We start from the raw sequence: 72,089 nt of genomic DNA on the forward strand, positions 1-72,089 counted from the left end.
AAGAATAAAATATATACTTTAAAATAAAAAAATATATACATTTTAAGTTAATAATAATATATATTTCTAGTTAAAATAAGAATAAAATATATTTTTAATTAAAAATAAGAATAAGATATATATTTTTAATTGAAGATAAGAATAAAGATCTATATTTTAAAATTAAAATTAAAATAAAATATATTTAATAAGTTAATTATTTATACTTTAATATACAAATAGATACTACATGTTGTCAATATTATATCAAGTAGTAGTCTAGGCTCAATGATTTAATGCATACTACCTCACCTAGGTGTCCTATGTTCAATTCTAATTGCCTCCGTTTATGATTGGTTAAAATAAATTTAACCTTTCAAGGTTGGCCAATGACACGTGATTGTACCAAAGTATTTAACGACCACATAACCTTATTCATTAAGTGCTAACAGTTAGTGATTTAATTGAATGCCTTTAAATATGTGAGTGATATGATTGACAAAACTTAAAAAATTATGGTCAAAATAAGAAAATACTATAGTTATTGGTTATATGTATAGTTTACCCTAAATTCAAATATGAATCTATTTATGTAACACCCCGATTTTTGGGTTAAAAGTTTTGAGCTAACCCCGAGAGAGAATTAAATAAACTCAATAGGTTTATAAGAAACCCTTGGCTAAATACGAAGTGATTCGGGCTTGGTTTGAGGCCCAAATAGTGTGAAAATAGATATTTGAATATAAGAATTTTGTGAAAGGACTAAAGCTGAAATTAAACCCTAAAGAGTTTTAAATATTGAAAATATTAATGTTTGGTGAGGTCACCCGGTGAATAAATAAGAAAAAAGGTTATGGGTGTTTCTCATTTTCACCATACTCTTGTCTTCTTCTCCATTTCATAGTTTCTCCTTCATTCCTTGATGAGTTGAACAAAAGAGCAAACTTTGTTGTCATTCATCCAAAGTCTGAGATTTTAGAGGTAAGTTTGGAAATCCCTATTAGTGTAACATCCCAAAAAGCGGACTACTGACCAAAATGTAAATTTTGAAAGTTTGATGGTCAAAGTAGAAAATTGGGAAAAGTTTAAAGACCTAAGTAGTATTTTTCCCAAAAAGAATTTTATTCCATAAATGGATTTAGTTTAGTGACCAAATTATAATTTTTAAAGTTTGGTGAACAAAGTATAAAATTTGAAAAAGTTTAGGGACCAAAATGGTAATTGTAACACCCCAACCCGTATCTGACATGAACCCGAGGTGTCACATTGACTTTTCAAAACATTTTTCTTTACAAATTAGTTAAAATTCAAATTCAAAATTCAAGAAAGTAAATGATTTTCATTAACTAAAACGTTTGGTATTACAAAACCTATCAGAGCATATTTAATATCATTCTCTTAGTACATGCCAACTACAATTAATATAACCATATACATAAATTTACAACTACTTTTCTGATCTGAACTTTGTAAAGGAGATGCTGACCTGTTTTGCTCCTCTTAACGTATCTTCTCACTTTTCCGGAACCTACGTGTGAAACACTCACACGCTAAGTCTATAACTTAGTGAGGCATTAAACTTATAAAAGAACTCTAACTATTTACATATGCATAACATATCATTTCATGATGTCACACCAAAACAATACAACATTATATACAACGTAATATACACATATACATATCACACACTATTTCCATCTCTAACCTTATTCCACTATCAATATTCTTATCATTTATATCTTATAATCATATCCTCTTATATCTATTCTTTTAATCAACATATGATTCAATTAACTAAGAAATACAGAAATCATCATATAAATCATATCAGATTACCTAGTAAGAAATACATATATACACATAAATCATCATTAGTAATTTATCATTTAATCACATATTTTTATACTTAACCTTCTTAATCAAATACTCTACCCATACATCATCATATCTTTTTCTATAAATTTTTTCATATCACAATCATATATTGGTTATTATCTCTTGATTAGCCCATGCACATATGTGAGAACTATAGATATATGAGTCTATAGAGGTTATGCACTAATGTTGTCACCATAGCTCGTATAAATGCACCAAAGTGCCACGTAGAATTGCACCGAAGTGCCGCTTATAATTGCACCGAAGTGCCGCTTATAATTGCACCGTAGTTCCATATAATATGTCCCGAAGGACCACATAGAAAATTCCTTAAGAATCATATACATATGCTAAGGACCAAATATGTGTCTCAAAAGACCTCATACATGTTCCAAAGATCTCATTTTTCTTGGGACTCCAAATCAAGCAAAGAAAAGATGTCATCTTCATCAATCAAGCTAAGTATGTAAAAGATATGCTCAAGAAATTTGGACTGGAAAATGGAAAACCTCATGACACTCCAATGAGCTCATCAACAAAGCTTGATATAGATGAAGGAGGTAAATGTGTGGATGTTAAATTATATAGGTCAATGATTGGTTCTTTGCTCTATCTAACTGCAAGTAGACTGGACATTATGTTTAGTGTTTGCTTATGTGCTAGATTTCAATCATGCCCTAAGGAATCACATTTACTAGCTGTTAAAAGGATCTTTAGATACCTTAAGGACACTTATAGTTTAGGACTTTGGTATCCTAGAGAGTCTAGCTTTTTCTTGCATGCCTTCTCTGATGCGGATTATGGAAAATGAAAATTAGATAGGAAAAGCACCTCCGGTACTTGCCAATTCCTTGGAAATATGTTGATTTCTTGGTTTTCAAAGAAACAAAATATTGTAGCATTATCTACCACTAAAGCGGAATACATTTCAGTTGGTAGTTGTTGTGCACAAGTTTTATAGATGAAACACCAACTTTTTGACTATGCAATTGAAGTAGGTACCATTCCTATCAAGTGTGACAATACTAGTGCTATTTGTCTCACTAAAAATCTCATCCAACACTCTAGAACTAAGCATATTGAAATTAGACATCACTTCATTAGAGACCATGTCGCTAAGGAAGATGTAGTTCTAGAATTTGTTGATATTTTGCATCAATTAGCGGATATCTTTACAAAACCTTTAGACAAAGAAAGATTTTGGACACTTAGGAGAGAATTAGGTTTAACTGACCTATTTTCACTTAATGTTTAAAATAATTTTAGCATTTTTAAGAATAAATGAAAAATTCTTATAATAATAATTTTTGTTTGCATTCTTTGCTATTAGTTAGGGGGAGTTTATGTTCTTTGGTGAAAATTAATTTTATGTTCAAATATAGTTTAAGGATTAATTTGATTGATTGAACATGATTAACTTTCATTAAATAAGTTGCCAATACCACTAGAGCCAATTAATTTAGCATTTTGAGTGTTTAAAACAGATTTTTGACATTTTTGTGCTTAATGCATCGATACACCTAACAGTGCATCGATGCATCCTTGAATGTGCATCGATACACCATGAAGGTGCACCGATGCACGCCTTGAATGTGCATCGATGCACAAGGCCATGCATCGATGCATCCGTTGGGTTTTTGGTTAAAAACCCTGATTTTCCTTCATTCTCTCAAAACCCTTCTCTCTCTTCATATAGCCGCTCGTCCCCCTCTCTCTAAACTCTCCCATTTATCTCAAATCAACAATAATTTATAGGAATCTTCGAGATTTTCAACTTCTAATCTTGCTCTTATCATCAAATCGTGCAAACTAACATCTCATTCTCATCAATCCAAAATTTTCAAGGTAATATTTCAAAAACCTCTATATTATTGATTTTTGATCTTAGGACTAGTTTTAATTAGTTATAGGATGAACATTTTATTGGGCATTGATTGTTTGATGATTAGAAACTAGATTTTACAACTAATTTCATCAAAAACTCACAAATTTTTCAATGAATTTTTTGAATTTTTGAAATAAAAAAAATTCGAAAATCTGAATTTAATTTTTAAATTTGATGTTTTTGATTTAATTATATTGTTTTCATGAAAACTATACATATTATGATTTTACAAAAATTATTTTCAAATAGTTTTCAAAACTTTGCCCATTAGGATTCGGTTTAGAGAACCTTGAATTATTACGGACTCAATTGAGTTTTGGGATTGATTAAGTTGCATACATGTGTTTCAATTTACATGTTATATTTCTTATTTTGATTCCTAAACCATGTCTAATCCCAAATGCCCTAGAACTTCATCAAGTCGTTCTCGTTCAAACCAACCTCCTAATCCCATTCCTCAACCACCTAATAGCCTATTAGGATCTTGTTTTAACATGCCTGAACGTCGTAGAGATGAATTGTACTCTAAGTACATAAATTCTTTCCAAACTTATAGAATCCGTGAAGAGCGTATTCCTTCTCTTCAAGCCATGATAGATATAGACTTTGAATACCTTCCAATTCTAAAAACTTGGAAGTTTGATAAAATGTTTTAGCTCAAACCTATCGTCTATCAACAGTTAGTCCGCATTTTCTATTCCAATGCGGTTTGTATTCAAAACGAAACTCAATGTGGGACTATAGCTATTAGATCTTATCTTTTAGGCCAATATATTAATATTGACCCCAAGACTATAGCTTTTTGTTTTGGGTTAGATGATGATGAGTTATATAATGAGAATGAAAATGTGGAATATCCCTATGTTCCAAATTCTAGTGTTAGTACTCTACGATCTCATCAAGATCGTTTTCTCCATTTGATGATCTCTTGGTGGTTTAGACCATCCGGAGGTAGGTACTCCACACTTCGTACTATGGATTTATGGTGGATGCACTTATTAAAAATAAAATCAAAATAAATCTACCCCACATTATTTTCAGTCAACTAGTGGACATCATAAACATTGTTCATTCAAAACATGTTAAAACATTGATTTATGGATGTCTTCTTAGTAACCTCTTTATCAAACTTGGTCTAAACGTCTCTCTCGACAATCTTATTTCACTCCAAAATCAAATCAATCTAACATCCTTGAAGAAAGAGGATTGGAGATGAGGAAATCGGTCGTTGGGTCTATGACCCGGTAAGCAAACTCCGGGAGCTAGTTCTTCACGAGCTGCTCCTAGTTCTTCTCGTGCTCCTCCTCCTCCTTCGGCATCGGCTGCTGACGATGATCCTGAGTTTCAACAGCTTATGCAAGATATCAACGATTATGTACCAGATAATGAGCCTACACCGGAACAACACGGCAAGAAGATCAAATGCCAACATATTTTCGATCTTTCTTGGAGTCGTTTGATATGCGGTTTGCTTCCATGGAGTCTCAGATTATTGAGTTTCAGAGGGAGATGCGTGAACGTATGTACGCGCTCACTCTTGAAGTTCGAGCTCATTATCCTCCTCCTCCCGATCCTCTGATGGATTAGACCTTTTTTTCCATGCTTTCTTAATATTTCAATCTTGGGTTGTTTTGATGTTTCTGGATTGTTTGTTTTGAATTATTAAATGTTTGAATTTGTTATGCTTTGGATGATTGGATTTTGAACTTAATATATATATTTGGTTTGGTTGAATTTTCTTATTTTTGCATCATTAGACATATATGACCAATTACGCCATTTCATATGTGATTATGAATATTGATTATGGAACTAATGCCTAATCTCTCTTTTGATTGTGATCTTAGTAGCTTAAGCTATATTTACATATAATCAATTGACTATGTTTTTCAAAACCTTGTTTAACAACGTTTTAAAGTCTTTTTGATTTAAAAAAAATGGGGAGAAATATTAAGTGTTAAAGAGGAGAAGTGTTATAGTAAGGGGGAGTAATTTTTCAAAATTGATTTCAAAATTTTAGAAAATCTTAAAATAACGCAACTTTTTTGTTATATCAAAAAGAGGGAGATTGTTGAAAACATTTTGATGTTTCGATATAACAAATTAATTTTAAATGAATTTTAAGATTTTTCAAATGATTTTCTAAGAATATTTGATTTAATTAATCGAATATCAAATTATTGCTCCAAGTCTTTCAAGATCAATTTCAAACCTTACTAAAAGTGTAAAATTGTGTTTTATACTTAAACTATTTTCGAAACATTTTTCACAAAGTATTTTGAGCCAAAAATCAAATTTTCAAAGTGAGGCACCGATGCACCAATCCATGCATTGATGCACCATGAATTAAAATGAACATCGAATGCATTTTATGCATCGATGCACATACCATGCATCGATGCACTCAATGCATTTGATGCATCGATGCACAAGCCATGCATCGATGCACTCTGGCTAATTTGAAACATCAAATGCATTTTATGCATCTATACACTCTTAGTGCACCGATGCACTAAGGGTCCAACGGTCAAAATATTTGAATTTTACACTGATGCGCCGATGCACCATGGGTATGCATCGATGCACTGACGCTCCCAACTACTTTAATTAATTGTTTTCACACTTAAACGACTCTATTGACTCCACTAAGCATCCCCAATGTTCATAATCATTTGAATGAGTATTTAAACAAGTCTAGAAGCCATTGATCAATAACAAGAAAGAAGAAATCATAGAGAAATAAGAGAAAAAGCATCAAACATCAATTTTGTGCAGTTCAAGCCAAATTTCCTTTCAATATTCATTTTGCTTTCAAGAACACAATTTGTGCTCAATTATAATTATCTTTGAGTGTTCTTATCTTGTTATAGAATTGTGCAAACAATCTACCTTGTGAGGATTTCCTTGTAAGTTTGCAAATTTATAATCTTCTCTTTGAGAAAGAGTGTTCTCAAGAATTGGGGTATATTCTTGAGGGAGTTGTAAGGTTATCATTTTGGCCTCAAAAGAAAGATCAAATTAGTGAATTTGTTGGAAAATCCTTAGTGTGGATAGCTAAGGTAGTGGACGTAGACTTTGGTTGAAAAAGTCGAACCACTCTAAATCGATGTGCAAATCTTTTCAATTTTCTGCAAAAGCTTCCACCAAAATTTTAATTACCAATTCACCCCCCTCTTGGCCTATTCCATCGATAGTTTAACTCAACAAAGAGAAAGCATCAAACTCATTGTTTGAGCACTTCAAGCCTATTTTTCATTCAATATTCATTTTGCTTTCAAGAACACTACTTGTACTCAATTATATTCATTCTTGAGTGTTATTTCTTTGTTCTAGAATTGTGCAAACATCTTGCCTTGTGAGGATTTTCTTGTAAGTTTGCAAAATTTGTATTGTTCTCTTTGGGAGAGTGTGTTCTCAAGAATTTGGGGTATAATTCTTGAGGGATTTATAAGGTTACTATTTTTCCTCAAAAGAAAGACAAATTAGTGAATTTGTGGAAAATCCTTAGTGTGGATAGCTAAGGTAGTGGACGTAGACTTTGGTTGAGAAAGTCGAACCACTCAAAATCGCTGTGTAATTACTTTCAATTTTCTGCAAAAGCTTCCACCAAAATTTTAATTGCCAATTCACCCCCTCTTGGCTATATTCGTCGATCGATTAACTCAATAATTGGTATCAGAGCCTCACTCATTTGAAGCTTTAATCGCCTCTTGAGTCGATTCGGGAAGAGTTACATCGATAATCAAGTCATCTATGGCCTCTACTTCAAACTCTGACTTCAGTCTTGATTCATTGCTCATTTACAAGCCTCATTTCTTCAATGGAGCTAATTATGCTTATTGTAAGAATAGGATGATGTATTTCATTCAAGCAAGTGACATGGGAGCATGCAATATCATAGAAGATGGATATATCAAACCTTCCACTCATCCAAGATTATGGAGTGAATGAAATACAAGAATGTTCCAGCTGAACTCCAAAGCTATCCATATTATCTTTTATGCTCTTAGACCGGATGAATACGGGAGAGTTTCATCTTGCACAACCGCCAATGAGATATGGGACAAACTACAAGTCACTTATGAAGGCACAAACGAGGTAAAAGAATCTAAAATTAGTTTTCTAACTCATAGCTATGAAAATTTCAAGATGAAATCGGAAAAAGATGTTAAAGCTATGACGGATAGATTCTACACGATTTTCAATAGTCTCAAGTCATATAGAGAAATCATTCCAAATGACAAGCTTGTAAGGAAGCTAGTTTACTCTATTCCAAAAGCATGGCAATCAAAGAAGACGACAATCATCGAGGCTAAGAACTTAAAATCCTTGACCCTCAATGAACTTATTGGCTCTCTCCTCACGCATGAAATGATGCTTAAAGAAGAGGAAGACCTTGAGAAAAGAGACGAGCCAAAGAAGAAGACGAAAAAGAAGAAGAACGCGAGAGTTGCTCTCAAATCAACAAAAGATGAGAGAGATTCAGATGAAGATAACGATGACGAGAAAATGGCATTGTTTGCCAAACGGTTCAAAAAAATGATGATGCCTAACCAAGGAAGAAAATTCAAACGAAATAAAGGCTTCAAAAATGAACCAAAAGAGAAGAACCCGATCATTTGCTATTAATGCAAAAAATCGGGGCATGTTAAATATGATTGCCCACAATTGAAGAAGAATGGTCAATCAAATATTAAGCACAAGGCTCACGTGGCTACATGGAGCGATGAAGAAGGCTCTGATGAAGAGGAACAAGAAGTAGCAAACTTGTGCTTGATGGCATTCGGGGAAGATTATAAGGTAACCTCTAACTCATTTGATTTAGATGATTTATCTTATGATGAGTTATTAGAGGAATATAATGGGCTGGCTTCGGATTATGAGAAGTTGTTTTTAAAATATAAAAATGATATTTCAAAATTGAAAAATGAAAATAAACTCATATCCAAAACCAACAACGATCTTGAAAGTAAAATCAAAGATTTTCAAATCAAACTAGAAGAGTTTGAAAAGGAAAATTCAGATTTACAAAATTTACTTTCAAAAGTTAATGATGATCATTAAAAGAAAATTAATGATCTTAAAACTTCTTTTGATAAAGTTGGAACAAAACGTTTTGAAAATGAAGAAAATTCAAAATCCAACTTTCTTAGAAAAAGTTTTAAAAACTACAATTATAGAGGTCCCCGAAGAACCTCTAATGGAAAAACCGTTAGAAGTATATGGGATCCTAAAGGACTCATTACTGCTAAATATAAAAATATCCTACACAGATGGATACCTAAGGGGATTAGGATTTTAGAAACTAATGAATATGGACCCAAAAGAATTTGGGTACCAAAAATAAAAAATTAATCTATGTTTGTAAGAAAAAGAGCATTGTTACAAGGCACGGGAAACAAATTCAAACTCATGGTACCTTGATAGTGGATGCTCAAGACACATGATCGGAGACAAAAGCCGGATCATAGAGCTTAACCCCAAAAATGGAGGAGAAGTGACTTTTGGTGATAATTCAAAAGGTCACATTGAAGGTATAGGTACAATAGGTAATACCTCTTCCATACAAATTAAAAATGTTTTATATGTGAATGGATTAAAGCATAATCTTTTGAGTATTAGTCAATTATGTGATAAGGGATTCAATGTCATGTTTGAAACTAATGGTTATAAAGTTATTGACATTGCATCTAATCGGATTATGCTTGTTGGTCATAGAATAAGAAACATTTACATGGTGCATTTAGATTCTATAGATATGACTAATTTATGCCTAGTTTCTAAGGATGAGCATGATAGTTGGTTATGGCATAGGAGACTAGGACATGCTAGTATGAGTGTTTTACAACGGCTAATTCAAGGAGATTTAGTTCGAGGGTTGCCTAAACTTAAATTTGATAGTGATAAAATCTGTGATACTTGTGCTAAAGGAAAACAAAAGCGAATTTCTTTTAAATACATTAATGACGTATCCACTAGTAGAGTATTACAATTGATCCATTTAGATCTTTTTGGGCCATCTAGAACTACTAGCTTGGGTAGAAAACAATATGCATTTGTTTTTGTAGATGACTATTCTAGATATACTTGGGTTCTATTCTTAAGTACTAAAGATGAAGCATTAGAAAAATTCATCTCGTTTTCAAAAGTAATCCAAAACGAAAAAGGTTACTCTATAACTAGTGTTAGGAGTGATCATGGAACTGAATTTGAAAATCTTGGATTTACTGAATTTTGTAATTCTAATTGTATTAGTCATAATTTTTCAGCGCCTAGAACCCCTCAACAAAATGGAGTTATTGAGAGGAAAATCGAACTTTAGAAGAAATGGATAGAACCATGCTTTGTGAAAACAATTTGCCAAAATATTTTTGGGCGGAAGCCACAATTACCGCTTGTTATGTTATTAATCGAGTAATGATTATACCTATTTTGAGGAAAACTCCATATGAACTTTTTAAAAATAAAAAGCCTAACATTAGCTATTTTCATCCTTTTAGATGTAAATGTTTTGTTTTGAACAACGGTAAAGACAATCTTGGCAAATTTGATGCTAAAAGTGATGAAGGAATTTTTATGGGTTATTCCTTAAATTCTAAAGCTTATTGAGTATTTATTAAAAGAACTTTAGTTGTAGAAGAGTCTATACATGTTGTTTTCGATGATAATCCCCTTCCAAGGAAGGATTCTTGTTTGAATGATGATGTATGTATTATAAATATAAATGACCTTGGAGAACCATCATCAAAGGAAGAAACGAAAGATGAGGAAACTCAAGATCCTCTCGAGAATCCAACCATTGAAGAAAGGGAAGTATCTTACCCAAGAGAGTACAACTATGTCAATGATGGTGAGATTATAGGTGATCTATCCAAAGGGGTAACAACTCGATCTTCTCTTAGAAATATTTTTTGTAATTATGTTGCATTTATCTCATGCATAGAGCCTAAGAATATTAAAGAAACATTAAATAATGAACATTGGATTATGGTTATGTAAGAAGAGTTAAATCAATTTGAGAGAAGTAAAGTTTATACATTAGTTGAAAGATCTAGTAATAAATCTACTGTAGGTACTAGATGGGTATTTAGAAATAAGCTTGATGAAAGTGGTAATATAATGAGAAACAAGGCTAGACTTGTTGCTCAAGGGTACACTCATGAAGAGGGCATAGACTATGATGAAACATACGCTCCCGTAGCTAGGATGGAAGCAATTAGAATGTTATTAGCATTTGCATGTTTTCATGAATTTAAATTATATCAAATGGATGTTAAAAGTGCATTTTTTAAATGGTTTTATAAAAGAAGAAGTGTATGTGGAACAACCTCCAGGTTTTGAAGATTCAAAATTTCCAAATCATGTTCTAAAATTGACAAAAGCACTTTATGGTTTAAAATAAGCTCCTAGAGCTTGGTATGAAAGATTGTCAAATTTTTTAATTGAAAAAGGTTTTTCAAAAGGGAATGTTGACACTACATTGTTTTTAAAGCATAAAGGTAAAGATTTATTAGTAGTTCAAATTTATGTTGATGATATAATATTTGGTTCTACTAATGATGTTCTTTGCCAAGAATTTTCTAAGCTAATGCAAAGTGAATTCGAGATGAGCATGATGGGGGAGCTCTCATTTTTCTTGGGACTCCAAATCAAGCAAAGAAAATATGGCATCTTCATCAATCAAGCTAAGTATGTCAAAGATATGCTCAAGAAGTTTGGATTGGAAAATAGAAAACCACATAACACTCCAATGAGCTCATCGACAAAGCTTGACATAGATGAAGGAGGTAAATGTGTGGATGTTAAATTATATAGGTCAATGATTGGTTCTTTGCTTTATCTAACTGCAAGTAGACCGAATATTATGTTTAGTGTTTGCTTATATGATAGATTTCAATCATACCCCAAGGAATCACATTTACTAGCTGTTAAGAGAATATTTAGATACCTTAAGGACACTCCTAGCTTAGGACTTTGGTATCATAGAGACTCTAGTTTTAGCTTGTATGCCTTTTCTGATGCGGATTATAGAGGATGCAAATTAGATAGGAAAAGCACCTCCGGTACTTGCTAATTCCTTGGAAATATACTGATTTCTTGGTTTTCAAAGAAACAAAATTGTGTTGCATTATCTACCACTGAAGCAGAATACATTTCAACTGGTAGTTGTTGTGCACAAGTTTTATGGATGAAACAACAACTTTTTGATTATAGAATTGATGTAGGTACCATTCCTATCAAGTGTGACAATATTAGTGCTATTTGTCTCACTAAAAATCCCATCCAACACTCTAGAACTAAGCACATTGAAATTAGACATCACTTCATTAGAGACCATGTCGCTATGGAAGATGTAGTTCTAGAATTTGTTGATACTTTGCACCAATTAGCGGATATTTTTACAAAACCTTTAGACAAAGAAAGATTTTGGACACTTAGGAGAGAATTAGGTTTAACTAACCTATCTTCACTTATTGTTTAAAATAATTTTAGTACTTTTAAGAATTAATGTTTATAATGGTAATTTTTGATTGCATTCATTGATATTAGTTAGGGGGAGTTTATGTTCTTTGGTGAAAATTAACTTTATGTTCAAATGTAGTTTAAGGATTAATTTGTTTGATTGAACATGATTAATTTTCAATATATGAGTTGCCAATACCACTAGAGCTAATTAATTCAACATTTTGAGTGTTTAAAACAGATTTTTGACATTTTTGTGCTTAATGCATTGATACACTTAACAGTGCATCGATGTATCCCTTTGAATGTGTATCGATACACCATGAAGGTGCACCGATGCACTCCTTGAATGTGCATCGATGCACAAGGCCATGCATCGATGCATCCGTCGGGTTTTTGGGTTTAAAAGGCTTATTTTCTTATTTATTTTAAACCCTAAAACTAAACTCTCTCCAACCATTTTCCTCTCTTCTTCTCTAAATTCTCCTTTCGCTTAAAATCAACGAGAAATAATCAAAATCTTCGAGCTTTTCATCTCCATATCCTGCTAACATCATTAAAACGTACAAAATAACTTCTCATTCTCATCAATCCGAAATTTTCAAGGTATTTTTCTAAAAACTTATATTTTATCATATTTTGATTTTAGAACTAGTTTAGATTAGTTCTAGGATGAACATTATATCGGACATTGATTGTTTGGTGATTAGAAACTAGATTTTACAACAAATTTTGTCAAAATCACACAATATTTCAAAATTTTCTTTGAAATTCGAAATTAAAAAAAATCGAAAATATTTTGATTTATTTAGATGTTTTTGACTCAATTATGTTGTTTTTCATGAAAACTATACATATTATGATTTTTCAAAAATTATTTTCAAATAGTTTTCAAAACCTTGCCCATTAGGATTTAGTTTAGAGAACCTTGAATTATTGTAGACTCAATTGAGTTTTGGGATTGATTAAATTGCATACATGTGTTTTTCAAATTACATGTTACATTCCTTATTCCAATTTCTTAAACCATGTCATGTCCTAAACGCCCTAGGACCTATTCTAGTCGTTCTACCCAACCTTCTAATCCCGTTCCTCCTCAACCTACAAATCTTATAGGATCATATTTTAATATGCCTGAATGTCGTAGAGATGACTTGTACCATAGGTACATGAATTCTTTCCAATCTTATAGAATCCGGGAAGAGCGTATTCCTTCTGTTCAAGCCATGATTGATATTGACTTCGAATACCTTCCGATTCTCAAAACATGGAAGTTTGATAAACTGTTTTCCTTTAAACCTATCGTCTATCATCAGTTAGTCTGCATTTTTAACTCTAATGGGGTATGTATTCAAAATCAGACTCAATGTGGGACAATAGGAATTAGATCCTATCTTTTAGGACAATATATTCATATTGATCTCGAGACTATAACTTCACAATTTGGGCTAGATGAAGATGGTTTATACAATGAAAAAAAAACTGTGGAATATCCCTATATAACTAATGCTAGTGTCAGTACCTTACGTACTCATCACGATCGTTTTCTTCATTTGATGATCTCTTGATGGTTTAGACCATCCGAAGGTAGGTACTCCACTCTTCGTACTAGGGATTTATGGTGGATGCACTGTATCAAGAATAAGAACAAAATAAATTTGCCGCACATCATATTTAGTGAGCTAGTGGATACCATAAACATTATTCCTTCAAAATATGTCAAAACATTAGTTTATGGATGTCTTCTTAGTAATCTTTTTATCAAACTCGGTCTTAACGTCTCTCTTGACAATACCATTCCTCTCCAAAACCAAATCAATGTCACCTCGTTGAAGAAAGCGGATTGGAAACAGGACGAGGAAACTGGTCTATGGGTCTTTCGACCCAATAAGCAAACTCTGGGAGCTAGTTCTTCATAGGCTGCTCCTAGTTCTTCTCGTGTTCCTCCTCCGGCACCGGCTACAGATGATGATCCCGAGCTTCAAGGATTATTTCAAGACATTGACGATCCCGATAATGCACCGGAACCAGCACCATAAGAGGATCAAGTGCCTCCATATTTTCGTTCGTTTTTGGAGACATTTGATCTACGGTTTACTTCTATCGAATCCCATTTGACTGCTAATAATAAAGCGGTGAATCATCACTTAGACACTTTGGAAGCTCAACAGGTGGAGTTTCACAGGGAGATCCTTGCACGTATGGATGCTCTTACTCTTGAGATGCAAGCACAATTTCCTCCTCCTCCTCCCGATCATTCTATGGACGAGTAGATCTTGTTTTCTTTTGGATCAACTTCGAATTTTTCTTGTTAAAACATTTTGAATGCTTTGGGATTGTTTTCTTTGGTTGTTAAATGTTTGAAGTAATTTGGGCTTATGATTTATATGTTTGGGTATTTGAACTTATTATATATATTTGGTTTGGTTTTAACATTCAATTTGAGCTTAATGTTTATTTTTGCACCATTTACATATTAGTTGCATCATGACCAATTATGCCATTTCACATTTGAATATTGAATTATAAAACTAATGACTAATCTTTCTCTTGATCTTTGATCTTAAGGTATATTTATTTATAATCAATTGGCTATGTTTTTCAAAAACCTTGTTCTAAACATTTTAGAGTCTTTTTGATTTAACAAAAAGAGGGAGAAGTATTAAGGTGTTAAGGGGAGAAGTGTTAGAGTAAGGGGGAGTAATTTCAAACTTGATTTCAAAATCTTAAAATTACACAAATGTTTTGTTATATCAAAAAGGGGGAGATTGTTAAAAACATTTTGATGTTTCTATATAACAAATTAAGTATAATTGAATTTTAAGATTTTACAAATGATTTTCTAAGTATATTCGATTTAATTAATCGAATATAAAATTATTACTCCAAGTCTTTCAAGATCATTTTCAAACCTTACTAAATGTGTAAAATTGTGTTTTATACTTAATATATTTTTGAAACAATTTTCACAAAGTATTTTGAACCTAAATAAAGCCTAAAATCAATTTTTTCAAAGGGATGCACTGATGCACCAATCCATGCATCGATGCACTAAGGGTCCAACAGTCAAAATATTTGAATTTTACACTTGATGCACCGTTGCACCTTGTGTATGCATCGATGCACTGATGCTCCCAACTGATTTTATTAATTGTTTTCACACTTAAACGGCTCTATTGACTCCACTAATCATCCCCAGTGTTCAGAATCAATTGAAGAAGTATTTAAACAAGTTTATAAGCCATTGATCAAAAAGAAGAAACAACAAGAAACAAGAATCAAGTGAGAATCAAAGAGAAAGCATCAAACTCATTGTTTGAGCACTTCAAGCCTATTTTTCATTCAATATTCATTTTGCTTTCAAGAACACTACTTGTACTCAATTATATTCATTCTTGAGTGTTCTTTCTTTGTTCTAGAATTGTGCAAACATCTTGCCTTGTGAGGATTTTCTTGTAAGTTTGCAAAATTTGTATTGTTCTATTTGGGAGAGAGTGTTCTCAAGAATTTGGGTTATAATTCTTGAAGGATTTGTAAGGTTACTATTTATCCTCAAAAGAAAGATAAATTAGTGAATTTGTGGAAAATCCTTAGTGTGGATAGCTAAGGTAGTGGACGTAGACTTTGGTTGAGAAAGTCGAACCACTCTAAATTGCTGTGCAATTACTTTCAATTTTTTGCAAAAGCTTCCACCAAAATTTTAATTACCAATTCACCCCCCTCTTGGCCATATTCGTCGATCGATTAACTCAACACAAACTATACCTCTACCTCTCATGACACATAACATGGGCATTAATATTTATGTTATCACATATTCACATATACACATAATCTCATAATTCTTTCACATAGCTCATTATCACATTTCATAAGATCTCACTTAGTCACGTAGTTTATTTCTATATAATTCACATGTCCATATACTCATATAGTTATTATTCTTTCTCCGGTAATCACATAGATCACATCTTATAACATACACCATGTACATATAATAACTTGTCTCATATCATATAACTTATGGTTTATACTTTTTTATTAACATAAATCATGTAACATATTATAACCTATAAACATATATCACTTATACATGTATTCATGTACACATTTTCATATAGTCTATATATGTGTATCAATAAAATATATATATATATTAACTCCATATTTTACATAATTACTTATATCACCGCATTTATACTGATTTCATATGTTTACTTAGTTCAGTTTCACATAACTTATCACATATGCAAGTCTTCTAACAAATTATCATCAAAAGCTCCTATAACATCTTCCTATGGCTTCATAGATCTTTACCATATACCTTATTTATTATAAGTTCATTTAAGCCTATAAATCTTTCCCATATAATTTATCTTACATGTTCATATAGTCACTTCTATCATTGTCTCCTAATTTATATACTATTCTCATATTGATTATACCACTATGTACTTGTCCGACTCATATTTCTATTATTCATATAACTTTTCCACATAATTACCTAGTTTCTATCGTTTCTCATGGATTCACTTTCATCATATTATCTTATTTTTACGTATTTTATGTCATAATCATATATTACCATTATCATATGATTTGTGTTTGTTCTCTTATGACTCTTCATAGAAATATCTTTTCAATTCCATATATCACGTAGATCTTATCATATAACTTATCATTTATACTCACATAAATTATATAGCACATACAAGAACATATCAGCTCATATAATCAATCATACATATATTTCATGTCATTCACATACTTATAATCAATATTTCATGCATAAAAAAATAACTATCGGAAATAGACTTATCACAAGTTCGATTTCCTTATAATCATATAAAATAAGATGCACTCACCTTGGTCTCACTATGTTAATATCGATATATCATCTTTCACTTGATCGATCTTACTTGCCAAATGTTTCGGAACTTGTTTAGGCTCAAAATCTACATAAATATAATTTCCAAGACGATTATTAGAAGCCTAAACTTTATAATTCGATGCTAATAACTTAAACTAATTTATTGAACTATAATTCACTTTTTCCTTTAGGGGGTATCGATACCCTCCTTAAGATATCGGTACCCTCATTGCATTCTGTAATTCTTTTCGTTTGAGAGGGTATCGGCACCTATTGAATGTGTATCGATACTAGCCTAGAAATCCTATTTTCAGTACAAAAATTACTTCATTTCATCTCAAACACTTCATATTTCAACCCCTTTTGTATCCTTAATTTGCATACACTTACTTAAACCAATTAATTTTCATTCAATACCTCTTTAACTTAAAAATCCACTCCTCCACATAGCATTCATGAATCACACCAAAATTTCTATATGTTCTAAATCCAATTCTATCACTCCAAATCTCTTAATTTAATTATTGACAAGTCAAATTTAACTTCAAATTCTACTTATCAACTATTTTCCAAAATTTCATTCAAAAACTCCAAATCTTTAATCTCACATAACTATTTCATTCTTTGTTTAAAAGCTAACTTAAGCATTCCTTAAGCTTTTCTATCATCTAATGATCATAACCAAATCTTAAATTCAACTAAATATCAACTAACAAGAAATCTTACCTTTGCTCTTGGCTTCCACACGTGAAGAAGAAAGGAGAAGAAGAGAACTCTGGAAACTGGGACATTGTCTCTCTTCATTTCCACGTGTTATATCCTATATAAATGAGGAAAAATATTTCTTGTGAAACTACTATTATACCCTTCAACATTTCCATAATTATCATCTAATCCAGTAAGAAATTATTCCTATTTCAGTCATTGAACTTTTAACTTGTTTCGAAATCAAGCACATAGTTTTCAAAATTTGCAATTTAGTCACTGACCCTGATTTGGGATGTGACAAATTTTTAAAAAGTTACAATTGGTCTCGAAAATAAGAAAATAAATATATTATTTTCATATTTTTAAATGTTGAAAAATAATATTTAAGAGTTTAATTCCAAGTTTAATTTGGAAAGTTGGATTAAAGTGGCAGGATTGTAAGTTTTGGAAATTGCAAGGGCAAAATGGTAAAGTGGGAAAATATTTTGTTCATATTTGACTATTGGAAGATGATAAGGCTGAGATGTCTCTATTTGGAAGATGATAAGGTTGAGGTGTATAGTTTAAAGATAATTATGAAGTTTTATTAAGCGTAAATTGATATTTTCCCAATTTAATGAATTTAATATTCATTAAATGATAATTTAAAGGTAGATAAGCATGAAAAATATCTGAAATTTCATGCCAAAGTTGTTCATCTCTTCTTCATTGCCGTGAGCTTCTCATAAAGGTAAGAAAACATTTTATTTTCAATTTTTGAGCCAATTCCTTTGGAATTCGAGTTATGCTGTGAAATAGGAAAGTGATCTACGCGAAAAACGTTATAATTTGATACCAATATTTCTTTATAATCTTGTTGGAATTCAAAGATCCCAAATCTAAGGGTTTATGTTCATGATAGGATTCATGAAATTGATGATAAATCTTGATGATTTAGAGATTGTAGATTCATTTTCAAGCTTGATTTATGGTTAAAACATGTTCAATCTTTCTAGAAATTATTCTTTAAAATTCGGCCAAAAGAGGAAACTGTAGAACTTTGTGTTCTGATGAGAGCTGATTAGGGATTTGATTGTAGAGATGTTAAAAGGTTGATTAAAAGTTGATTTCATGCTTGAATCGAATCAAAATCGAGCAAAATCATGAAAACATAGTTTTAAAGTATAAAGTATTAGACCATGGGTTATTGGAGTGAGAAAATTATGGAAAATTTATATAAGGTCTGGAAATGATGTACATGAAAATGGGTATGTGTGTCATATGTTATTATATGTGACATGATTTACATGATTACATGTATATGTGATATGTGATATTTAACTACATGAATATATGTTATATAATATGAACCTATGTGATATGAGTTATATGACAAGGATCTATGAGATAATACAAGAATGTTATACAAGCTACATGATAATAAGAAATGAGATTACATGTCTATATGATACAAGTGATGTGAATAATAATAAATGGTAAAGCCCATAGTATGTGATATGAGAACTTAAGGTATAATTGACATACCAAGAGTCGATGGTTCTATGTGGTCCTTCGGGATATATATGTAATCCCTTGGAACATATATGCGGTTCTTCGGGACACATATTTGGTCCTTTGGAAGTGATCATTAAGGAGTGGTCTTTTGGGACATATACGAGGTCTTTTGAGACATACATGTCGTCTTTCGGGACATATACGAGGTCCTTTAGGAGATATAAGTTGTCATTCGGGACAATTTTACATGCCTATAGTGGGACTTTATACGCGTTGTGGTGACAGTATTCGTTCACAACCTTAATGCACTCACATATATTTAGTTCTCACAAGTGTACATGGGCTAGTGCATAGGCTATTAAAGAGATAACATAAATACACTATATGCAATATATATGCTTTGTTATATGAAGTATAAAGTATTCGACTATGGGTTATTGGAGTGAGAAAAATTATGAAAAAATTATATAAGGTCTGGAAATGATGTAGGAAGTATTCTACAAGCCTTAGAAAATTTTGGGGACCATTTTGTAATTTTTGAAAAGTTAGGGGACCAATTAGATAATTTTGAAAAAGTTGTGAATGGTTGTATAATTGTCTAATAATTGATGTACTGTACTGGAAATTACGTTTTGGAATTAAAATGAGCATTTAGATATGAAATATGACAATTTTGGAAGTTTGAAAAGATTGGTAATTTAAGTGCAACATTTACATAGTTGGGGTGCTTAAATGTAATTGTATCTTTGTAAAAGTAATTGGTTGGTAATAATTTCATTACTTGAATTTTTGGTATTAAACTTTAAGTGATAAAATGGTGAATGACCATTTTGTGTAAATTGGAAAAGTTTGTGCCAATATTAAAAGGAATAATTAAGTGTTAAGTATTTTGATAGAAAATGAGTTTCAAGTATATTATGGATTTTATTTTGGGTATGTGTTTATGTTAGTATAATACTAACATATATATCGTTATGAAATTGTGATTTGTACAGATCGTGATTGATTTGTGACTAAGACAAGTCAAATATAAAAAGGTTATCGTGGATTATAGTGAGACATATCTTTTGGATATATAAAGTGTCAAAGTGAGTGAAAATTTAATTTGTACTTATGTTATAGAACAAACATTGGCTTGCGATGAGCCAGTGACGAAGTTACTATAGTAAGAAGTGACTCCTAAAATGTTATTTGATTTGTGATGCATGCATAACATTATACATGGATGTTTTATAGATCATTGGGTAGGATTTGCGATAAGTCTATTTCCCATGATTGAATGCATGATTCCATAAGTACAAACATATGATTGATATGATACTTATGTGTGCACAAGTACATGAAAATGGGTATATGTGTCATATATTATTATATGTGACATGATTTATATGATTACATGTATATGTGATATGTGATATTAAACTACATGAATATATGTTATATTATATAAACCTATATGATATGAGTTATATGACAAGGATCTGTGAGATCATACAAGATGTTATACAAGCTACATGATAATAAGATACGAGATTACATGTCTATATGATACAAGTGATGTGAATAGTAATAAATGGTAAAGCCCATAGTATGTGATATGAGAGCTTAGGGTTTAATTAGCATGCCAAGAGTCAAGGGTTCTATGTGGTCCTTCGGGATATATATGTAATCCTTTGGAACATATATGAGGTTCTTCAGGACACATATTTGGTCCTTTGGAATATATATGTGATCATTAAGGAGTAGCCTTTTGGGACATATACGAGGTCATTCGGGACATACATATCGTCCTTCGGGACATATACGAGGTTCTTCGGGACATATAAGTTGTCTTTCAGGACATATACGAGGTCATTCGGGATAATTTTATATGCCCCTAGTGGGACTTTATATGAGCTGTGGTGACAGCATTTGTGCACAACATCAATGCACTCACATATCTTTAGTTCTCACAAGTGTACATGGGCTAGTACATAAGCTATTAAAGAGATAACATAAACACACTGTATGTAATGAATATGCTTTGTTATATGAAGTATATTAGAAGATTTATATGTGATATTGTGTATATTGCTTGGTGAAATGTATTATATGATATGTTACAAATGTTAAGTACAAGATGACATATTACAAAGGTTAAGTACAAGATGACATGTTTTAAATGGGTTAATGATAATGATAGAGATCATGATAATGATGTTGAAGTGTATATTGCTTGGTGAAATGTATTATATGATATGTTACAAATGTTAAGTACAAGATGACATATTACAAAGGTTAAGTACAAGATGACATGCTTTAAATGGGTTAATGATAATGATAGAGATCATGATAATGATGTTGATGTTGATAATGATGTCATATGTGCATGTATACATTTTGTTATATGAAATGTTATATGGTTTCTATTATATGCTTTATATGCCTCACTAAGTCAACGACTTAGCGTGTGATTATTTCATATGTTTGTTCCGAGAAGAAAAAGTAAAGTTAAGCAAGACATGTCAGTTTCTCATTTCCAAAGATCAGATCAGAAAATAATTGAATAGTATGTATTTTGTAAAATTGATTGTGGTTGGCATGTAAATAAAGATTTGAATCCGATATGCTATAATCGGTTTTGTAAAAGCATATGTTTGTATTTAATGTAAATTATTCAGTTTTAAATTATTCACTATTTTGTATAAGTAAGTGTTTTAAAATGTTAATGTGACATCTCGAAATCGAATCTGGGTTGGATACGGGTTGGGGGTGTTATATCTAGACTTCATTTTAAGCCCCTAACCTTAGAGTTTGGCCATAGTGGCCATAGTTGGGTTTTAAAAGGGGTTTTGAATTCTAGAGCTCTTGGGTGTTCCAAATTCATCCCCAATAGTTTAGAATTATGTTTATACTCTTAATAAGCCTTCAAATAAGTTAGTAACCCATTTATTTGCTTTTGGTTAGTGAGAGAAGTGGATGAAGGCTCAAGGGTGAAAGATAAAGAGAAATAAGTGCTTGGGTGAGCTTAAAGTGGTTCCTGCAACTCCTAGGTGTAAGGTAACACACTTTTAACCCTTCCTTACTGCTTGTAGATTAGCATGTGTATTTTTTATGCTTGTGTGAGTGTATGAACCATTTGGGTGCATTTGGGGGTTCAAATCATGAAAACAAGAATATGTTGTTGTTCATACATATAATGATGACCTTTTATGACCTTTAAGTACTAAATAAGATTTAAAAATCAATTGGAGGCCTTGGGGACACCTTAGGACGGATATGGGAAGTTTTAGACAAGAGAAACATAGTTTTATGGGCATAAGGTATCGATATTGTATGAATAATATCGATACTACCTGTTAAGAATAGGCAAAAATTCAAAGGGCTTTGTGAGAAGAGTATCGATACCCTATCAAATTGTATCGATACTGCTTAGGTTGTATCGATACTTCGGGCATAATATTGATACTCGGGGACTTGATCAGATTCTAGTAGGTTATTTTGGTATTGGTACTCACAGGAGTATTAATATTAATGGTAAAATATCGGCACTCACGGTAGGGGTATTGATACTGAGGTATTTTTCAAAACATCGAATAAAATTTTGGTACCTATACTCGGAGAAATATCGATACCATAAGAGAGGAGTACTGATATTGAAGGAGTATCAATACTATCGTAAATTTTTAGGCTATAAGCCTAGCTTGGATTAGAAAGACAAAACCAAAGGGTTTGGTGAGGAAAACCTTATAATAAACTTATAGGTGGAAACCCTAATGAATTATATAATAACATAAGATCTTAATGAAGTAAAATTCCATAAGACTTATACCTTTTTATAATGCTCGAGAAACGACGAGGATACCCGAGTCACTTGTATGTCGATTGTGCAATAGATTAATGATTATCTAGATATATCCAATTTAGTTCTTGTGTACTTTAAATGCTAGTTGGATGTTGTGCTGACGCTAGGTGACCCGAACACATCTCGAGTACTCTAGAGGAGTAGGCTAGCCGGGCAAGGTACCAATACTATGTGACTCAGACCTAGCCTGAGGTATTGGGGGAGATGTTGATGCTATGTGACCCAAATCTCGCCTAAGGGTGTTGTAGTAATCATTTAGAGGTGTGGTTTCTAAGATGCTAAGTGACATCGATGCTACACACGATGCTTACTTTTGTTGTTGTGTGAATGTATCTAATGTCCGTAACCATACTAGTCTCATGCTTATATGTTGAATGCATGTAGTATAGTAGGATTATTTGTGTGTCACTGAGCTTGTGAGTTCAGCATATGAAATATGTTTCCGTGCGCAAATTCTTAGGTTCCAGTTGAGGAGTTAGTTGCTATATTCGAGATTTCCAGACTTGATCATCCATTAGAGTACGTCTCGAATATTATAGTGGGCATGTACTGTCATATACATTTGTTATTTATTTAAGTCATGAACTCGATTTAGATTATGTATTTTGAGTACACTCATGAGAGCTCCCCAAGAATTGTTAACTTAATTTATATTTTGAAATCATGTTTGTATTTGGTATTTCTATTATATTTAAATGTTGAAATTTGGTTAAGTGCTTTAAAAAATGGCTAGCCACTTAAGTGGTTACATGTGACATTATAATCCTCTAGATTTCGAGTCGGACCAGATTAAGGTGTTATAATTTATGTTTTATAATGATTTTTAAATTATAATTATATAAATATATTATTTTAATATAATTTTATTTATATCATATTAATTGAATTAATTGTACTAACAAACTTATGATCGTTGTTGTCATTGTACTTGAAAAAGTGATCATAATTTTAAATAAAATTAGATTTGTTTATTTTCTTGATCCTATTATCTTGAATTATATGTTATTATTTTGAGTGATGTGATATATGTCATGTCAGTAATTAAACAAACACATATAAAAATGTCACTTTAGTAACCGGTAGTTAATTAATATTTTTCATCCAACAAAATATATTTTAATAAAAATTGAAAATTAAAATAATTTTTAAAAATAAGAGACAAAATGATTATTTATACGATTGTTGAAAGAGAGTTATATTATTATACATCAATCATAATATTTAATTTTTCTTCTTTTGAGTTATAGTGTTATATTTTTTGCATGGTTGTTTATAAGATACTTTTCTTTTATAGAGGAAAAGAAGAGAGATACCATTTCATGCACGCTATCGCATATTTAGTAGGGGTGTGCAAATCCGGGTACCCAAAAATCGGGTACCCGGATCATCCGGGTCAGTGATTTTTTGGCCCGTGTCCCGACCCGGATGATCCGGGTACCCGGTTTTCAGGTACCCGAATTTTGCGGGTACCCGTATGTCGGGTACCCGAATACCCGGATTTTTATGAGGCTATTTCACATGTGTTGTCTATGGTTGATTCTCCAGTTGCACGTCAACAATATCGCCGGATGCTTGAAAGATATCGTGAAGCTAAGGTAAGTAGGATCGACTACTTTGAATGATCTGTTAATTGTTGAAACTGATTTATTCGGTAACAAAGAGTAACAACATAAATATTTAAAACACATAATCCTAAACCCTTAAAAAATCTGTTAATTGTTTTCGAACTTCTTTTGCAATGGGATTATAATTCTGAATCTCTTCTACTGTTCTTTGTAGGCTAAACTGTCTAACACAAGTGAACAAGCAGAACCAACTTCTATAGGTGATATTTATGATATGGAAAGTGATGATTTCTTCCAGTTCCAGTAGGAGCACTTTGTGACCACCTTAACTAACCTTGCTCTGAATACCCGATTTTTAATTTTAATGAATGCAGTCAATCAAACATGCTTTACTTCAAATCACTGATGATTTCTTAGAAGATTGGAGAAAAACAAAAACAAATAGACGTTGAGCTTATGAAAATATTAAGGAAGTGAATAAATTACACTCAATATCGCTTTAGGAGAGAAACTGCTTTGTAAGATTCTTCGTTGATGTAAGAAAATGAAAGAATGTTACTAAACGAATCAAATTCATCGGGTAACAAAGGAAATATGATAAGGAAAAAAATTTGGAGATAGTCAACCAAGCCACTTGGTATATAATATTAGCTCTGTTATTGATCAAGAACATGATCAAGTAATACAAAAACCCATTGGAAAATAATCAAGTTTCTAACTTTTTAACAAATTGAGTTCCATAAAAGTAATCAAGGTAAATTTGGTTTTAATCTGTCAGGTTTCCTAATCTTACCCTTAGATAAAAGATAACACAAACTGGATATATTAATAAATTCAATCAAATTAAAAGAAACCCATTTTGACCCAAGCCATGAAATTTCACCAAACTCAAAGCAAAAGCAAATAGGAGTCGTAATCACCATAGATATTCAAGTTCGAGCCAAAATTTAAAAGTTCGAAATACAAAATCTAATAATCTAATAATCCATAATATAAATAAAACATAAAAGTTCATAGCAAACTAGATGAGTAGATACTAAATCCAATCAACTTGATACTTGAATCATGAATTGAATTCATGATCATTACTACACTTCTTCATTTGTCATTCTCCTTTCCTACAAGCAATTCTTTCATTAGATATAAATAAACCATAAGTTTACAACAATCAATATCTTACGAATATGAAAAACGAAAACATTACTAAATTTTCATCATAACAAATATCAAATAAAACTTTAATCAATGAAAATATGACTAAAATTTAATATCTTACCAAAGTTTGGGACTTATGCCTATGGGAATTGTTCTTCATATGTGACACCCGAAACTTCACTTGTTTCATCAATGATAATTGTTGGTTGCTCCGAAGTTAAATCTTGCATTTCTATATTAAGTATTTAAAGTATGCAATCGTTACAATTATTATGTATGTTTTAAAATATAAACATTTACATATCTAAACATGAAATTGAAAACTAACCTTTTTCCATTTTCTCCAATTCTAGCAAACTCTCCTCTACCATAATAGTATTATGAGAAGCACGAATCCAATCTTGAGTACAAATAAGAGCTTCCACCAACCTAGGAGTCAAAGAAGTACGAAATGAATCAAGCACACGTCCTCCCCCGTACTAAAAGCGGACTCTGAAGCAACTGTAGAAACCGGAATTACAAGTACATCACGTGCCATTCTCATAAGAATAGGATAGTTCATTGTTTGCATAGACCACCAAGACAAGATATCAAATTCATCCATCTCACGAACACATTTATCCCCCAAATACTTGTCTAGCTCAGTTATTTCGGAAGTATCAAATAATTCTACTTCATTCACAAAATCCTTTCTCAAATTTGTTCCTTTCAACTTCCGTATTCCTTCACCACCATGGGCACTAGACTCCATAGAGCAATAATTCATTTGTAGTGCCGCCGGTTGCGAAGAAGCATAAAAATCAAATAACGATGTCAAAGTGTCTTTAATTCATTGACACAACTCAAAAGAATTGCTAGGATCATAAGAACGACGAACAATCCACTCAACATATCTTAACTTATGCCTAGGATCAAAAACTAAAGCAATGAACATCAACACATTCACATTGTTAACATTTGCCCAATACTTATCAAATTTCATTTTCATTTGGCGTGCCATACTCTTAAGCCCAACATTTGAGTCATCAAGATAACGATTAATTGTATATCCAATGTCAAATATTTCTTCCACAAAATTATTACCAGTCACATACCTTGATCCAGAGAAGCTCAATGTAGCCTCATAAAAGATCTCAAGAAAAGGCAAGAAAGCAGTAACTTTGTCCCAATCCTCATCATCAGGAGGACCACCAATCTTCCTAAGCTCTTTGGTGTAAGGAACACACTTCGTTTTCATATTTTTGAATGCCTTTTTAAACACTAAAGCACTCTTAAGCATGCAATAAGTGGAATTCCACCTTGTTTCAATGTCCAAGCAAACAAGAGATTTGTTGTTTATATTTTCTTCTTCAACACAAGATCGAAACTTTTGGAGCCTTGCAGGGGAAGACCTCACATATTTCACAGCAGCACTGACTTTCATAACAGAATCATCAACATCCTTCAACCCATCTTTAACAACCAAATTCAGAATATGGGTAGCACATCTCATAAGCAAAAATTGAGCATCCAACACGCTTCCATCCCACAAGTTAATAATTTTCTTCAAATACTTGATCGCTAGATCATTTGAACTGGCATTATCAACGGTTACCATCAAGATTCTCTTCAGACCCCAATCTAGTAGACATTTTTCAACAGCTCTACCAATAAGTTCCCCAGAATGACCGGTAATTGGACAAAAGTTGATGATCATCTTGTGCAATTTCCAAGTATCATCTATGAAATGGGCAGTAAGACACATATACGACAAATTCTGACCAGATGTCCATGTATCTGTGGTAAGACATACCCTAGAGGAAAAATTATTGAAAAAGTTCTTCAACGTCTTCCTTTTTTCAATAAACAAAGCATAACAATCTCTTGTAATAGTAGTGCGTGAAGGAGGAATAAAATCAGGAATGGCTACCTTGCAGAACATACGAAATCCTTCACGTTCAACAAAGCTAAATGGTAACTTATCAACAATAACCATTTTAGCAAGTGCTGCTCTAATATTCTCTTGATCAAAACGCCATAATTTAGGAACGCTAACTGTCTCCATGGTCCCATCAGCGTTGCACTTTGTCTTGGACTCGAAATCTAAGATTGTTTGTGTTTTTTCCAAGTTAAATGGGGCTTTCTTGCACCGGGCAGTATGACGCTTCATTGCATTAGTTCCATCCGCAGCTGCACAACTTATTTTTTGAGCACAATAAATGCATTCGGCACGTTCTTTATTAGCATCAGATGTTTTAAAATGATCCCAAGCAGAAGAAGTTTTTTTCTTTTTGCCTCCTTTAGCTTCAACGGTTCCAACAATCTTTTTCCCCTTCCTTTTGTTTTTCGTATTAACTGGAGTCTCAACCACATTAATCTTTTCGGATTCCTTAGACAACTTAGTTGATGAAGATAACATCTCTATATCATCAATCTTTTCTCCTGTGATCGACATTATCTGGAAAAATAAGTCAAGCATTTGTCAACAAACCAAAATATCCAAGCTGATTTTATTTATATCTAAGTCAATCCAAATTTATTAACAGAAAGCCATTACTGTTTATTCCTTGCAAAAACAAAGACACAAAGAGAAGCCATAGAACAGAGAATGAAACACAAATAATGTGAAAATTCCACCAAAGAAAAGGCGAAAAAACTAGAAAATAACAGAACAAGAAACTAACCATAAATAATGCAATTTAAAAGATTTCATACATTAGTCAACTAACGCAGTGCCAAATATAGTAATGGTAAATTGCACAGATATTCAACATCCAATATCTCATAAAGCAATGTTAACAAAGCAAAACCACTGTATAAAAAACTCGAAGCTATCCGAACAAGGAAATGCACACAAATAATGCAATTCAACATCCAATATCTCATAAAGCAATGTTAACAAAGCAAAACCACTGTATAAAAAACTCGAAGCTAATCGACCATACCATCTGTAATTCCACCTATACAATATCAAGAAAACAATCTCCCAAATTTAGCATTACATACCCAAATAAATTTAATAAAAATCAAAGACTACAAGAGAGAATTCCAAAGAAGACGCCATGTCACTTAATTCCAAGACATTAAAGTTTTTGACTTTTTTCCTTACAAACAAATGACACAAAAGCGATGTAATAGAACATAGACTGAAAGTCTGAAACACGAAGAATGTACAAATTCATCCAAAGAAAAGGGTAGAAAGACCGAGTTTGATGGCTTAATAACATCATTGTGCTCCTCTAAAGATTATTTAGAATCAAAAAGTGAAATCCTAATTTGCAAAATAAGAACATATCTCATTAAAAACAAGAACACTGTTGAGTGGATTGTTACCTGGCTGAGTGACTACCCTGCCTGTTAGGGATTTAGATGGTTTGAGAGGTCTGGAGCGTGCAAACTCAATTTTGGGATTTACTCGGGTACCTTCGATTTTTAGTTAATATATTAAAAAAAACTTAACCGGGTACTCGGGTAACCGGGTACCCGAAAAATCAAATTTTATGACCCGACCCCGACCCGAAAAGTGTCGGGCCGGGTACCCGTCCCGACCGGGTATTTTTTTAAGAAAATTGCCCGATTTTTTAAAATTCGGATCGGCGGGTCGACGGGTCGGGTAATTTTGCACACCCCTAATATTTAGGGTAAAATTCATAGTAGCAAACATTAAATTGGATGATGCCACCTTACCTAATTTGAAATTGGCCTCATCAAATAGTTGGGGTCCCACGAAACATTGCAAGAATGAACCGCACGTATTCCAAACCCAACCGACAAGACCATCATTACACACTAACTAAGAGTACCGCCCTCCCATTTCGATTTTGGAAGAACCCGGCACCCATCACTTTGACCTCCTCGTAATTACATCCCCAAATCTAGGGCTTTCTAGGAATTTCATCTCACTTGGAATAAAACGCTTATCTTTCCTTAACCAAAACAAATTACTTAATAAACTATCCAAAAAAAAAGTTACTAAATAAATAAATAAATAAATAAGCTTAAGAGTTAAGACCGGGAAGAGCGAGAAAAGGAGAGGAAAAAAAGAAGCTGCTGCTGCTTTCATAAACAGAGCAAACGAAACGGGAGGGTTTAATCACTTCTTCAAGGAATTGTATTAAAAAATCTTTGTCCAAGAGACATACGTTTCTTCTTCTTCTTCTTCTTCTTCTTCTTATTTTTTTGGTGTGGAATTCTTTTGTAGAGTGAATCGTTTAGAACAGTAGACCATTTCCCATAGTTTTCTCGGTTGTGTATTGTATTGAATGATTATTTTTCAACGCCTTGGAAATTGATCGATAAGCAGCACAAGTTTCTGATCCGATCAATTCGGTTGAAGGATAAAAAATGGTGATTTATTCATCATATCTTTAGCTTTTTTCTTATTGCATTTTATTTTTTGTGTTGTTATTTCTGATTTCCAGCTTTGGATGGCCTTGATTTGAAGAAATCTTTTGGATTTGTGGTTGACTGATCTAAACTTGAGCTGAAGCTAGCTATTGTTCTGTTTTGGTCCATTAATCTTCGTGGTTACTTAGATCCGTGTTTTTGGGGTTTTACTTGTCTTGGTTTGATATGGTAGTTGAATATTGTTGGCGACCAAATTTCAGTTAAGGACCATATTGCCATTGACTAGAACTTGAGGCAGTGCATTTTGTTCTATGTACGATTTAATTTTGAGTTTGGTCTTATGAGTATGTGTTGATAGCTGGTTGAGTATGGCCTTCAATGTTAGGGGTGTGATTTGTCTGGTGGTTTTTTTAACTAGCTTTGACCGTGGAAAGCATGATGGTTTTTTGTTTATATGATTTTGAAGCCATTAAATTGGAATGTGCTTATGCTGTCCAATTTGTAAATTTAGTGTTTTTATCTATTCCATATCTCTAATGAGGCTCAAAATCAACCATAAATCTAATAATTTCCCCTAGAAAATCCCCAATTTGAAAGGGTTTTTGAGTTTGGCGGTCATTAGTTGGAATGGTGACCTAACAGCCTCCTTGTACTAGTGAACTTTTTACATATTTTCTGAACTATTTGTATAGTTCCTATGAAAAGTCACTTTGAGAATGCAAAGTGAGAACTTATCTATGTGGTTTTGCCTGAATGCTTGAATCGTGACTGAAAGGTGTTGATAAGGGATAATTTCTATTTAATTAGTAAGTCATGAGCACTCTTGGCTTTTGTAGGTTGGCACAACCAGTCTTGTGGTTGGTTCTCTTGTTTGGGTGGAGGATTCTGACATTGCTTGGATAGATGGTGAAATCGTGGAGGTTAATGGTGAAGATATTAAAGTCCTGTGCACTTCAGAGAAGATGGTGAGTTGCTTCCGTAGAATCTAAATGGATTTTTTACTGTGCATATGAATCTCAGTTACTTCCATTTTGGTGAATGCTGGTTGATAAATTGTCGTTTGATTGCCATGATCATGTTCATATTGCTTAAATATTTCTACCCCTCCCCCTTTTACATGTCAAGCAGTCTAGTATGATATTATGGAAATCCATCAAGAAGATAGAATGCTTGGATGAGCTTGTTGTTTAATTTTACTTTCCTTTGCTTTTGCAATAGGTTGTTGTCAAGGCTTCAAATGTCTATCCTAAAGATGCTGAGGCCCCACCTTGTGGAGTTGATGATATGACAAAGCTGGCTTACTTGCATGAACCGGGAGTCCTTCAGAATTTAAGATCAAGATATGATATGAATGAAATATATGTAAGATTTAAAGCAAATGACCACTTTCTTTATGTGTGCATTTTTTTGTCTTTTCATTTTTCTTTGGAAGAATTGATGTATTTGCTTTCTTTGTGGTATATTGCGTTGTTGAATGTTGGTGGCATCTTTATCTTTCATCATGTTTTTGAAGTTAATGATAAAAGGAGGCAATTCTGAAGTGATGCCTTCAGGCATATACTGGAATACATTGATTGCTGTATATTGGATGTATGTTTTTCATTTTTGTGATGTATTGCATCTATGAATGTTGGTGAAATCTTTTGGTTGCATTATATTTGAAAATTTACTGACAAAAGGAGGTAATTGTCCTGAATGGTGCTTCCAGACGTATACAGGAAATATATTGATTGCTGTAAACCCATTCAGAAAACTACCTCATCTTTATGATAGCCATATGATGGCTCAATACAAAGGGGCAGCATTTGGTGAGTTGAGTCCACATCCCTTTGCTGTAGCTGATGCTGCTTACAGGTACCCTGCTGTTCTAACTAGAAGTTCATTTTATAGGATAACTTGTTTTTTGACAATGAAAATTGCTTTCATTTTATGCAGATTAATGATCAATGACGGAATAAGCCAGTCGATTTTGGTTAGTGGTGAAAGTGGGGCCGGAAAAACAGAAAGTACAAAATTGCTTATGCGGTATCTTGCTTACATGGGGGGTAGAGCTGCTGCTGAAGGAAGATCAGTTGAGCAGCAAGTTCTAGAGGTAAATGTTGTAATGTATTTAGATCTTTGTGACATTAAATCTAATTTTGATAGTTTGAATGTATGATCCTTAGTAACTGTGTTAAACAACATATGTTTTTCCTTTTTCTTATTCTGCAGTCCAACCCTGTTTTAGAAGCATTTGGCAACGCAAAGACTGTCAGGAACAATAACTCAAGGTAAGAATATTTACTATCAAGTTTCACATGCCGCATGTCCTGTAGGTTCTACATCAAAATCATTGTCTTTTAATCATTATTTGCATTATTTTGAATGTAGTCGTTTTGGTAAGTTTGTCGAGATTCAATTTGACCAGAGGGGAAGGATTTCAGGAGCTGCAATCAGAACTTATTTGCTAGAAAGATCACGTGTTTGTCAAGTGTCTGACCCAGAGAGAAATTATCACTGTTTCTACATGCTTTGTGCGGCACCACAAGAGGTGTGTGGCTTTTGACTGCTTAATCAAGTTTCTTATAAAGTATTTGATACGATATGTTCTTGTATTCATTCCCTTAATAAGCATTCTTCATCTTTAGATTTAAAAATTTACGGATTACCTTATGTTGTGTACTTGTGTATCTTTCACATTATTCAATGAAAAATAGATTGCATAGGATGAGAATTGATTAATGGCATTTCATGCTTTTGGGTAAATGGAGGTAATTAGAAGTCTCTAAAATAGCAAGATTATGGGATTGATATTGTCCTTTGGATGCATTTGCTGACATGACTCCTAAAATTAATAAATTTAATCTCTGCTATCTGTGTACAGAGTCTGGTTCCTAGTTCTAAACAAATAACTCGGGCTCAAAGTTGTGTTGGTGTATTGTATCTATTATTTTCCACGCTTGATGTCAAATGATTTTGTATTTGATTCCCTGGGATCTCAGTTGTCTCAAGAGTCTCTCATTGCTTGATGTAGTAGTGATATAGAGGATCCCATATGAGGGGGTTCTTGAAAGCCCTTTTTCTCAGTTTGTTCAATTTATATGATTATAAGAGAGTAGGAAAATCTTGGACCGTGATTTTTTTTCACTCATGAATAGATGTGCAGTTTGTGAGTAGGGTTTCATATCTTCTGAAAAAGGAGAACAAATTTTCATTCATACATGAGATTGTAATGCCTCAGATTGTTAATTCTTATACATTTGAATGTTTGTCTCATCCTGTCCTGCTTTTCTTTCGCTTTTACTTTTCAGGATATTGAGCAGTACAAGTTAGGAAACCCAAGAACGTTTCACTATCTGAACCAATCTAATTGCTATGAGTTGGATGGAGTTGATGATTCTAAGGAATATATTGCTACAAGGAAGGCGATGGATATTGTTGGAATAAGTTCTGATGAGCAGGTATGTTAATGAAACTTTATCCTGCGAGATGATCCTTACGCATAATGTTTTCTAAAATTAGTCATATTGGTTGTTGTTTCTTCCATTTTTCAGGATGCAATATTCCAGGTTGTGGCAGCAATTCTCCATCTTGGGAACATTGAATTTGCTAAGGGGAAGGAAGTGGACTCATCAGTACCCAAAGATGAAAAATCTCGATTCCATTTGAGGACTGCTGCTGAGCTTTTCTTGTAAGTGTACAATTTACGGACTTGCACTAACATAGGCTGAAAGACATTTCTTTGATATTTTTTCATTTTTATATGCTGTTGTAAGAGAATAAAGAGAGCATGTTTAATCCCTAGTTTTATTTAGGTGCGATGAGAAGTTACTAGAAGATTCTTTGTGTAAGCGCGTTATTGTAACTCGTGATGAAACCATTACAAAATGGCTGGATCCAGCATCTGCTGCTCTTAGTAGAGATGCTTTGGCTAAAATTGTGTACTCGAGGTTGTTTGACTGGTATGTTTCCCTTCTGTTTGAGTAGAAACACTTCAGAGTTGAATTTGGTTGTTATTTGTTTTTGTTGTCTTGGACAGTTATTCCTGATGATGTTTTTTTTTTAATTCCACAGGATCGTGAATAAGATCAATAGTTCAATTGGTCAAGATCCTGACTCGAAGTGCCTAATTGGGGTGCTGGATATTTATGGATTTGAGAGTTTCAAGACTAACAGGTGCTTAACTGGTATGCCTGTTGTTTTCATAGTTGACCAAAGTTGGTTTTCTGAAACCAATGAATAGAAATGGAAGTTGTCTCACGAGCCACAGTTAATACTTTTGACAGTCATTATTTGACACTAAAAGTAGTGTTTTGCAAGACCTATTCCCATTTGTTAAGGCATGGTAAAGGTGGTGCATTTGGATGTTCTGCACATTTCTCTCTTCTGGTTTCATGTAGCATTGTCTTGATATGCAGTCACTCTTTGTATTAAGTATCGACAAACAAATATCTATTGATGGATCTGATGGTTTTTGGCAACGGAGTTTCATTTTCTTTGTAGTGGTCAAGAGTTTTCTTTAGAGCTTTAGGATATAGGGCATTCGTTGGCTTTACGAGTATGAATGCAGTTAACTTTCCCTGTTAATAATTTCTTAGCTATATGCTGCTGTGACCCTTTAATTCAACATTACAATTTCCCTACTGCTGTGCTAAACATTATCTTGTCACCAACTATTTTCTTTCTGAAGTATTTAGTTTGTTTGGGAATATGTAATTGGTTATGCCGTCTATTTGCCCCAATTCTCCTAGTTTCTCAGAGCATCTGTTGCATGGAACATTGTTTGTGGGTTTGGAATTCATTTAAATGTTGAATTTTAATATTTGCATCAAGGCTGTTCCAGTCATAACTAGACCTGTATAGTAATACCTGGGCTGTATAAATCATGTTGGCATTATCACTGCTGCTGTCATCAAGAGAGAAGAGACTGGTATTTTATGTTGTAGTTTGGCAGTGATGGTGCATAGTTCCATGGAGAGTTCACGGAATGACAGTTCTCATTGTGCTTCTTACTTTGGAATCTATAATATATTAAGTTAATCATGATTAAAATTAGTGACTGTTACCTTTTGGGTGCTTGCTATTGCCTTCCGCTTATCTGATGTTTGATGTATCACTTTCTTTGCAGTTTTGAGCAATTCTGCATTAACTTGACAAATGAGAAATTGCAGCAGCATTTCAACCAGGTTTGTTTATGAAAGACGTCCACTTCATACTTAACATTTTCCTGTATCTTGTTCTATAGTTTGTGATACCTCTAAAATATTCTGGCTCAGCACGTCTTCAAAATGGAGCAAGAAGAGTATACAAAAGAAGAAATTAATTGGAGCTACATTGAATTTGTTGATAATCAGGATGTTCTGGACCTCATTGAAAAGGTTTGTTGAATCTACCTCTCCAATGATTTTGGCTTGTCTGTTACAGATTGGTTTTAGTATTGTATTGTCTGCCCCTTCAATATTCACACTCATAAAGACAAATCTCTGTATGACTGGATATCTTTGAAGAACTCTGGAGTTGGTTTTGTTTTATTAGCTATAAATCTCTATTAAAAGAAATTTGTGTTAAGGTACATCTGCTTGAACTGTACTCTCATGCTTGTAACTATTTTATAGTTCCTTTACATTTTTGTCTAGTGATTTCAGTTCTAGTTGCATGCATGTTTAACATTCTTTGTTTTCGTGGAACATGTTTAGGATGGATGTTAATGATGAATAATCTAATGTTGTGGTTATTTCCTATATCTTTTGGTCATCTCCTTGAAAAATGAAATTACCTTGATGTTTGCTAAGCCAAACTGCAAAAACTTTTCTATTCTTCATGTTGGATGTCGCTTAAATAATGTACTAAGGGCAACCTTGATGCTTTATTCTCGTTGAAAAATTTATAACATGGGGAAAAACCTGATTGTTGAGGATCTTGGTGTAAAATGCTCAGCTTGAAAACAAGAGAAGAAATTTGAGGAAGAACAATAAGTAAAGAGTCTATAGAGATTAGAGACCAGAGACGGATCGAGTGTCAGATGTTGAAATAGTTATAAATAAGCTTAGCCACCTGCTATAGTCTAGAACAAAACAAAACTAGTTATTTATAACTAGACCAAATGATATTAGTCCAACTTTTCTCTAACGTGTGTTAGATGAGTTTTGTGTGCAAGCAATGTAGACAGTAAGGCCTGCTTCAAGCAAGCTGCTTGAAAATGATGGAAGAGTAATGATTCAGTTGATTGCTACTTAAACCATAGAAACATTTGAAGTTCCATGTGACAATAATTTCCTCTTTTTATCCAAACATTATTTTGAATCTTGCATTAGTATCATCCTTATTTGATATTGGTGTTGATTTATTAATTATCACTGTATTGACTGTGGCAATTTCTGATGAATATGCTTTGAGTACTCATGTGCCTGTAATCCCTATTATCACCGTGCTTGAGAAACTACCTTTATTCATAAGAATTAATCCTTTCATGTCTTTCTGTGCTCTCGCATTTTTCTCTATTTTCCTTTCCTCCGGTGTTTTGAACATTCTTACCAATCATATGCCTAAATGTGGGTGGGTTTTTGTTTATCACATTTTTTTATAAGAATTGGAGGCCTCTTTAAAACCCCCCTTCATGCTTCTCGGGATACAAAAAAGTATTACGATCGGTAGCGGAAGGAGAAAAGAGTGTCTCAGAATTTTATTCCAACAGAAATCCTACTACAAAGTTCAAGAAATACATAAGAAACATAGAAAATCCCTGTTCGCAAATATAAGAGACACTAACCTCAACCAGAAACTAAGATACAACCAAGCTCTTATAAAACCAACACTTCTACCCAATCCCCTGCTTTGCTAACTCATCTGCTTTAGCGTTAACCCCTCTTATCACATTAGTGAATCAAAAGTGTTAAATGGTTCGTACGGTTATTTTCTGGTTATTTTGTTTGTTATATATTATTTATTTTCCCTGTTCTTGTTTTTCAGAAACCGGGTGGCATAATTGCTCTTCTAGATGAGGCTTGGTAAGATGTAGCTTGCATTTACTTATTTTTTGACTTTTCAAAATTTGACTTAAGTTTCTATCGGCTACCCAAATATTGTTTGTAAATTATATCCGATTGTTTGTGTGATGTTGATGAAGTTTTTCCTCTCTTGTATGTTCCCCTTTTAAATTTTAAAAGCATGTTTCCAAGATCAACGCATGAAACATTTGCTCAGAAGCTTTATCAGACGTTTAAAAACCATAAGCGGTTCAGCAAACCCAAATTGTCTCGTAGTGACTTCACAATTTGCCATTATGCTGGTGATGTATGTTTGGTTCCACTTTGTAAAAATTCATGTCATAGAACAAAACCAAGAAGTTTGCTAAATGGTTTTTTCTTAATGTTCTTTTTCAGGTCACTTATCAAACCGAGTTATTCTTGGACAAGAACAAAGATTATGTTGTAGCTGAACACCAGGCCCTTTTGAGTGCATCAAAATGCTCCTTTGTTTCTGGTTTATTTCCACCTTTAGCTGAAGAGTCTTCCAAGTCGTCAAAATTCTCATCAATAGGTTCTCGATTTAAGGTGTGCTGGTGTCTATGTTTCTTAAATGCAGATTATTACCTTTTCCCCCCAGTCTAATGGACAACGAATGCTCTTTTTCTGTATTACACAGCAACAATTACAATCGTTACTTGAAACCCTCAGTTCTACTGAGCCACATTACATACGTTGTGTAAAGCCCAATAATCTTCTTAAGCCATCAATATTTGAGAATAAGAATGTTCTGCAACAACTTCGGTGTGGGGTAAGAATGATGATATTTTATGGGGTTGAACTGAAATGTGTATTTGATGTGTATTTAGAACTGCTTTCCTGCTAATCCACGTTGTTTGTCTCATTTCAGGGAGTTATGGAGGCAATCAGGATTAGCTGTGCTGGATATCCTACTAGAAAACAATTTGATGAATTTGTGGACCGATTTGGCCTCCTTGCACCTGAAGTTTTGAATGGAAGGTACAGTTAATAATTTGCTTTGATCTCAAGAGGTTTCTTCCAAACTGTACCCTGACCCATTCATTATACATGTTAGTTCTGATGAGGTTACTGCATGCAAAAAGCTTCTAGAGAAGGTCGGACTCCATGGCTATCAGGTAAATGTCTGATGGACATTCAAACGGTTTCTTAGTAAATTGAGTTTCCTCGCCATTAGTACCAGGTTGGTTGGTTTTTTGTGTGGATACTTACGCAAAATCCCGTGTCATCAAGATGTCACCAAAAGCTAGCCGACAGATATGCAACAGGAAGATATTATTGTATTTATGTTTAGCCTTTGTCTTATGAGCACTCAAAAAACAAGGGGATTCAACTTGTCTTTCAAAAAAATATATTTGGTGTAGATGTTAACTTGTTTTGGTAAACTGCTCAAGTTTGGGTTTGCTAGGAAACAATTCTGGAAACTGGAAACCCTAGTACACTTGAAAAATTCCTAGAAGCTAGCAACTGTTAGCAAAGAGAAAAAAACTTTCATGTGCAGATTTAACTTGGTTTTCAAGCCATGCACTTGGTGTTATAAGTGCTCAATATTGTCTAAGTTTACTTGTGTTTCAATGCTCGAGGATGCGAGCATCATGTAGCACATACATATAGAAAGAGTACAAGCGTCCTCCAGATGGGAGTTTGTTCATTGCTTTTGAACAAATTGTATATGCAACCACTTGTTTCATGATTGTTTACTTGCATGTTTTATGCATCTGTATGGTTGAAATTTGGGTGAGATTATACTGATGCCATTTTATTTTTGGCAGATTGGTAAGAGAAAGGTTTTTCTCAGGGCTGGTCAGATGGCTGAATTAGATACCCGTAGAACTGAAGTCTTAGGAAGATCTGCTAGCATTATCCAGAGGAAAATCCGTTCGTATTTAGGTCGCAGAAGTTTCATTATGCTTAGTCGATCTGCATTGCAGATTCAATCTGTCTGCAGAGGTATTTATTCCTTTTAATGCATTTCTGGGTCTGGCAGTTGTAAATTTACTATTTATTGAGGCATTTCATATTATGTGCATCTGTTGATTGTTTCTGTCCATGCTGATTTCAGGACAACTTGCTCGCAACATTTATGAAGGCATGAGAAGAGAAGCAGCCAGTTTGAGGATCCAGAGAGATTTGCGTATGCATCTTGCTAGGAAAGCTTATAAAGAATTGCTTTCTTCTGCTGTTTCCATTCAAACAGGTATGAGGGGGATGGCTGCTCGCAATGAGCTACGCTTCAGAAGGCAGACCAAAGCAGCAATTATAATTCAGGTAGGTCAAGCATTTGAAATTGCTCTTTTATCGTACTGCATCTGTGTTGATGTCTTGAATATGGTTTCACCATTCCAATTTTGGTTTCAGTGCCTGAACCTCTCTTTGTTTCATAGTTATTTAAAAACAAAAACTTGGAATGACTTTTATTGTATGTAACAGAGCCAATGTCGCAAGTACTTGGCCCGGTTGCATTATCTGAAGTTGAAGAAAGCAGCAATTGTTACACAATGTGCATGGAGAGGAAAACTTGCTCGCAAAGAACTGCGGAAGCTTAAGATGGTATATTTTGTTCTTCCCATCAAACTTTTTATTATAAATTGTTGTTCACCATCTTTTAGAACTTTGAAAATGGTTGGCAGTTGGCACAATTGTCTTTTGTGGTCCCCTTCTTGGCTTAAACTTGAAATCAGAGCACTAATAAGTTGCAGCTTTGCTAAGATATAATTTTAAGGGTTCTTTTTAATTTTAATTTTTTCGTGTAAGGTAAAAGTCTATTCACAATTCCCATGCCCTGGAAAAATCTTATCTAAAACCAAATATCTATAGTCCGACCATCTTTGACATTTATTTATGCATCCCTCTTTTTGTTGTTATTTTCTGTGCAGGCTGCTAGGGAAACTGGAGCTTTGCAAGCTGCAAAGAACAAACTGGAAAAGCAAGTTGAGGAACTGACATGGAGGCTACAGCTGGAGAAACGAATGAGGGTAAGAATGATAATAAATTAACTGAAGCTAGTTTCTTTCTGTTGTTATGTTGTGTGCATGTGGCGTTTTCTCCATTTATGTTGTATCTGGTAAAACATAGCTAATCCATTAGAGCCAAGGATATGCAGAACTGAGGCATTGTGTGCTTGGCTTCTATCAAAACATTGGGGTTTTAATTTAATTTGCTATGTTATGGAGGAAGGGCATTAATTTTGTTACATCCATCTCATGCTTTAAATATTGTAGGTAATGAGGCTGTCAGTTGTATTACTTACCGTCTTGCATTAGCCGCGTTAGATAAATAACTTGCTATATATGCATTTATTGCAAGGGGCTCTTGTGTAATTCCTGGCTGTATTTCCAGCTACTTTTGGATGGGATTTCATATTAAGAATTTACTCTATTTAAATCTAGTTTTAGTATTTTCTTCTGATCATTTATAATTTCTTGTCTTACTCTGCAGGTTGACATTGAAGAGGCTAAAACACAAGAAAATGCAAAATTACAGGCTGCTTTGCAAGACATGCAATTTCAGTTTAAAGAAACCAAAGAATTGCTTGCTAAGGAACGTGAGGCTGCCAAAAAGGTAGCTGAGATAGTCCCTATAATTCAGGAGGTTCCGGTGGTGGACCCTGTGATGCTCGAGAAGCTTTCAAATGAGAATGAAAAACTGAAGGTGAGGAGGCTGTCTAATATCTGTATTTGCATAAAGATATAGTGAACATGTGATGATATAATGGTATCTTGGGGTTGTTCTTTAAGAGAATACTTATTTCATAACGATATTTCTCATTTGATGATTATCTACAGGCAATGGTGAGTTCGTTGGAAAAGAAAATTGATGAAACTGAGAAAAAGTTTGAAGAGACAAACAAGATAAGTGAAGAAAGATTGAAACAAGCTTTGGACGCAGAATCAAAAATGGTTCAGTTCAAGACACTTATGCACAGGTTAGTTTGTGCCTTTATTGAGAAAAGATTTTGAACTAAATTCCTACAGTAAACTACCCGAATTGGGATAGAGCTCATTTGCATGCGTATTGCTGATGCTGTGTTTATTCATTTCTTCCCCTCTTTTGTCTTTTTCCGGTTATCGTTGCTTCTTTGTTAGCAGTCTTGAAGAAAAGATTTCGGACATTGAATCTGAAAACCAAGTTTTGAGGCAGCAAACCCTGTTAAATTCACCCGTTAAGAAGATTTCCCAGCTTCCACAAATTCCAGTCTTTCCGGTAAACTGTAGCATTATTTTTTTGTTATTGTGTTTAATTAGTCAGTATGTTGATGTTTACTCATTCTTTTGCTTTGAAAATTTTCAGAATTTGGAAAATGGGCACCATATGGATGAATCGAACAAATCAAATGTATGCTACACATCTTATTTTAATACTTCTGATCATACTTGTCGAGATTCTGTAGTGTGACCATTGACAAGAGCTGTTACTGCAGGAACCACCGAGTGTGACTCCAGTGAAGAAGGTTGGTGCCGAAGCTGATGGCAAATTGCAAAGATCCAATCTTGAACGCCAGCACGTATGTAAACCTACAATTTATTTTTGCATCTTCAACCCTTTTCTTTTTTGCAGTGTGTCAAACTATTTTTCTGCCATTTTGTCAACAGGAGAACGTTGTTGCACTGATCAATTGCGTTTCAGAAGATATTGGGTTCAGTCAAGGAAAACCTGTTGCTGCATTTACCATATATAAATGTCTTCTCCACTGGAAATCTTTTGAAGCTGAAAGGACCAATGTGTTTGATCGTCTTATTCAGATGATTGGTTCTGCAATTGAGGTAATTGATTGTATACTTCCTTCTTGTTGCTGGAGTAATTTCAGGCAGTATCATCTGCTTCATTTTCTTATATCATGCAACATTTTCTGCTAATTTTAAAATTGTCTAATTCTCGTTAATTTGTCAAATAATCTCATTTTCTGAATGAAGTTTTTGCTGCATATTTTTCTTCCCTTTTATTAGATTGCCCTGCTTTAATAATTGTAAAATAGTTGCATTAGAAGACCACACTTTCTTCTGTTTCTGAACTGTGCTATCTGGGCATCTTTTTTGTACTTCTGTTTCCTATAGTAGAACAAGCATAAATACATGATTCGTGAATGAAGAATGAAACTAATTTTGTTGTAGAATGAAGAGATCAATGGTCATATGGCTTATTGGTTGTCCAACACATCGGCGTTATTGTTCTTGCTCCAAAAAAGTCTTAAAGCTGCTGGTTCAAGTGGTGCAACTCCAAGTCGGAAGCCAACTGCTGCAACCTCTCTGTTTGGAAGGATGACTATGGTATTTGAAACTTGTATTTTCCCGAATGAGTATATCATTTTTAAGGGAGTATAAGATTATTTTTCAGTCATTTCTCTCTTAACCCAGGGTTTCCGCTCGTCTACTTCTTCCAACAACCTTGCTGCTACTGCTGCACTAGTAGTTCGCCAAGTTGAGGCCAAATATCCTGCTCTACTTTTCAAGCAGCAACTTGCAGCATATGTGGAAAAGATCTATGGAATCATTAGAGACAACTTGAAGAAAGAGTTATCATCTTTGCTTTCTCTATGCATCCAGGTATCTTGTGCTTCAGTTAGTCTGTTTAACACTTTGAATCTGTATCTTGCACCTATACTTATCTTAATCTCGATCCCTTTGTGTTTCTAATTTGTCATGCTGAATGTTAGGCTCCGAGAACATCTAAGGGAAGTGCACTACGATCTGGGCGGTCCTTTGGCAAAGATTCTCCTTCAACTCACTGGCAGAGCATTATTGATAGCCTCAACACCCTCCTAAGCACTTTGAAAGAAAATTTTGTAAGGGGCCTAATTTTTTCATTCTGACTTGCCTTCATAAACTTTGATTGCCTCTGTCCATCTTGATTTCCAGTTACATGCACAGAGGTTTTAACAGTTACTTGGTTTTCAGGTGCCTTCTATTCTTATCCAGAAGATCTTTACTCAAACATTTTCATACATTAATGTACAATTGTTTAATAGGTATGTTTTGTTTATTGTTCTTTGTGGTTTTGATTCAAATGGTTTGTTTATATTGGCATTTTTATTTTTATCATTTTCCAGCCTTCTTCTACGTCGTGAGTGTTGTACATTTAGCAACGGAGAATATGTGAAGGCTGGGTTAGCTGAGTTAGAGCTCTGGTGCTGCCAAGCGAAAGAAGAGGTAACACTTTTGGTCATAATTTTCATCCGTGTTTATATAGGGGTTGTTGCTACATAAGTTTGCCTGAAAATTTACTCACTTTAGGCCCATAACTATGCTGACGCTTTTCCTTTACTTGTACTGCAGTATGCGGGGACATCATGGGATGAACTTAAGCACATAAGGCAGGCTGTTGGATTCTTGGTATGTCTGAGGCATTCTTTGGCAATATAGATAATGTTATTGGTTGTTTTGCTTGTTTTTCATTGTTTAAATTTTTGGTATTTGGAGTAAGAAGTGTCGACTTGCGAAGTTATCTGGTCTTGAATCCTTGACTATAGATATTGCCACTGACAATTTTGATAATGATTATTTAGCATACTGAGAAAAAAATCCCGAAATAATCTTCATAACCCTTTTAGCTTGCACTCACCGGATCCTGTTCTATCATGTTTGACAGTGCACAGTTTAAGGTAACAAGATATTGATTAATAGTGGTTTCCAAATGCCTCATTCAGTGAAAATCAATATGGAACCAAATAATGTAAATGCGCCGGTTAAAACAACTTTTGACTTTCCAAATAATAAGAATAGTCAGTTTGGGAAGTGTAGCAGATATTTAGGGACTGGATTTACCAGTAGCTTTGCTTTTTTCTTTTTGATGCTGTGGCTAAAGGTTAGTCAAACTTCTATCAATCTGACGAGTATTTGTTTGCTTGCACGGTGTTGTTCTTCAACTATCTTTGGATCATGCTTGTAAATCTATTGAAATTTGTTCCCTTGACCAGTGAAATCACCTGCTGTTGTAGTTGTGCTTTGTTCAGAATATTATTTCCTGATTAATATTCTTATTTTCGTTAATCATTTCCCAGATATTGATATTTCAATTACCCTAGGATTTTTTTTTTGAATTGTACCCTAGGATTTTGATAGCAGTGAATATAGATTTATGCTGAATGTTACTAAAATCTGATAACAGGTTATACATCAGAAGTACAGAATTTCGTACGATGAAATTACAAATGATCTCTGCCCTGTAAGCACTCTCTCTATCCCCTATTCTAACCTATTTTCGGATACTGTCTGATATTAAATTTTGGTCTGGTCAGATTCTTAGTGTACAGCAATTATACAGAATATGCACTCTGTACTGGGATGACAACTACAATACTCGAAGTGTCGCTCCAAATGTAAGTTTGTATGGCATATGATCTTTTTTCTTGGTTGAATAGGAAGCTCATAAATCAGATACGATTTATTGGAAACCTGCACGCTTTTACAGGTTATTTCCAGCATGAGGGTGCTAATGACAGAGGATTCCAACGATGCTGCTAGCAGTTCCTTTTTATTGGATGACAATTCCAGGTATGTTCTTACCAATATGCACCTAGGGAAGCATACTTGTGATCTGTCTCGACTAAAAAACCCCATTCAGGAAGGTTTTTTGATTGAGAATGTTGATCGAGGAAGACAATAGTTACAGTCTCTAACTAGACTATTAGAACCCTAGTTGATATAAAAGAATGCAATAGTAATGATTTTAATTACAGCTTCGTTGTTAGGAAAATGTAAAAGGCAATAGAGAAACAAACTAATTCACCCTTGTTAATACAGCATCCCCTTCTCTGTTGATGACCTCTCCAATTCCCTCCAAGAGAAAGACTTCTTGGAAGTCAAACCAGCAGAGGAACTTGTTGAGAATCCAGCCTTCCAATTTTTACATGAGTAAGGCATCGGAAGCTTAAACGTTCCGTCTCCTTTTTTGAGTCGAGGTCAGCAACGGGGACTTGCAAACACCATTGCCGACTCAACAGTTGTAAATTCAATTCATTTACCCCCCCCAACTTATATAATATATATATATATATATATGTACACATCGATTTTCTTTTGTGAATTGTTCCATTGGTTTATTATTAACATTCAGATTGTAAAAGGAGACATTGTTGATTTGGGGGCACAGATTTGTTTAGTGGATATGGGTTTTCTTTTTTATTGGTTTATTCTTCTGCCATAAGAGGAGAGGGCAGGGCAGGGCAGGGCTGGGTTTTTCTTTAGTTTGAAGTTAGGGTGTCATTGTAGTTGGGGGGCTGAGATATTGATCCCAGACCCAGTTTTTGATGTAAAAATGAAACCCAGTTTGGAGACATACAACATATATATCAGTTGAAAAAGTTTTTGATGTTAACTCTTTTTTGGCTGTAAATTCTAAATTGTATGTTCTTTTTATTGTTTATCCGTGAGCCCTTCAACTTATTTATCCATCACCTAAACTTCTATTTTTTTACTTTAATATCTTTTTTCTTTTCTTTTAACTTGTATAGTTTTTACAAATTTTAAATATGTATTTATTATTAAGATAAAAAATGATAAAATTAAAATATAATCATTAAATTTTGTTAAAATGATTTTGTTTTACATTAAATTTTTAAAATTTATAAAATTAAATATTAAATTTTAGATTTTGTTAAAAAATAGACACTAATTGTTAAACTTTGTTAAGGGGCTACTTAGCATACTAAAGGGGTGAATTTTATTTCTAAAATTTTAGGAAATGATGAATTTATACAATTTTAAAGTGATAAAAATCAAATGTTAACGTAGAACAGAAAAACAAAAGATGTTTTAAGATTTTTAAAGTATATGATAATCTGAGATTTTTAGAAAAACAATCTTTCTTATTACTTTCCTACTCGGTTCACCTATTAAAAATATTTGGGGACTTTAAACGTATTCAAGAAAAAAAAATTCAGCCGTACATATGTGTGTGTAGACGAACGGCTGAATTTTTTTTCTTGAATACGTTTAAAGTCCCCAAATATTTTTAATAGGTGAACCGAGTAGGAAATATATATATATGTATATATATGATGTAACACATTCGAACAATAATGTGAAAACATTTCTTTTAAGAAAGAAAAATACTATAGAAATAATGACAAGAAAACAAGGCCTTACCTCTAAAGATTGAGCCAAAATCTAATTTTTAGTCATTTATTTTGAGTGAATATGTTTTAAGTCATATTTTAAAATTAAAATGAATGATTACAAACAGGTTAGAATATTAAACATCATTCCATAAATAACATAATAGCAACAAAATGATTGATATGTTTATGCGGAAGAATAACACTTTGGTAGGAATGGAAGGAAGATGGGGGAATCTAACGGTTGGAATTGGATCACAAAATAGTATGTGCATAATAAAGATTAAAGAGGCAGTAGTTAGGCATTGAAATCTGCTAACGTAATTGTCTTATATTTAACATTATCAGACAAAAACAATATAAAATTTTATCTTCTTCCTTTTCTTCATAAAACTCTCAAGTTTCGGTCGCTTGACAAGCACATGCGAACAACCCTTCTTTCACTAGCCGTGATTCTTCATAAGAGGGGGATTTGTCTGGATTGTGTAAAAACTTCTTTTTACATATTTTAAAATCGTTGGATATGTGAAAATAGATGCATATGATTAACGATAGGAAATGAGAAGATAGTCATGGGAAAAAATGAGAATTTTATGTCTATTTTCACTCATCCAACAATCCTAAAAAGACATAAAACTAATAGTTTTTAGTTGTGTAAGTGGATCCTAATCCAATTAGAAAATGGATGATTCTTGTGCACTCGACGAGCGGCGATGACCATCAATAATGATGAGCATCGATAAATTAAAGTGTAAAATGATAAAATTATAAGGTACTTAACGTATAATTATATTTTAGTTAAAATGTAATTGTAATTTTAAATAAATCACAATTTTAATTAATTTTTTTAAATATTTTTTGTATAATTAGTTCAAATAGTAATCACTAATTACAAAATCCTATTTTTTTTAACGAGCATGAATCAAGCATTGGCCAACTCGCCATCAACTCGCTCGATAATCACCCTACTTCCAACACCAGTAATCAGCTTTCTTGCTAACATTCTGCATGAGAAATGGCAAGAAACTCAGTTTACTGCACTTATTGCAGCCTACCAATGGTTACATACTTAGCAGAGTATAGTTACCTTTGAGAAAGAAAAAAAGAAAAAAAAGAGTTTGAAAGGAGCAACTCGAGAGATCAATAGATACAAGAAATAGAATTCCACAAAAATAATAATGACGATCATTACCATCCGTAATTTTCCCTGGTTTTATCTGCATGTTTTTTTATAACCAGTGTAAATTGAAACATCACTAATAACCATGGTAGTTGCATGTTTCTGGTTCCTTATCATTTGGACATAACTGCTAACGACAGTGAAAAAATAACCACATGGGACGGCTGCCAAAATCACTTTACAACGGGCCCCAGTCATCTTCATCTTGTCCACTACGGACTCCGGCGAGGTGGACGTAAACCGAGCAATGAACATTATAACATCCTCCATACCGGGTTAGTGATTAAATTGTGAGATTTAAAAATTCAGTGGCCAAATTGGATAAATTAAAAAGTTCAAAGAATTGATTGAAATGTTTTGTGTAGGAGCAATTAGCAAAGAAGGAGGAACTAAAGGGGTAAATAAGTCTTTTAATAAGGGAATCAATTAAATATTACTTTTGAAGGGATATTTTAATACACGTGGAAGATAATTGGGGAAAACCAAAGTTCAGATTTCTCTTCTTCATTCTTCTTCTCCACCGTGAGACCAAGCTAAAGGTGAGTTTCTTGTTGATCAAATTTTTGATGAATTTAAGGTTGCTTATTGATCATTAGATGATAACTAAGCTTAAGGAAAGCTTAGGTTATCTTAAAATCAAAAGATGACGGAGTTAGGAATGATTAAAGAAAGGAAGTAGAAAAGTGAAATCTTGGAATAGAGTTCATAATAAGAATTGGAAGTGGGATTTGACTTGTCATCAGGCTAATTAAGGAATATGAAGTGTTAGAATTAGATTAAGAACATGTTGGAATTTGAGTGAGATTCTTAAATTCTATATGGAGAATTAGATTTCTAAGTTTTAGAGGTATGGAATGGATAATAATTAGTTTAAGTAAGAGTATGCAAGTTAGGGATATAAAAGAAAGTGAATTATGTAGTGTTGAGGGGATTATGAAAGGATTTCGTGCTGAAAATGACATTTTTGGGCAATGTGCATCGATGCACATTCAATGTGTACCGATGCATCAAGGATAAATCCCAGAAATTGTTCAAGGTGTATCGATGCACATGAAGTGCATCGATGCACTATTTTAAAATAAAAACATCGAATGCCTTCAGTGTATCGATGCACAAGTAGTGCATCGATGCACCCCCTTAAATACAAACATCGAATAGGATTTATGTATAGATGCATAGATAGTGCATCGATGCACCCGTCAAGGGATGCATCGATACATGGTGTAGTGCATCGATGCATACTTTCATTAAAAGATGAAAATAGCTTTTCTTTTAGCCAAGAAATGATAGTTAGAATATATTAATTAGTATACTGATAAGTATCAATGAATTACTATGTAGATACAGAGCCTAAACAAGTTCCAGAACGATTGCCTTGTAAGATCGATCGAGGAAAAAGAAAAGAAATATAGGTGAATGCATATGCATAACATGATTATATCGATATATTCAGTTCTAGACTTGTGAGAAGTCTAGATTCAATACATTGATGTATGATTCATTTCATATTGTGAAGCATGATAGAAATTCATAATATGTGCATTGTGTAACATGTTTTAAATGAATATGTATGCAAAATTATATGAGCCATATGATGAAGGTAAGGAAATGATATGTCTATGTGATATACTATGTAATTTGGGAAAAACCCATGTTATGTAGATGAGAACTATAGGTATAGTTGGCATGCTAAGAGTAGAGAGTCTACGCGGTCCTTCGGGACATATATGTATTATTTGGAACATGTGTGAGGTCTTTTGAGACACATACTTGATCATTGGCATATGTATATGATTCTTAAGGAATTTTCTACGTGGTCCTTAGGGACAATCTTATATGGCACTACGGTGCAATTATATTCGGCACTTCGGTACAATTCTACGTGGCACTTGGGTGCATTTATACGAGCTGTGGTGACAGCATAGTGCACAACCTCACAGTACTCACATACCTTAGGTTCTCAGTATGGTATCATGGGCCAATAAACTTATTAATACAAATTCATGAATGTTAATGTAATATGCTTATAGGTAAAGAACATGGTGATATAATGCATTGATTAAGTATATGACTTCATTTCATTTCATCTTATTATGGCATTTTCATTACAATTCCTTGTTATTATTATTACTATATTCCTCACTAATTCGATGAGTTAGCGTGTGAGTGTTTCACACGTAGGATCCGAGAAAGTAGACGAGACAAGTTAAGCACCTGACAACATTACTCCTGCAAGTTTCAGATCAGAAGCCATTTAATCAGTAGGTCCTTTTGTTAAGTAAATGAATGTTGGCATGTAATCAAAGGGTCAAGTTGTGTATGCTCTGAGTATTTTGATAAACTTGTATTAACATATGTATATTATTGTATTTTAATAATATAAGTCCAAAGGTTTTATCGTTTTTTAAGAATATTATTTTTTATAGTCAATGTGAAATCTTGGACTCGTATCCGGGTCGGGTATGGGTTGAGGGTGTTACATTTAATGGTATCAAAGCTATGGTTTATCTGATTTTAGGCATAAACCAGAGTATATAGAGTCTTTAAATGGAATACATGCCAACAAATAGTGAGAACTTCTAATATGTATAGTATGAGTATGTTGTTTTGCTAATAGATTAGTGTGTTTATTTTATTAGATTTCCGGACATAATAGCTCCCGAAGTGAAGCGGGAGAATATAGGCCTGCTGAAATCAGTAATTCACCTGCCCTGGCCAGGCAAGGTGAAGGACAGACATCTCAGGGAGTGCCTGTGCAAGACCAAGACACTTTCTTCAGGACGTTGGACGCTATTCTGACACGTCTTCAACCTCCTACCCCACCAATTCAAAGAATGAATGTAGCAAAAGAGTTGAGAAGTTTGGGAGCTCCTGAATTTAAAAGAGAATATGAGGAAGGTCCGGTTACGACGGATCTTTGGTTAAATGATTTGAAAATCATGTTGGATGGTCTCCACTGCTCTGAGGTGGAGAAGTTAGATGGAGTTGTCTCGTTACTGATGGGTCAGGCGAGAATATGGCGGACGAACGTCACCATAAGGATGTCAAGTGACCAGTTGACTTGGTCTTTATTCTTAGATGAATTTAAAAACAAGTATATAGGAGATCAATTCATTCGGCAGATGAAGCAGGAGTTTATGAACTTGAAACAGATGAATCGCTCTGTATATGAGTATAAATGCGAGTTCAAAAGCTGAGACGGTTTGCATCTGAGCTTGTGCCTACTGAAAAAGATGAGTGTGAATGGTTTGTGGAGGGCTTACACCCTAGATTGAAAGAAATGCTGATAGTATTGAATTTTTCCTCGTTCCAAAAGGTGATTAATCGTGCCAAAGCTCTTGAAAGAGCTCAGAATGAGAGATTCGGGGACTTAAGAGTTCAGACATCAAAGAGGACATGTACTTCTTCCAGCTCAGTACTATCAAAAAGAGGAAGAGACTCAGGATTTTGATCACAAGTTAGATCAGAATCAGTTGCATCATCTGATAGGGGAGCAAGTCAGGCAAGGCCTAGACAGACATAGTCGGTAGGATCTCGTGCTAGGAGATCTAACCAGGGTCAAGCAAGACAGTGTCAGCATTGTGGGAAAATCATTTTGGGGCATGTCGGATGGCTGCTGGGACTTGTTTCCGATGCGGAGATGCTGGATATTTTATCCGGGATTATCCATTGATGGTTGGTGAACCTGCACCATCTGAGAGAGTTGGTTCTACCGCAAGAAGAGGACGAGGAAGAGGCAGAGGAAGGAACCAGTCTGAATCCTCTGCTCAACATGAAGTTCGGTAAACCGCACGAGTATACAATTTAAAGACAAGTGAAGACCGTGATGATCCCGATATTATAGCAGATACTTTTCAGCTGTATGATAAATTAGTATTGGTATTGATTGATCCGGGTTGTAATTATTCTTATATTACAAGTAAGTTAGTAAAGGAATTGAGGATCCCCTTAGAAGCTACGAGTAATGAGATTATAGTAACTAATCCTTTAGGTCATAGTGCTCGGGTGAACAAAGTTTGTAAGGGGTGTCCCATAAAGATTCAGGGAATTGAATTCCCTGCTAATATGATGGAATTACCCTTTGACGAGTTTGAAGTGATTCTGGGAATGGATTGATTGTTCTGTTACTATGGGGATATTAATTGTAGATCGAAAAAGATAACCCTGAAGAGTCCAGGAGGAACAGAAATAAGTGTGATCAGTGAAAGGTTTAATCCTTTAGACAAATTTAATATCATTAATGTCTACTAAGAAGCTATTGCTACAAGGATGTCAAGGTTTTCTTGCAAATGTGATAGATACAAGAGCTAAAGAGAAAGAAATAGATAAGATTTCAATAGTTCGGGAATTCCCTGATGTTTTCCCTGCTGAGTTGCCAGGATTACCTCCAGATAGAGAGGTAGAATTTCAAATTGAAGTAATGCCGGGAACACTCCGATTGTAATGGCACCTTATTGGATGGCTCCGAAAGAATTGAAAGAGGTAAAGAATCAATTGCAAGAATTACTGGAGAAGGGATTTATTCGACCAAGTGTGTCATCGTGGAGAGCTCCAGTGTTATTTGTTAAGAAGAATGATGGGTCAATGCGTCTCTGCATTGATTATCGACAGCTTAATAAGGTGACCATCAAGAATAAGTATCCCCTCCCGTGCATTGATGACTTGTTTGATCATCTAAAAGGAGCTTCGGTATTTTCGAAGATCGATCTACGTTCGGGTTATCACCAATTGAAGATTCAGGAGAATGACATTTCAAAGACTGCTTTTAGAACGAGATATTGCCATTATGAATTCATTGTAATGCCCTTCGGAGTAACGAATGCACCTGCTGCTTTCATGAATCTCATGAACATGATTTTTCAGCCATATTTGGATCAGTTTTTGTTATCTTTATTGATGACATACTGGTTTACTCGAAGTCCACTGAAGAGCATAGCACACATTTGCGAATAGTTTTTCAAATTCTCAGAGATAAGAAGCTTTATGTCAAATTGTTCAAATGTGAATTTTGGCTAAATGAAGTAATTTTCTTAGGGCATGTGATCTCTGAAAATGGGATTCGGGTGGATCCTCAAAAGGTAAAAGCTATAATGGATTGGGAAGCTCCAAAGAATGTATCTGAAGTTCAGAGTTTCCTTGGACTTGCTGGTTATTATCGAAGATTCGTTAAGAATTTTTCAATGATAGTGCTACCTTTAACGAAGCTGATGAGAAAGAATGTATTGTTTGTTTGGACTTCTAAATGTCAAGAAAGTTTTTAAAGAGAATTCTGACAGAAACTCTTGTATTAGTTCAACAGGAATCTGGTAAGAATTTTGTAGTATACAGTGACGCGTCCCACAATGGGTTGGGGTGTGTATTAATGCAATAAGGGAAGGTGGTAGCGTATGCATCGAGACAGTTGAAACCACATGAAAAGAATTACCCCACCCATGATTTAGAAATGGCTGTAGTGGTGTTCGCTCTCAAGATTTGGTGTCATTATCTGTATGGAGAACGATGTTACTTGTATACGGATCATAAGAGCTTGAAATACCTGATGACTCAAAAAGAGCTTAATTTGAGACAAAGGAGATGGGTTGAGTTTTTGAGAGATTATGATATAATAATTGACTATCATCCCAGAAAGGCTAACGTGGTAGCAAATGCTTTAAGTAGAAAAATGTTTGCAGCTTTACGAGCTATGGATGCAAGGTTATATTTGACTGAAGACGGTGGTCTATGTGCAGAGTTAAAACTTAAACCATTATGGTTGGACCGAATAGGAGAATTGCAAAGCAAGATGAAATATGTTTGAAAAGAATAGAGCAAGTAAATAATAAGGAAATTAAGGACTTTGAGGTGAAGTCTAATGAGAAATTGTATTATAAAGAAAGAATTGTGATACCAGACGATGAAGAGTTGAAGAAAGATTTATTGACAGAGGCTCATTGCAGTCCATTGACGATGCACCTGGGTGGAACCAAGATGTATATGGATTTAAAAGATCGGTATTGGTGGCCAGGGATGAAACGAAGCATTACTACATTTGTGTCCAAGTACTTAACATGTCAGCAAGTCAAAGCCGAACATCAAGTTCCTTCTGGATTATTACAACCACTTTTCATTCCACAATAGAAGTGGGAAAATGTAACGATGGATTTTGTTTTGGGGTTACCCCTGACTCCAAACAAAAGAGATTCAATTTGGGTAATTGTTGATTGATTGACCAAGTCAGCACATTTTCTTCCTGTCAGAACAGATTTTTCCAAGGAAAAGTATTCGGAACTGTATATTAGAGAAATTATTAGATTGCATGGAGTGCCTGTTTCTATAGTTTCTGATCGAGACCCTCGATTCACCTCGAGATTCTGGAAATCCTTGCATGGATCGTTGGGGACTCGCTTAAACTTTAGTACTGCTTTTCACCCTCAGACAGACGGACAATCAGAAAGAACAATTCAAATATTGGAAGATATGTTGAGAGCATGTGCCATTGAGTTTAAAGGGTCGTGGGAGAAATACTTACCACTGACGGAGTTCGCTTACAACAATAGTTATCAGTCCAGTATTAAAATGGCACCCTATGAGGCGTTATATGGGAGGAAATGTCGTACGCCATTAAACTGGTATGAGCTGAAAGATCAAAATATACTCGGTCCAGATTTGATTCAAGATATGGAAGAGAAAGTTCGAGAAATTCAACATAACCTAAAAATGGCATTTGATCGGCAAAAGTCTTATTCTGACCTTAAAAGAAAGGAGATTGAATTTGAAGTGGGAGATAAAGTGTTTCTGAATGTATCACCATGGAAAAAAGTATTACGATTTGGTCAGAAAGGAAAGCTAAGTCCTAGATTCATCGGGCCATATGAAGTTGTTAAAAGAATAGAACTAGTGGCATATCAGTTATCCTTACCATCAGAAATGGAGAAAATCCATAATGTTTTCCATGTGTCTATGTTACGAAGATATAGGTCAGATCCCTCTCATATTGTTGAACTATAACAAGTAGAAGTTCAACCTGATTTGACCTATGAAGAGGAACCAATACAAATATTGACTCATGAAGTTAAACAATTGAGAAATAAAACGGTTTCGTTGGTCAAAGTTCTTTGGAGAAATCATAAGGTAGAAGAAGCCACGTAGGAACGTGAAGAAGATATACGACTTCAATATCCTCATCTGTTCATACAATGAAAATTCGAGGACGAATTTTTCTTAAGGGGGAGATTTGTAACATCCTCCATACCGGGTTAGTGATCAAATTGTGATATTTAAAAATTTAGTGACCAAATTAGATAAATTAAAAAGTTCAAAGAATTGATTGAAATGTTTTGTGTAGGAGAAATTAGCAAAGAATGAGGAACTAAAGGGGTAAATAAGTCTTTTAATAATGAAAGCAATTAAATATTACTTTTGAAGGGATATTTTAATACATCTGGAAGATAATTGGGGAAAAACCAAAGTTCTAGATTTCTCTTCTTCTTCATTCTTCTTCTCCACCGTGAGACCAAGCTAAAGGTGAGTTTTCTTGTTGATCAAATTTTTGATGAATTTAAGGTTGCTTATTGATCATTAGATGATAACTAAGCTTAAGGAAAGCTTAGGTTATCTTAAACTCAAAAGATGATGGAGTTAGGAAGGATTAAAGAAATGAAGTAGAAAAGTGAAATTTGGAATAGAGTTCATAATAAGAATTGGAAGTGAGATTTGACTTGTCATCAGGCTAATTAAGGAATAAGAAGTGTTAGAATTAGATTAAGAACATGTTGGAATTTGAGTGAGATTCTTAAATTATATATGGAGAATTGGATTTCTAAGTTTTAGAGGTATGGAATGGATAATAATTAGTTTAAGTAAGAGTATTCAAGTTAGGGATATAAAAGGAAGTGAATTATGTAGTGTTGAGGGGATTATGAAAGGATTTCGTGCTGAAAATGACATTTTTGGGCAATGTGCATCGATGCACATTCAATGTGTACCGATGCATCAAGGATAAATCCCAAAAATTATTCAAGGTGTATCGATGCACATGAAGTGCATCGATGCACTATTTTAAAATAAAAACATCGAATGCCTTCAGTGTATCGATGCACAAGTAGCGCATCGATGCACCCCTTAAATACAAACATCGAATAGGATTTATGTATTGATGCATAGATAGTGCATCGATGCACCCGTCAAGGGATGCATCGATACATGGTGTAGTGCATCGATACATGGTGTAGTGCATCGATGCATACTTTCATTAAAAGATGAAAATGGCTTTTCTTTTAGCCAAGAAATGATAGTTAGAATATATTAATTAGTATACTGATAAGTATCAATGAATTACTATGAAGATACAGAGCCTAAACAAGTTCCAAAACGATTGCCAAGTAAGATCGATTGAGGAAAAAATAAGGAAATATAGGTGAGTGCATATGCATAACATGATTATAGCGATATATTCAGTTCTAGACTTGTGAGAAGTCTAGATTCAATACATTGATGTATGATTCATTTCATAATGTGAAGCATGATAGGAATTCATAATATGTGCATTGTGTAACATGTTTTAAATGAATACGTATGCAAAATTATATGAGTCATATGATGAAGGTAAGGAAACGATATGTCTATGTGATATACTATGTAATTTGGGAAAAATCCATGTTATGTAGATGAGAACTATAGGTATAGTTGGCATGCCAAGAGTAGAGGGTTTACGCGGTCCTTCGGGACATATATGTATTATTTGGAACATGTGTGAGGTCTTTTGAGACACATATTTGATCCTTGGCATATATATATGATTCTTAAGGAATTTTCTACGTGGTCATTAGGGACAATCTTATATGGCACTACAATGCAATTATACGCGGCACTTCGGTGAAATTCTACGTGGCACTTCAGTGCATTTATACGAGCTGTGGTGACAGCATAGTGTACAACCTCACAGTACTCACATACCTTAGGTTCTCAGTATAGTATACTGGGCCAATAAACTTATTCATACAAATTCATGAATGTTAATGTAATATGCTTATAGGTAAGGAACATGGTGATATAACTGCATTGATTAAGTATATGACTTCATTTCATTTATCTCATTATGGCATTTTCATTACAATTCCTTGTTATTATTATTACTATATTGCCTCACTAAGTCGATGACTTAGCGTGTGAGTGTTTCACACGTAGGATCCGAGAAAGTAGACGAGACAAGTTAAGTAGCTGGACAACATTACTCCTGTAACTACAGATCAGAAGCAACTTAATCAGTGGGTCCTTTTGTTATGTAAATAAATGTTGGCATGTAATCAAAGGGTCAAGTTGTGTATGCTCTGAGTATTTTGATAAACTTGTATTAACATATATATATTATTGTATTTTAATAATATAAGTCCAAAGGTTTTATCGTTTTTTAAGAATATTGGTTTTTTTATAGTCAATGTGACATCCTGGACTCGTATCCGAGTCGGGTATGGGTTGAGGGTGTTACAAACATTGCTTAGAACATGTAATTTACAAGGGAGAGAAATAAGAGTTTGTAGAATCTAGAATATGATTCAATCCCTTTACAGCTTGACCTGTTTTTTTCCCCTAATAATTCAATGGATTTGGCATTAAATTCAAATGTTTCTTATAGGTAAAAAGTCTAAGAGGATTTGCTCGTATTCCAAAATGAACAACAACATACATTCTTGCGCAAGGAGACTGCGATCGCAACGAGAGCCTCCAGCTCAGTTGAGTTCGAAAGATCAGAAACCGATAATTCGAGAAATTATATGATCGGCTTAGGAGAAAACACAACAATAACTTGTGTTTTATGACTGATGTCGGATCGACAAAACTAGGGAACAACCGGACCAAGGTTGAAAAAGCCAAGTTGTCAAATAGCCCACCTGTTTTACTTCCATGATGAATTGGTCCAAATCTAAAATACAGTTTTCTGGGTACAATGATAGTGGAACACACAGCTTTTAATGCAGCCTGTCTAGCTAGATATGGTTCGATTAGAAACTGACTTGACAGGCTTATACATCATAATATAATATGTTGTGTTTCTAGGCGATTTAATTAAACTGACATCGTTTAACTGAATATCTTCTTTTTTAGTATCGTTTGACTTATATTTCTCGAAGTGACACTCTTTCGGTTGAGGTGGCAAAAGGCGCATCCTCAGGGACGCGCTTTACCTGGTTTTACGCTGAGTTGGATGTCACGTGTGAAAGGCGCGTCCCACGTGTGAAAGGTGGAGTGTATTATCCACATTAATCGGATAAAACAACAGATGAAAACTAATTTTTATTTTATTGTAGTTATATGAAAAATGTATAAATTTTATTATATTACATGTATGGTTATATTATTATTTTTTATTTTGATTATCGATCTATTAATTTTATCACTTAATTATTTAAATATTATCAATCTAGTCATCTGTTATTATTATTTAATCAAAATATTGATGCATAAGTTAATAAAATTAGTATAATTACACATTTAATCTGTAATTATTATTATACATTGAGAAATTATAGAAAATACAATTACATTTAAATATTAGAAACAAAAACATTTATTTAAATAGAGTATTAGGTTACATAAGGATTAACGGTTATGTGATAATAATAAAGCTGAATATTTTTTCTATTGTGTCCGATGTTTCTACAATGCCCACATCGTTTTTGTTCTGTTGACTTCTCCCGAATATCCATATCACAATGTATTCTAGTAGATTTTGGACGACCTGAGTCCCTCAATAGCAATAGATCTGGTACAATTGTAAGCCAAATTTGAATCTCATCTGGGTCTCTTTCGTTTCCTATGGGTGGAAACTCAAATTCATATACCTTGAATACTTGTGAAAGTTAGTATACGGGATCAACATAATTTTTGTAGTCCAAATGCGAATGTGAGCAAGCTGCAATGATATGAGAGCATGTATATTTGAGTGCTTGAAAGAAACCACAATCGCACCACCTCTTATGCAGATTAACTCTGAAAGAGTTAGTTTCAATCCCTTGCAACGGACGTGGCATTTCGGTTACACGAAACAATTCACGGGTGCGAGAAAAATTTGTAACCAACATCCCATTTGATGCAACCACTTTTTTATGTAAATCAGCTACTAATATTGGGTGGTAAATATGATCGTTTTGCATCCAAGTAAGAGCTTGTCCACCGAGCTTTGCAAAGAGTTGACACAAACGAAAATAAGTCGTTTTGACCAATGCCGTGACTGGTAAATGACGCGCCCCCTTTAAGGTTGAATTTATTGCTTCAACCAAGTTTGGTGTCATACGACCATAGCGATATCTCCCGTCATATGCACCTGGTTGCGAGATTTGTCGGGTATCAATATTCCTTCAATTATTCGTAGAATATATGCCCGAGCACATGCCTTTGCTTGATCCTCTGAAGCATTTTCATTTAAAACCTCAAAATTAGCTTTCAACCAAGATAAAGTTATTCTACCTCCATTAAACTCTGGCGGAACAGCTCCAAGATAATCCATGCACATTGACTGCCAATCACCATCCGCCATACCACACATCATATTTCTGTCGACGGGAAGCCCCAGATGCATAGAGACATCCTCTAATGTAATTGTAGCCTCTCCACATGGAAGGTGAAAAGTATATGTCTCGGGCCTCCACCTCTCAATCAATACAGAAATTAGGACAGGTTCGAGTTTGCAACTGCCAATAATTGTTGCAATATATCCAAACCCGGCAGAAGCCAAATATGGCAAAATACATTCCGGTGGCGGTATACGTGGATTTTTAATAAATGTCTCTAAAATATTATCAGTATCCTAAATAACATGTATTATAAAAAATTAAAATTAATATAAATTCATAATAAATTTAAATTAAACATAACAATAAATATTAACATTAATTATAAAAAAATATTACCATATCGCTAAAATGTATGGAGATATGGTCAGCATCCAATCGCAGCAGCATTTCACTTTCCATTATAACTGTAGACAAAAAATATAATTAGCACAAAAAATAATTAATTAATAAATTTAAATAAATAATAATTATATAAATATTATTTTAATAAAAATAATATTTATATAATTATATTAATATAAAATATAATAACTATTTTAAAAAAAATACTAATTGAAAAATAAATTTCTTACCACTAATAAGAAATTTAAAACTCAAAGATTTGGAGAATTTGAGTTATATAAGAGATGAGAAGATGATTTTGGTGTGAAGAATGAGGGGGGTTGAAGGGATTTATATAGGGAGAGGAGGAGGGATAGTTGGGGAAAAATCGGATGGGCATTTAAGACATTTAATGAAAGGCGCGTCCCCGGAAATGTGCCTTTCACATGTGGCAATTGAATCAGCAAAATCCCGCGACGGCGCATCCCAGGGGATGCGCCTTTCACACATGGCATCCAACTCAGCGTAAAACCAGATAAAGCGTGTCCCCGGGATGTGTCTTTCGTCACCTCAACCGAAAAGATGCCACTTCGAGAAATATATGTCAAACGATACTAAAAAAGAAGATATTCAGTTAAACGATGTCAGTTTGATCAAATCGTCGTATTTCTAGCTTGACTGAGATGTATGAAGCATGAGAAATTTTTTCAGACAAAAACAAAAGTGGAGAGAAGCTACAAATTCAGATGTGATGGCTAAACTGTTCATCATGGATTTCATATACATGCTAAAGAAACAGTAACTCTTTACAAAACAATCGATTTAGAGAACAATACAACTGCATTTTCTAAGTGAGCAATCTTTTTATCCACATCACCCAATTCTTTTCTATTCTATTTCCTTGAAAATACCTTCAAGTTTCTAAGTTGTACATTATCCCCCTATTCGGACCAGCCTCTGCACCTATTTTTTGTCACCCCTCTTCAGTTAATCTCGCATGAGCCTTGTTCTCCATCCAACAATTTACAAAATAGAAAAGTTTTGGACCCTAATTCAAATCATCTGTGGTAATAATCAGTAGTTCATAATCTGTTACTAACCTTGGCAAATTACACTATTTCACACTAGGAAAGCGCACCACCCAAATATTTGAGATCCAAAATCGATCAAAAGCACAAACCAAACAATCTTAATGGTTGAAGGGATGATTGTTATCTTTAGAGATCTCAAGTTCGAGTATTATATCTGCAAGGTGTTTAAATATTCATTATCAAAAAAATTTAAAAAAATTAAACATATATTACCTCATAATTATCACATACTAATTAAAAAATAGACCAAGACAACAACATTTATTCCGTGGACCAAACTAAGTAAATTGCTTTCCAACTATAGGTAAATCAATCAACTACATCTCTTCAATGAACTCGGTAAATTTGATCATGCCCCATGGCAAAAATTAGACCTAATGACTCGGGATAAGAGTAAATATGACATTGTTTCATCCGACTTGTTCCGTATCATTTTCCGTTGTCTTACATCAATATTAATATTTGAATAATATTATGTAAAAATTTTATTTTTTGAAATTTGTAAACTTGTATTTAAGTTATATTTTAATTTATCAATTAAAAGATCGTAATAACTTATTATTTTTAAAATAGTGACTATTGAAATTATCACATATATAATGAAAGTCAACAAATATTTCATACTTATTATTCAAATTATACTTATATATCACGTGGAGTGAAGTGAAGTGAGTCACGAGTGAATATAACGAGGATTACTGTGAATCCACATCCCTATTCAATATATATGAATAAGAGCCTTATTGCGACGTGGAGTAGAGAATTCACATCAATAGGTATAACAAACCGAAATTTTGGAGTCAAAATCTCGCGTGTGTATATATGGGTTAGAATTCACTTATGAAATATAAATTTTTTAATTTTATGCAGATTTAAGACAGTTTGATGAGTGATAATTGATGATTAAAATTGATTTATTTTCTCCTAGTGAATATCTTCTCATTTACTACCGTTAATCTCAGACCTCTATTTTCCTCATCCAACAATCTTAAATTTGTGTAAAACTAAAAGAGTTCTACATTGTGTAAGAAGATCATATCTCAATATATATGAGGCAAGATCCAATTACATATATCGTAAAACTTTTAGTTTTACACCTTTTTATGTCCGTTGGATAAAAGAAACCAAAGACTGAGATTAACAGTAGAAAATATGAAGATATTCACCATAAAAAACAATGAGTTAATCTCAACCTGTGTAAAACTAAAAGTTTTACACTATGGGTTAGTAGATCCTAATTATATATATATATATAATGCTTGTTTTCTGTATTTGCAACAATTCCTAACAAAAGAAATTTTCAGGAAAGCAGTTTTGAAAGATATTTCATTCATAACGTGATAAAATTATGTCATCTTTTTAGGTGATATGATGCATTACACATTATTACTTTGGGTGATGTGGCATAAGTTTACGTGACAGCACATACACATCATCACTTCGGATGATGTGGTACATATCATGTCAATAATTGAATACATTTGGAAACATCGTGTCAGTAACATGTATTGATCGTTTAGTCGATTAATAATTTTCATTCAAAAGGAATTATTTTGATTGAAATCATCATTTCTTTCTTAATTGCATAAAAGAGTGGGTGATTTTAAGATATCAAATAAAGAGTAGGTCTGTTGTGGTGTAGGTCATATAGAGAAAGTGGACTTTACGGGGAATCTTTGGGACTATAGGCCCTCACTGTTGGGAAATAAACGAGTAATTTCCCTATAACCATATTAGTGAGAATGCGAAATAAAAGCGGAAAAATAATACCCGAAATTGATAACGGAGTTCGACCAATTATGCCTACGTCTCCAGACTGCTGCAGATCTTTTACTAAAGAGAGAAAATTTACAGGTGTTTACAAAACACTCACAACTCACAAGAAAACTCTCTAAACTCTTTAGTATTGGGAGAAAGAAATTATTTGGGATGATTTTAAAGCTAAATGAGTTAGGGTATTTATAGTTAAGAAATTATTTGGGATGATTTTAAAGCTAAATGGGTTAGAGTATTTATAGTTGAAGCATAAAGATTAATCTTAAAAATACCCTAAAGTACAAGGACTAAAGTGCAGTTATCCCATGCTAAAAAATCAACAAAATTAAATGCACCGAATTCGATGTCCAATCCACCAAATTCGATGCCTCCCAATTTTGACTTTCAGTCCCCCAATTTTGACTTCCAACAATCTCCCACTTTAAAACTGATTTTAATCTGTCTTCACACCTCGATTATGCAGCAGCATTTTTGGTCTTGTTACTCTAGCATGCCAACTGAAGCTGAACACAACTTCAGTTTGTCCATAGTTATCGTCTTTGTTAAAATGTATGCCGAATTTTGAGCTCCACTAATCTTTTCAAGTTTCAAAATCCCATCTTCCAGAAGAGACTGGATAAAATGATATCGCAATTGTATGTGCTTCGTCATGGAATGAAAAGATGGATTCTTCGCTAGATGGATGACATTTTGACTGTCGCAATACAAGACATTGTTTTCTTGTTTCTTGCATAACTCTTCCATGAAACTTTGGAGCCAAACCATCTCCTTGTTGGCTTCCGTAATAGCGACATATTCTGTTTCAGTTATGGAGAGAGCAACTATCTTCTGTAGTTGAGAAACCCAACTCACTGTGGTACCTCATAGAGTATAGAAATACACTGTAGTGCTTCTTCTTATGTCAACATTTCCGGCTAAGTCAGCATTTACATAGCCTGTCAGTATCGTATCTCCACCTTTGAAACAAAGTGCTTTATTTGTAGTACCCCACAGATATCTAAGGATCCATTTGACTGCTTCCCAGTGTACCTTGCCCGTATTATTCATGTAGCTGCTAACGGCTCTCACTGCTTAAGCAATATCTGGTCTAGTACAAACCATGTCATACATCAGACTTCTAATTACTGAGGCATAAAAAACCTTCACCATGTGTGCACGATCTTCCTTCATCTTTGGTGACTGTTCTTTGGAGAGTCTAAAATGAACACCTAAAAGTGTACTTACTAGTTTAGCATCTTGCATGTTGAACATGGAGAGTACTTTATTGATGTACTCAGCCTGTGATAATATCAAAGTCCTCGACTTTGTGTCTCTCTTAATCCTCGTCCGAATAATCTGCTTTGTAGCACCCATATCTTTCATTGCAAACTGCTTCGACAATTTTTGCTTCAAGTTTATAATCTATTGCATGTTTGAGCCTGCAACGAGCATGTCATCAACATACAACAATAAAATAATGAAGTTGTTATCGAACTTCTTGATATAGCAACATTGATTTGCTTGGCATATGGTAAAACCATTCTACCTATGAAACTATCGAACTTCTTGTACCACTGTCTAGGAGCATGTTTTAAACCATACAAGCTCTTCTTCAACCTACATACCAGGTAGTTCTTGTCTGCCTTTATAAAGCCTTCTGGTTACCTCATATAGATTTCTTTCTTTAAATCACCATGAAGGAAAACTGTCTTTACATCTAACTGCTCAAGATGTAGATTTTCTACAGCTACAATTTTCAACACTAGTCTGACTGTAGACAGCTTCACATCTGGAGAGAAAAATTCATTGTAGTCAATACCTTCTTTTTGCTGAAAACCTTTGACAACCAATCTTGCTTTGTAGTATTTTCTCCCATCGTGCTCTTCTTTGATCCTGTAAATCCACTTGTTATGAAGCGATTTCTTGCTTGGTGGTAATTCAGCTAATTTCCATGTCTGATTTGACATAAGCGAGTCTATCTCATCTTTCATGTAAGACTCCCACTTGACTGAATCCTCCACCTGCATTGCTTTATCATAGCACTCTGGTTCACCATTGTCAATCAACAACAAGTGGTGCAAAGAAGGAGAATAACGTTGGGTTGGTTTAGGAATTCTGGAGGAGCGTCTCAGTTCTGGTGTGCCTAGTTCTTCTTGAACTGCTTCAGGACTGATCTGAACATCATTTCCAGAAATCTCCTCAAACTCAGCAAATTCCTTTGTTTCAGCTTTGGTATTGGAGCTACTTGATTCTATGGTTGACCTGTCTTTGTACATTACATTCACATTGAAAATGACATCTCTGCTTCTGATGATCTTTCAATTTTCGTAGTCCCAAAACCGGTAACCAAACTCATCACCACCATAACCAACAAAGACACATTTGTTGGACTTGGTATCAAGTTTACTTCTTTTAGCAGAATTTATGTGTACATTAGAAATACAACCAAACACTCTTAAGTGTGAAATGTTTATTTCTTTCTTGCTAAACTTCTTCTGGTATTCCACCATCCAAGGGAACTGAGGGTCCATGGTTGATAAGGTAAGTTGCAGTGTTGATAGCTTCAGCCCATAGTAATTTAGGCAAGCTGGCATATATCCTCATGCTTCTGGCACGTTTATTCATGATTATGTTCATGCGCTCTGCTACGCCATTCTGTTGCGGTGTAATGGGAACTGTTGTCTCCATCTTGGTCTCATTGTGTGCGTAGAAATCTCTGAATCTACTATTTCTGTACTCTCCTCTATTATTAGACCTCAACCGCTTGACTTTCAAATCTGTCTCATTTTCCACCATGGCCTTCCATTTTCTGAAGGTATCAAAGACTTCTGATTTCTTCTTCAGAAAATAAACACACACCTTCCTTATAGAATCATCGATGGAGGTGACAAAATATAGTGAGCCTGTAAGAGATGGAACTGGAGATGGTCCCCATACATCAGTATGAACCACTCTAACTTTTCAGTCTTGGGCGTCTTGCCAATCTTTGCAAAACTTACTTTCTTTTATTTGCCAAAGATGCAATCCTCACATAGTTCGACATCTATATTCTTTAGATCCGACAGCTTCCCTTTTGACAAAAGTGTGTTCATCCATTTCTCGCTCATATGGCCAAGCCTTTGGTGCCTTAGGTTTGATTTTCCATCAGTATCTGTTGCTATAATGATATTATCCAAATTTGAGGTTATATATAGAGTACCAGTCTTCTTACCACGATCAATGACGAGTGCTCCTTTGGTAATCTTCCATTCACATCCTGAAAAGGTTGTACAATATCCTTCTCCATCAAGCTATCCAACAGAAATCAAATTTATTTTGAGGCCATGAATATGTCTCTCTTCTTTCAGCTTCCAGGTGGTCTGGTTTTGGCAACTTTAATCGGATGTCTCCTTTTCCGACGATCTTCAATGTTTCATCATTAGCTAGATGAACATTCCCAAAATCACCACTGACGTAGTTCTCCATGATTTCTTGGCATGGGGTAGAGTGAAAAGATACCCCTGAATCCAAGATCCATGATTCAAGCGAACTGTTGACACTTAGAATCATGGCATCACCTGTTTCCTTTGTTACGTTGGCAGATTCATGTACGGTTGTATCTTTCTTCGGTGTTCGACAATATCTTTTAAAGTGACCATTCTTGTCGTAATTATAATAGTTAAAATATTTATTTCTCGTTCTTGATTTCGATATGCCATGATTTGGATTTCTTTATGAAGTTCTCCTTCTAGACTCCGTGTGCAAGGCTGAGGAGCTTGATGCTTCACCCGATTCTCTTCGTCGAATTTCTTCACTCAATACCAGATCCCGAACATCGACGAATTTCAATTTATTATTTCCCGATGAGCTGCTGACTGTTATAACAGTAGCATTCCAACTGTTTGGTAGAGATGATAAGATAATTAAAGCTCAAACTTCATCATCGAATTCAATTTCCACGGAACTCAACTGGGTTGTGATTGTGTTGAGTTCATTTAGGTGTTGAGTCACTGATGCTCATTTCGCCATTCGCAAATTGAATAATCGTCTCATCAAGTGAACTTTGTTTGAGGTCGATGGCTTCTCATACATACTGGAGAGAGTCGCCATAAGACCCGTCGTGGTCTTATCCTTTGCTATTTTGAAAGTAACATTGCGGGATAACGTCAGTTGGATAACTCCGAGGGCTTGTCTGTCGAGAAGAGCCCAGTCTTTATTCTTCATGCCCTCTGGTTGCTTTCCTGAAAGAGGTTGATATAGATTTTTCTGGTACAGAAAAATCTTCAATCTGCATCTTCCAAAAGCCAAAGTCCGCACCATCGAACTTCTCAATTTTCACATTCCCTTCGTCTACAGCCATCGCTCCCACTCGAATCTGGCTTCTTTTGGATCGTTTCTGACAATTCTTGCGAACCACCATGTATTAGAACACCTCCGTCGACAAATTCGTATCGTCGACCAAATTTTATTATTCACGAATTTCACTATTTACGTTAATTGTAACATTGCAAAAAATCGAAATAATTCACCACCAAAAGCTCTTGATACCAGTTGTTGGGAAATAAACGAGTAATTTCCCTATAACCATATTAGTGGGAATGCGAAATAAAAGTGGAAAAATAATATCCGAAATTGATAACGGAGTTCGGCCAATTGTGCCTTCGTCTCCAAACTGCTGCAGATCTTTTATTAAAGAGAGAAAATTTACAGATGTTTACAAAACACTCACAACTCACAAGAAAACTCTCTAAACTCTTTAGTATTGGGAGAAAGAAATGATTTAGGATGATTTTGAAGTTAAATGAGTTAGGGTATTTATAGTTGAAGCTTAAAGACTAATCGTGAATTATCCTAAAGTACAGGGACTAAAGTGCAATTATCACATGCCAAAAAAATCAACAAAATTAAATGCACTAAATTCGGTGTCCCTAATTTTGACTTCCAACACTCACATGATACCATTCTAATTTCAACATAACGGAAGGTCGATATTGATTCTTCCATCATCTGTAGCCTCGAACGTACCTTACGATGCTGATCCGTAGTTGCTTCCTTATGGTGTTTTCTCTGTCGGAACCTCTGTCGGAACCACCAATTCGACCACACTCTGAGTTGTTTCTTATTTGATCTCTTTAAATTCTATATTCGAAGTTTCAATAATTGTATTGTATGACAAGGAATTTTATAAGAGAAAATAACCTCAGTGACCAAAAATCCCATATAATATACGATTTTAACCAACTTTTTCCGGATTTGCTAAAATGACCAACAAAATCGCAATGCGATCGCTAATTCGCAACGCGATCTCCATTATCGCAAATTCGCGTTGCATTTCGCGTTGCGATAGTTGGAAATCACGTTGCGATGGTATACAGTGTCGTTGCGATTTTCCCAATTCGTAATGCGAATAAGTGAATCGCAACGCGAATTGGGAAAATCGCAATGCGATACTGACTATCGCAATGCGATACTTACTATCGCAACGCGATAATACAAAATCGCAACGAGATACTGACTTTCGCAACGCGATTTACATAGCGCCATTCGTATTAACGCGTATTTTTTTTTTCAAATTCCAAACACGAATTTTTTCTTAATAAATCGGAAACTGAACCGTCCACAGTAATCGCAACTCATAACCTCAAACCCAAAATCACAACACTCAGTCCCATCTCCATCTCTCACTCTCTACGGCGAAATCCGTCCCCATCTCCGAAGATTTCCGTCCCCATCGCCGGCGAAATCCCTCACAACCATTCACAGTCAAAAATCCCTCACAATCATTCAGAAATGGAAAATCAACCTCCGAGGGTTAGTTTTTTAAATTTTATTTTGAAATTTTTGCATTATTTTAGGTTTTTCATATTGAGATTGATGATAAGTTTACTGGTAATTTCAATAATAGATTAACCATTTCACTTAGATTTCTTATTAAATTCATTCGATTGCTGCCAATACTGCTAAACTGTTTAGCCTGTGAAGTTAGTATTTGTCTTTGTTTTGTCTTTTGGTTGAAGTAATGCAGAAGAAGAATAGCTTCGAGAATGAAAATCGCATCGCGGAAATAACTATCGCAACGAGAGAATCGCAACGCGAAATAAAAAACGCAACGCGAAACAAAAATCGCATTGCGATTTTCATTTCGCGTTGCGCTTTTCATTTCGCGTTGCGATTTTTATTTCGCGGTTGCGATTTTCATTTCACGTTGCGATTGTCTGGTCGCGATAGTCATTTCGCGTTGCGATTCTCTCGTTGTGATTATATCGTTGCGATAGTCATTTCCGCGTTGCGATTCTCATTATCTCGTTGCGATTTTCATTTCAACCAAAAGATAAAAACAGTGTTGCAAATTTTAGTTTCAAGAATAAACTACTATTTATGTTTATTGTTTTGTTTTTGGTATATCTTGACAGTGTAGTTTTTGGTATATCTAACTTGGTATGTTTATTGTTTTTTTGTAGAAATTTTTTTCGGCTTCATTGACATTAAGGAATAAAGTTAGCCTAGCCACTACAATTGCTTCGAAGCTTTCACCTGCACAAAGAAAATTGTTTGAAGAAACCTGCTTCGGGCCATGGCTGAGAGTACAGCATCCGGGTGGAGATGCTAGTTTGACCCATTTGTGGCTTCAGACCATGACTAGCGATCTACCTGATAGTATACAACGTGGTGAGGAAGAGATATGGTTTCATTTTCCACCGGCGTATACTTGTTTTGGGCGGAAGGAGTTCTGCTTAATCACTGGTCTACGATTCGGACACGATGATGTAGGCCGGTACACTCGTCATATCACCCGCCCATCATGGTTATCCAGGGTTTTTCCTGATGAGTCAATAGAGAAGCCGAACTTACACGTCGACGACATGAAGAAATTGTTTAATAAGAAAGATGGTTTTACTCGGATGAATGACGTCGATGTTGTCCGAGTATGCCTTCTACTACTTTTATATTCCGGCTTTTTAGGCAGAGAGGCCAGACAACCTATTCCTCAGGAGCTAATATTATTGGTAGAGGACCTAAATGCATGGAATCTGTTTCCGTGGGGTTCGTATATATGGAAAGCTACCTGGACTAAGTTGTCGTCTGCCTTTGATGACCGCAAAAGTTTGCGGGGCGATGGGTCGAAATACACTTTGTCAGGCTTTGTTTGGGCCTTTAAGGTAAGAATTTCTATATAATGTTTTCAAAATTATAATTAATTATTTAACAATTACTAATGTTTGTTATTATATTGTTTGTAGATTTGGATATTCGAGGCCTTTCCCGCCATGAAGACATATGCAATAAAAACTTCAAATGATATTCCCAGGGCTATTTCCTGGAAGAGGAAACGTCTGTTGGATTGGGAAGACTTAATACCATATGCGACAATAAATAATGTAAGTTACACAAATACTATATATAAACAAGTTATTAATAGTAGACGTTTAACTTTGTTTGAGTTTTTATATTTTTAGGAGGCCAACATTTCATTAATGAGACTGACACCCACGGAGGCTGAGCTTGCCACTGATTGGTGGCAAGCTAGTCAGTGTTTTCTTGATGGCATGAATGATGAGCAGCCTTCACTTCCTCCACTTCGAGAGCCATCACCTCACCTAGAGCCATCACCTGATCGACCCGACTATACACCTCTATAACGAGAGCCATCACCTATCCCGTCACATCATCGAGCCTCTTCTCCACCATCTCATGATAGGCGACCGGCAAAGATGCCACGACTTCTATCTCCCTATTCTCCACCTCCACGGGATGAGTCAAGGAGTTACGTGATGAGGTCAATGCCTTGCGTGAGGAGATCGGTATCTACTTGATAACGATGGTGCATGGGTGTGGAGGTGTCTACTTTACGTGGTGAGGTTGCCGCTCTACGTGAGATGGTAGTATCGTTGCATAATGAGGTTCATACCTACGCAACGAGGGTAGTTAAGATTTTCCATATTTAACTTGATGATAAATTTACTCGTAATTTCACTTAAATTAACCATTTCACTTAGATTGCTTAGTAAATTTATTCGGTTGCTGCCAAAAACTGCTAAACTTTTTACTTTAACTGTGAAGTTAGTATTTGTCTTTGTTTTGTCTTTTGGTTGAAAGTTTGAAATATATTTCTTTGTTTCACTGTTTAAATATCATGTCTGTTTATTTACTGATATTGTATTTAATTATTTAGCGGACTGATAAGGTGGATGCTTTAGGGTTTTTCTTGCACGACAGAGTTCACGCATCAGACGGCGTGCACGTGCTATTAAGTCTCCGTATACCCCAATAGTGCGAAGACACCGCAAGAAGAAGCCTGACTCGCCTGTCATCCCTCAAGAGTCCACCTATCGTTGAAGAGGCCATATCATTCCTCGAGAGTCCCCCCACCGTTCAAGAGGCCAACTGTCATCGTTGAAGAGGTTCCCTCCCACCATTCAAGAGCCCGATTCAAATGGCGTCATATGTAGGATTCTTGAGAAACCCTCTGACGTGCCGGACATGATGGATTCAAGTTGGCTCTCGTATGAGTTACCGGCCAGTACCATACCGGTATCTGAAGAGGAGAGGAAACTACCGGACACAATTCTGGAAACACCCTTTGGGCTAAGACCGCAGTTAATTTTATCTACATGAGCGAAGCCAGGGGTGTTTCACTGACATATGCAGCTCAATGATGATATCTATTTGTTACTGATCGGTCTTGGTGGGGCGTATTATTAGGGGTCGAAGACAATGGCTATTTCGATGAGGGGTAAGTCTTATATTTTCTTATATTTTCATTTGATTATTTTTTTTGTAAATTTATGTAAGTTACTAATATGTCTTTTTTTGTAAAACAGCATATCGATGCGTGGGTGTCACGTCTTCTAATAATTAGGAAACTTAAGGAAAATAAAAGAAATACACGATATACAATTATGCTGACGTCTTTTAACGCGTTCACTGAAGAATCAACGAGATGAATCATTTGCGTTGGGCAATGGACAAGCTAAACTTTATCCTACATGGTGGGAGGTCGATAAGGTTAGTGTTTATTTTAGATGAGTTTAAAGGTATTCATAAATAAGTGCGCAAATGAATGAATTATTACTATGATTGCAGGTGTTTGTCCCTGTTTTGGAACGTAACCATTGGCTTCTCGTCGAGCTTCAGATCCCATCCCTTAAGGCAATAGTATATGACAGCATGATAAATTACATATCATTGGCTGATTTAAGAGATATTATTAAGGGATGGAGCTCTTATTTGGCTAAATTATTGGATGCGATAAATTATTGACTCGTTCTGGAAACAAGAAGCCAAAGAAGCTCAATATTACAGGTTAGCAGAGACGAGACCGCACCACAACAAACGAAAGGACCCAGAGGGGATTGTGGTCCTCTCGTATGCTTGGCGTTGGACCGTTTGATCACAAGAAGTATAAAGTATCTACCTCCCACCGATATAGATAGAGCTGCAGTAGGCTTGTGGTTTTGACATTATATGGCTAGATCGATATATACGAGACGCTGCCTACCTGCATTCCGCGTTATAAAAATGTCCATAAACAATTGGTATGTTTATAGGCTTGTGGTTTGAAATGTTTGGTTAAGTACCTAGAATTCAATAATTTGCTGTTTGTAGGTTTTAGATGTGTAAAAAGTGTTGTTTGAGCAAATGTTGGTTATGCAGGTTAATCTCAGAAGTGAGCTGCGTGAAAATGATGTATGGCTGCAAAAGTTGATTCATAGTAGAAGTGTTATTTTCTCTAATAATTATTGCTTATTTTTTGATTGTTTAATTGATTTGTAAAAGGTGATTTGTAAAAGTTGATTGTTTTTAATAATGTTAACATAATTCTTATTTGTGCTTGTTTAATTGATTGAAATGTAATGGTTGATTTTGTTGATTTCAATCTGCATTATGTTGAAGGCAAAAAGTACTATCGCAATGCGAAATGAAATCGCAACGAGAGAATCGCAACGCGAAAATGAAAATCGCAACGCGAAATTAAATTCGCGTTGCGATTTTCATTTCGCATTGCGAT

The 72,089-nt window shown here is 34.3% G+C and overlaps 1 protein-coding gene across 1 annotated transcript; it reads left to right on the plus strand.

The window, feature by feature from the left end:
- Positions 1-30,028: 30,028 nt before the first annotated feature.
- LOC120133140 (myosin-6-like) lies at positions 30,029-45,150 on the plus strand. The gene is made up of 39 exons (XM_039149789.1): positions 30,029-30,167; positions 31,004-31,132; positions 31,386-31,529; positions 31,876-32,021; positions 32,103-32,259; positions 32,379-32,437; positions 32,538-32,697; positions 33,458-33,607; positions 33,701-33,837; positions 33,962-34,108; positions 34,221-34,322; positions 35,275-35,332; positions 35,423-35,524; positions 37,116-37,153; positions 37,313-37,439; positions 37,529-37,699; positions 37,791-37,922; positions 38,022-38,131; positions 38,208-38,268; positions 38,923-39,100; positions 39,213-39,418; positions 39,581-39,700; positions 40,027-40,125; positions 40,589-40,801; positions 40,936-41,075; positions 41,239-41,353; positions 41,441-41,485; positions 41,571-41,654; positions 41,743-41,913; positions 42,262-42,417; positions 42,505-42,693; positions 42,804-42,932; positions 43,045-43,115; positions 43,197-43,296; positions 43,423-43,479; positions 44,255-44,311; positions 44,385-44,465; positions 44,558-44,640; positions 44,890-45,150. The coding sequence occupies exons 1-39, from the start codon at positions 30,165-30,167 to the stop codon at positions 45,002-45,004; spliced, it is 4,542 nt and encodes a 1,513-aa protein (XP_039005720.1). The 5' UTR covers positions 30,029-30,164; the 3' UTR covers positions 45,005-45,150.
- Positions 45,151-72,089: the final 26,939 nt, after the last annotated feature.

The sequence above is a fragment of the Hibiscus syriacus genome, unplaced genomic scaffold, assembly GCF_006381635.1.
Source record: "Hibiscus syriacus cultivar Baekdansim isolate YM2019G1 unplaced genomic scaffold, ASM638163v2 tig00110577_pilon, whole genome shotgun sequence".
Taxonomy (NCBI): Eukaryota; Viridiplantae; Streptophyta; class Magnoliopsida; order Malvales; family Malvaceae; genus Hibiscus; species Hibiscus syriacus.

What these genes read in the sequence shown, in the direction of transcription:
- LOC120133140 (XM_039149789.1), top strand. An exon ending in ATGATATGAATGAAATATAT is followed by an intron (nt 31,530 to 31,875) that starts GTAAGATTTAAA and finishes TGGTGCTTCCAG; the next exon opens with ACGTATACAGGAAATATATT. An exon ending in TTGAGCAGCAAGTTCTAGAG is followed by an intron (nt 32,260 to 32,378) that starts GTAAATGTTGTA and finishes CTTATTCTGCAG; the next exon opens with TCCAACCCTGTTTTAGAAGC.